The following is a 60,948-nucleotide window of genomic DNA, read 5'->3' as shown; positions in this document are numbered from 1 at the left end:
AACATGGTGTCACATGAAGTGAAAATTACTGTATGTCTATTTATCAGGAGACGTCGTTAGAGCTGTCTGACATCAAAGGCTCTCCGATCACAGCTCATTCTCCAGAGTGACACCAATAGCCTCATTCATCAGATTTGTTTGAGTAAGAGGAGGGAAGGGCATGAAAAAAAGGAAAGAAAAGAGAGGAAGAGACAGAAAGGGAACTGGAAAGAAAAGTTTTAGGGCAAACGGGATTGAAATTATAACCATGGTAGACAAAAAGGGAAAAGGAAGAGAAGACAAATAAATAAAGTGAGAATTTCTCAAAAACAAGTGGCAGAGTAAGACTGTAACACCTTTGTTATTTGGACACCACCTGGACTGGGCCCCAGCCCCCGAGGCTCTGGCTCAGAGCTTCACACACCTGCATGCTGCAAAAACAAAAAGTGCACAACGTGCTGTCTCTCCTCCATCATATCATTTCTATCTTGTGCAGATCTTACACTCACCTCTGTTTGACCTCATGAGGTGTCGAGCACATCCTTCACTTGGGTCCAGATTTATTATCGTTTATCATTTTATTAACACGGGAAACATTTTGGGGGGAGGTTTTATTGCTAATTTCTATCCAAATACTCTTTGTAAGAGGACATTTTTAAAGTTTATGCAGCTCATGATCAAATGGTTTTTATATATCCCCAGGCTCTTGTATTCTCCAAATTGCTTCAATAAATAACTTGTAAGTCTAATTATGCAGCAATTAATTGCAGCCTACACGGAATGCCCATCAATCTTGTATCATGAAAAAGTGTTTTCCAGCTCAACCTGGCAGCCCAAATAAGAAATTTGATTAGATTTTGCGGCCACGTGTAAGATTGTGCGTGTGTGCCAGTTTGTCATTATGTGTGCACATGAGTATGACTTTCCGTGTGTGTGTGTGTGTGTGTGTGTGTGTGTGTGTGTGTGTGTGTGTGTGTGTGTGTGTGTGTGTGTGTGTGTGTGTGTGTGTGCCCATAGAGGTTACAGCCAGATCACAGAAGCGAGAGCTCCATCCCAGCAGCTCTGTGCAGTCTGCTCTCTGCCGTCTCGTCCAGTTGCTATGGCAGCAGCAGTGAAGGCTGTCTCCATGGCCAAGAGGAGGAAGCTGGCATCCCCCCATAACAGACCTCTCGCCCCCTTTCCTCTCCCAGTCACCCACCCCTCCACCTCCTTTTCCTGGCTCCTGACCCGCTGGTGAACCTGCCCGGGGGTCGGAGGTCAATGGCTCAGAGCTGCAGAGTGACAATGAGGGATGATGAGGGAGAGAATGAGAAAGAGAGGAGTTACACCACACAGATGGGGAGGAGAGATGAGAAAATGAAAAGATGAGACCAAATTTGATTACTATCAAGAGGCGGGGGTGCATGGCGGTGCTTCTGCTTTTCAGAAAATGGCTGCAAATTTGTGCAGCGTCTTTATAAAATGGAGGTGGATTCTGCAAACTTCTCCACTGTGTTGTTATTTTTTAATGCTTTTTATTAATTGTTTCTATGGTGTGTGGGTGTGTGTGGGGGTGGGGGGTGGGGGGGTCAAGGGAAGGAGAGAGGAGAAAAAAGGAAGGCTTTCACCAACTGGACTTATTGTTTATTGATATTATTCTGTGGGTGATCGGGAGTCACAGGAGAAAGTCGCTGTGAAACGTGTCTGGAGAGAGTGAAGGTATGTGTGTGAGTTTTCTGTGGAGTAATCGTCAGAGGGGTTTGTATAGTTTTGGGGGGTGGGGTCAAGTGAGTTAACCTCTGACCTCTCTACCTTTGAGAGGTCAGACGGTCCCAGGTTAGCGCAGACACAAACTTCCTTACTGTCATGATGTCACTGATTTCATTGATTGCTGCCAATTTGATTGAATAATTTTACATTTTTACTTCAGGCAAAATAATCAACGTTAAACTGACTCAATTTTACCCAGAAATGCAAATGATAAAGAGAAATTTATTAATTTCAGGCTGAAATCACTGCAGTCACACACACCTGTGAACGTGGAGGTTTGAACAAAACAGAATAAAAGATGGACCCAAACACAACAGAATAAGTCAATAGATCACAGATTATGAAACACCAACAGATAAGGTCAAAAATAAAATGTCTTTAAAAGATATATCATTTAAATTTTTGTGTAAAACTGTACATTTTCGATAAACTTTCTCATAAAATCTGATCTATTTTAATTTAATTATCAACGTTTTTGTGTTTAAATCTTTATAGTAAACCTAGCTTATATTTTCAATTCTCTAAAATTATTTTGCAACTGTGAAAACATCTTTTCCTTTTACTTTTCAGTTTTGCTTTGAAGACCTTTCATAAAGCAATAAAATATATTGTTTGGATCTTGGATCTATTTCTGTTCTATTTATATATTTTTCTATCTTTTACTATATCTGTATATATCTGATTTATTTATTTATTTATTTATTCATTCATTCATTCATTCATTCAATCATTTATTTATTTATTTTTGCTGGGATAAAGCAAATGTCAATATTTTTTGTTTGACAATTTTTTGAGGTCTTTCTGGTCGTAAACCTTTCTAAAAAAAATGACGTGTCCATGTAAATGTTTTGTTTAATTTGAATGCATTTGACTTTTACTGTTTTTAATAAATAGAATTTTTTTTTACACTTTCTCAAATCCTTTTCTGGAGTATCATGAAACACTGATGTTGATTATAAAGTAGTAATTATGGGGTTCAGGTTTGCTTGTTTTTAATTTTTTTTTTAACTCCTGTATGTGTTTTGTTTAAATTGTCTTATTTTGCCCATCAGGGAAATAAAAGTCAAGGAAGCAGAGACGCTGAAGACCCCCCACCCTCCAACTCCAATAGCTAAGAGCTACTAAACAGCAGCTAAGGTCTGATAACACATTATGATCAACCCTGCTTTCAATATTTAACCAGAAGCCACCACCACCTCCAGCACAGAGGCAGCTTTGATGACTGTGAGGATAACATTACCCCCTAGTGGCTAATGTTTGCTACTACATCTGAAACTCGAGTGAACATCATCTATCAGCAGTCCAGTTAATCTCCATCTATATTCCTTTGAGATCCAAACAGAAGAGAGTCTCTATAAGTTTTATTGTGTCAGCAACATCTGAATGAACTTAGTCTATTGTTATTATTGTTTTTGGCAGGTGGAGTTCAAGAAGAGCCTCTGTTTATTTTTACTGTAAACTAGTAAACCCGCACAGTGGCTGAGAGGGCAGGGCGGAGGGTGTGTGTTGCACGCTGAAGGCACTATACGCAGACGCAGCCGGCTCTCTGCTGCATTCTTTTTCCGTCTGTGTGCTCTCCAGATGTCGTGTCCTCTTCGTCACCCCGTTCCTCCGCTCCGCTCCGCTCGGTTCCCTGCCTGGAGACTTGTCACAGCCCCTAACCGCATCAGGAGCTCTGCTAGATTGGATATACATGATCTGTCCATCCATCAGTGGGGAGAATGGAGGAGAGAGAAATGGCAGTCTGTCTGTGGGGAGTGAGATAGAGACGCAAGGAGAAAAATTGGGATGGATCATCACTTGAAAACATAAAACACACACGCCAGAGGAGGAGAACAAGAAGAAATGAAAAGACAGACACAAATTGAGGCGTATTAAAAAGCTGTGTTATAAATAACATGCATGTGAGTTTATATTTAGGATTTCCTTTGGATGAACTGCTGCTTGAGGACATGGCTGTATCATGAGTATTCATCCTACACAAGTGGGTAATTTGACTGCCATCAGATGAAATGTGCTTTACAGTGATATCTCTAAGACAGATTTAGATATCTGTGTGAATTTGTCCCTGATCAGCCGTCTCTCTGTCGAGGGTTGGGTTGACAATGCTGAATCACCTCTCTTTGCTCTGAATGAGCAGGAGCACATGTGTTGTGATTCCTGCAGAACGTGGGCAGACCCAGCCGAAGCCTCGGGGAGCTGAGCAAACACTTGTTTCTCTCCTTTTATATCTGCAGGTGTTACAGTGCTGCTTCCTGTTGCAGACCTTCTGAATCAAGCACAGAATGATCCTGCACACACAGACAATGGCTTCCAGTCATGTTTCTGTGATATTTTTGCTGTAAACGTCACTTTTTCCTGATTTGATGACGTACCTTCTGTGGTAATGTGTGTTCATTGATTTGAAAAAGTTAAAAGTATTCTATACAAACACAGATTCAGTGGAAGAGTTTTTGCTAATATCAAAATAATTAATCAACTTCCAGTGACTGCAATAAAAACAGAGCAGCTGTTGTCTTTTTGACTTGTTTCATTGCTCCCTACAGCCTCAAAAATCTGCTGTCATGTATGTGTTTGATGTTGAAAATTCAGAAAAAGCAGGGTTCAGACTCAGGTTGCTCCACCACTCCATCGAGCTGTGATATTCATCTTGTGTCTGCAGTTCTATCTTTTCTATATATTTCCAGATGATGTGGTATCACAAGCACATCTGTTTATCTCTTCCCTTTCCACTTCTATCCCCATCATGGCTTCTTCCTTTTCCCCTGTTTCCTTCTCTCTCCTTTTCCTCACACCTTTACCTCTGTCCTCTCCTATCTGTGCTTCATATTCATACACGTGCACGCACACACCTATCTCCTTCCATCCCTTTTCTCTCTGTCCCCAAGCCTCTCTTTCTCCCTCTCTCTCCCTCCACAGCATTCTGATGAATTGCCTTCCCCTCCTGGTGAACTCGACCGATAATCCTGGGGAAGCAGTAAAAGACCATCGATCAGTCCTGCAGACAGGCCCACAAGCCACAGCACTGGAACAACACGCTAACAACAAGCCCCTGCACTTGGCTCACAGTCTGTGCATACATGTGCACTTATGCATGAGTAAGCTGCGGCATGCATGCAAGTAAGCACATATGTGTACAAAATGTATGTTTGTAGAAAAATCATTCTGCAGGTGTCTGCATCAGTGCAGCAGTTTTGTGGTATTACAGGATGTTCCTTCACATGTGTGAGCCACATGTATCACTAGGTTGTATGAAGTTCTCTATCATCGCTGATCACGTTTCATCTGCTCTGTGTAGCTGCATGTGTCATCAGCATGCTCGGCATACAGCAGAGAGTTCCCTCTGTGCTCATCCTTTGTGCGTCCTCACGTGATCAGCCCCCTGCTGTGACTCATCCTTTTGGAATGCGTCCTTGCATGTGCTACATGTACGCTGATGTGCATTTGCAGGATGTTACTGTGCGACTGTATCTGTGCGTTTGCTTCCTTAACATTCCTGTTTGTGCACGTGTACGTGTGCATGTGTGTGTATAGTATTTATAAATGTATGTAGCACACGCAGAGCCCATAAATCATCTGGTATTCTCCCTGGCTCATCCTGAAGGAGAAGAGTAGAGAAATGCACATAATCCTTGGCACAGCTTGATGGCTATGAAATTGACCAACTGATTGATTGAAACTATTAATTTGCACCATGCTTTTATGGCTGAGAAGCCAAGTGATCATTAGTTTGCAACAAGCAAAGACAGCCATATTGTTTTATAATCTCCGCTGATACATATCTAACAGAGCGCTGGATTCTGCTTCGGGTTTTGTTATAATTTAAACTCTGCAGGTTGTTGCTGCATAAATTATGACATGATATGATAGTTTGGGCTGTGCAAAGTCATGTTTGATGTCTATTCATCTTCATCCTCCATTTTGCACAAAAAATAAGCCCTCTTGAGTGATTCAAACACATGGCAGCCAGTGGTCATTATTCTATCCACTTAAACATGAAGAATGGACGAATGCATCTATAGAATCCCATTCTTTACATGCCGTATTACAACTCTGCTGTCGCCAGTATAGTGAGGCCTGACCATAAAAAGCCAGTTCTTCAGAAAATAAATCTCTCTTTCGACATCTGGCGGACTACTTTTCATTGAGGTAACTCACCATTTATACTTTATCTTGGTTTTTCATTTTGGAAGTGTTTGCGAGATGTCCTTCAGTGCCTTTCTCTTTGCTGTCTTTGTTCCTAATGTACTGGCAAGGCTGACTTCATTAAGCCCTGTGTGCAGAAAACACATTTATGTCCTATTTTCATTTTTCTCTATTTCCTTTTGCCGTGCTACACCACAGCACTGCCACCAAAGCGGAAAATAAAGCCACTGCAGGCTTGAAGCTATAGGAGCTCTTTGAGAAAGAGGTGACATCTTGTGGTCAAAATGGAGAACTACAGCTCAGGTTGAAATTAACCACCAGGGTTCCCACCAGAGAATTAGCCTGCAGTGATCAGAGGTTTTGAACTAAGAGAATGAGGCCCATGCAGAGCACAAACAGGACACGCACAGACACCTGCAACAGGTATCTGAAGCATTTCCCCAGATGCAAGAAGGCGTTCCTGGCCCTGATTCTTCTAATGCTTGTGAAATGACTTAATGTATGGGCGTGTGCGAAGGTGCATGTGTCCCTGTGTGCTTTTCCTGAGAGTGAAACACCACCACGGACATTGACAGATCACAGGAGAACGTTCAATTGCAGGTTGTTGCGTCCTGCTGTCATTGGGCTCATCTGTCACAGGCCAAGGCTAGCTGGGAGGCAGGAGTGAGGGACGTCGCTCCACCCATGGATGATGATCACACCGGAGCTCCTGCCAAGCAGGCTGCTGGCCCGGTCTTGCTCCTGTGATCCCTGCAAATTCTTCAACTTATCGTCCAGTTGCAGAGCAATAATATTAGAGTTTTGATCAAATACACTGTAGACCAAGGCAGACGTGGGGGTTTCCCACTTGAATACACTGCAGCTCTGTGTCTATATCTTTCCATCTTTTGGCCATGATGATGTGTTGACTGTTCCAAATCTTTGCTGAGATTAATTTGGCAGCTCGGGGGGTTATTTTGGCTCAATATCAAGAAATTTATGGCTACAAATGCCACACACAGATGCTCTGTTTCTCAGATGAGTCAATATGGAGCCCTGCAGCGACATTACTGATCAGACACGCAGGGAGAAATGAGAAACACAGAGAACTGCAATAACCTTCCATGCGTCTTTCAGATCTTAACACCACTTCTTCATCCCTTTTCTCTCCTGTATCACCTTCACCAATAATTTTAAAAAAAAAGAATAAATCTCCAGCACTTTTGCATGTGCACCATCTACAGTCAAGTCTAGGAAGTGCCCGTGTTGTGACATGGGAAAAGATACAAACAAGAACGCCAATTACAGCCCAGCAGTCATCTATCTGTCAGGCATCTGACAGGAACACAGCAAAGCCAAATATATGACTAGCTCATAAATCACAGCGTCTCACTCTAACTATCCTGTCTTGTGTGAGTAATTAGTACTATCATGCAAAAGCATTTTGGCGTCCCGAAATACCATTAGATCATTTTACTTTTGATTTTCCATCACTTTTATCCAAAACCCACACACTCAAATAGCCAAATGTTCCTGAATATTATAAGCATAAAGCTGATTTAGGAGGCACTCAGCAAATCGATCATGCAACAGAATCGTTTAATGTTTAAGGAAGGGCCGTGTGATTTGTGGATGTTGAAACAGAGTTCATATTCTACATTTGAGGATTAGAAAAAGGACCTTGTATTTTCACAGTCAGCTCTAACCACCTCGAACCCCCTTGCAGCAGTTTCTCCCTGAGAGCTCCATTGCTACTGCAGATGCTTTATGATGGGCAATTTAGCTTCAGCTGCTATCTGAGCCATCTCAGGAATGGACGCGCTTAGAATCAAGTGCAATAAAGCAGAGAGAGATGCACAGGAGAGAGGGGGGGAAAGCAGGGGAGGGAGAAAATAAGGAGACGACAAGCTTGTCTGGACAGCCCCTATGGACAAAAGGTTTGAGGGGGTGGGGGGTGCTCCTGTAGACACACAAACATTGGTTTCACAGTCACTCGGTTTGACGAGGAGGAGCAGCGTGTTTTCACAGGAGCTTCCTAACAAAGCCATCACAGGAACGCTCACATGATGGCTTTTTCTATACAGGGATAGAGCATGTGTGTGCTTATGTGTGTGTATAGGAACCACTCAGAGGGCTTTTGACTTCATTTTTCTGAAAGCAAATCAAAAGGCTGTTGTATTGCTCATGTTAGAAATAAATAAGCTACGGTTGTTATTTTTTGTTTTTCCTGAGAAGAATACGTTTTCTCAACTGCAGCTGAGACGTGACTCTCTGTGTGTTTGTGTGTAACATTTGGTCATTCACACTGGCCAGGCTTTGTTGAGACTGCTGAGCCCCAGGAAATCTTCTGAGATGGGGAGACAGATTTACGCCCTTCCCCCTGAGAGGGCTTTAAAGCCTGAGACCCGGCAGAGCAGAGAAGGGCCAAGAGCCGCGAGAGGAGCACAGCATGATGAGTCGGAGAGGTGGAGAAGGGGAAGATAAAGGGAGAGACGATGGATGAAATATGGCAGAGGCTGGGATTCTGATATCGATGGAATGCAACATGGCTGCTGTTCTGTTCACCGCCCTTCACCTCTACTCACATACCATCTCTGTCTTCTACCTTGTGTCTTTTGCTCTCAACGTATCCCTGCTGCTCCCTTACACACAAAAGCAAAGGTCATAAATCTGCCAGGGAGTGCTGCTGGGATGGAGACACCTAAAGACAGGGCCTATGCTGTGTTTGGAGAGAATGCAGATGTACCTGCCTCCAGCACATCATCATCGTCTGTCCCTTTCCCACCTTCCCCTTCCTCCCCCTCCTCCTTCTCCTATCAATTCCTTCATTTTATCCTCTTGATCTCTCTTCCTCTCTCTCTCTGGAGTTTTCTGTTTCATGCTCTTAACCCCTTTCAACCTTGTCTCACATCCCCCCCTTTCTTGTTTAAAAATCTCCCTTTTCCCTTTGGTCTCACTCTAAGAAGTGATGCTCTCCCACTTAGGAAGAACAAAAACACATCCACCTGGTCCTGTGCTATTGTTAAGCATAAAAAATGGCAGATGCAAGGGGTAAACAATGTGGGAAGAGAAGATGATACACAGCTAATGTTATAAGAAATGCCTCGTGGTATAGGACAAAGGCCTGGTCTGTGCTGCAGGTCCTTTATCTGAGCACCAGTATACATCATTCAGTGACAGTTCTAACTACCTGCAGAGTGAAAATTAGTCAGATTCATCTATCCACCCTTACACGAAACACACATGACAAAGACAGACAGAGGCATCGCAAATGAAGCAAACACTTTAGAGCTGCTCTGGTGTTTGCTTGTGAACTAAAACGGTGACGGCAGGTGTGTGTGTTGAGGGGATCTATAAAAAGGATCTTTGTCATTCAGATGGAATAAAAAACCTAAGACTGGTGCTTCAGCCCATCTGTACCAGCAGCCACGGTGGCCTCCAGACAAATCAGATGTACAAACACACGCACAACAAAGCATTAGTGCTCACGTCTTGACATGATCACAATCAGACCCCACATTGTCTCCCAGCCAAAACAAAGGCTCAAACACAGGCGCACAAGAGTAAACACACAACGTCCAAACAGATGTGGCCCGCATGACCTGATTTACAGCGAAGTAAACGGTTTAAGCCGCACATCTCACTCCAACACCTAAACACCTGACAGGGCTCTCATAAATAAGGCTGGCCAGAGACTCCCACATAATTTACACCTTGGTTATCTCCTAAGCTAACATGTTACAGGTCTCCACTCCATATTTCACCACCCAGATCTCAGCATGAACGGAAAAAGATGGACGTGCAAAAGTACGTCTAGAGAAAAGAAAGTGTGTGTGTGTGTGTGTGTGTGTGTGTGTGTGTGTGTGTGTGTGTGTGTGTGTGTGTGTGTGTGTGTGTGTGTGTGTGTGTGTGTGTGTGTGTGTGTGTGTGTGTGTGTGAAAACTTCAAAAGAGAAAATGAGTACATTTAAGGATGTGGTACAGATTTGGGTTGATGTGTGTGTTGGGTGTGTGTTCACGAATGACCCTGGCCCAGGGCGTAGGCTAGACTAGCCTAGCCACAGCACGGCTTAGATCAAGGCCCATAGCCAGAAGTTCCTCTTCGACGTCCCTCATAAATCGTCCTGCTTTTGTCTGTTCTCTCTTACTCTGGCTGAAACTTATCCTGTTCCATTAAGAGTGATGGATCTGCAGCTCTAAGAGCGTGAGAGACTCTGAGGTTACAGGTCCATGCAAACATTATACTTTACAGTGATCATGTGGGAGAAATGCACACAAAAAATGTAATTATAATCAAATTACCATTAGTGACTGTGGCTCACATTTATAAAGCAATGCTAACAATTGTCTGTTTTTAAATTTTTGAAGCCTGGTGTTACATTCTTGTTTGATTTGTTTTGTTTGTTTTTTGTTGTTTGTTTGTTTTTTGTTTTGTTTTGTTTTTTCTCTTTCCAGTACTTTCTTTTCAGTTTCCCAGCCTCTGTGCTCCCTCTAGTGGACATTTCCAGGAACAATCACAGGCAAAATTCACAAAACCAGGCTACAGTGAGTAATTCTTTAAATAATTTTCTACATTAAACATTTGTAACATTACTTGTAGGATTAGAGTTGCAATAAAATGCAATCACTTTGTATCCTGCATTAGAAATGGAAATAAAAACAAGCACAGATGTTAATCAACACACATTCCCACACAGACAAATCAATAAGGCTTTTACTGCCAGGAGAAACTCGCTGTAGGTATGTGGCTGTTTCTCCCCACAGCATGGGAAGGATAATAATTTGGCAGGAGATATTATAAGGCTCCTCCACCTGTTAGAACAGCAACCTCACATCTGCACGCTGCGTCTGGGACTGTTTACTTTAAAACTGTGTAGCAATAACATGTAAAATGTGTTTTGCTGTGTTGGTGGGCAAGGTGTTGGGGTTGTTGAGAAGATTAAATGCTTATATATCACTGCGGGATTTTAAAAATGTCAAAATCCATCATCTAAACGGCACGGTCCTGTCACTGCGACAAATCATCAGTAGATCAGAAATCCAGTTTGCTTTGCAGTGATGAAAATGCATGAACTAACTTAAAAGACGGATCAGTTTAATATGATGTTCAGAGATGTTTAACCCAGAGCTGTAGCTGCAGGCCAGCTGAGCGATGTTGCCCTCAGGTGGTGAGTGTGGAACACAGCAGCAGTAACATTCACTGAGCCTCTCATCCACACACTTGTTTAGCACCTATCTGTGTTCAAATAATAATAAATGTGTGTGTGTGTGTGTGTGTGTGTGTGTGTGTGTGTGTGTGTGTGTGTGTGTGTGTGTGTGTGTGTGTGTGTGTGTGTGTGTGTGTGTGTGTGTGTGTGTGTGTGTGTGTGTGTGTGTGTGTGTGTGTGTGTGTGTGGTGCCCATGCGCAGTCCTCAGGCGAGAGCTGGCCTTTTGTTTAGGAATGCGGCTCTGGTGCGCCTGCGCGTTCCTTCGCCGGACAGCGGAGGCACATAAAGCCTGGTAAATTGCACCAGGGCAATAAAATGGCAATAAAATGACAACAACAGTGCATTAATCCATCACCAGGGAGCGCTGGAGGTACTGTAAAGACCCCTGGCTGGAGGCGAGGATGATTTCCAGGTTTATCAGCTCAGGGATGCAGCACCCACTCAGTTTGTCAGGGGGCAGTGAGGAGCTACGATCGCTCTCTCTGTGGATCAGGCAAATATTAATAACTTGCAGCTATAGTAAGCAGCAATAAAACAACACCCCCAAACTTTATGTTCAATGGTTCAGTTTATTTTAATTAGAAGACAGAAATAATGAAGTGGCACTTTCAACTAGCAAGGGACTGAAAGGCATTCCCAGGTGTCTATTCACCTCTACTGGTGTATAAATATATATGTGTACATATATTTCTTTTTCTAAGGCAGCAGTATATTTTTTATGCACGCTCTTTCAGATGGAGGCAGAGTTTCTCTGTTGTGGCCCTGCCCCTCTGCCTCCCCTCCAGCTCCCTGCGGCTCCTGCAGAAATGGAGCTTTATTTAGGAGCACCTGGATTTATGTGCAGGAACCAGAAGCAGCAGGTGATGGAAACTGCTGGCGCAGTAGGTTGGCTGTGGCCGGGGGGTTCTGGCAGGGTTATAAGTGGACCCAGTGGGTCACACAGTCATTTCCTGTTTCCCTACCTCTTAGCTCTCTTTTTACCATCCCTCTATTCCAGGCTGCCTTCATCTACTTGCCCCTTCTTTCCTGCCAGCATTACTTCCTCCAATAGGAAACAGATGAGCAGCTCAGAGTCTGAGGTGGCCGTGATTTGCCCTTCCCATAATCAAGGCAACACATCTGACATAGATTTTCACATAGTTGGAGCTAAAATATTCCCTTAAAGATGTCATCTTGAAGTGAAGCCACCTCGCTAACAACAGCTATCAAACGTTCTTTCCTCTTGCTCGCTCAAATCTTTATTTTTAACATTTTTTACTGTTTACACCAACAGTAGGTTTCTGATCCTCACGCTGACTTGACATGCATGAAACGTTCAAACCGGCCTGTGAGAATGTTTGTTAGGTAAAGCGATCCTGATGAAACTAATAGCCAACAGCTATTCCTCCAAAACAGCATTCTAAACCGAGCCAGGTGTGTACATGCCAGGGAGGAGAGGAGGTCAAAAGTGGAAACACATGATCCAGTCTTTTTTCTTCTTCTAATAGCCTTTACCTGGTTAAAAGCATAAAACGTTCTGTTAAAGTGCACCAATAAACATTCCAGCAACACTTATGTAACCTGCAGTTTGGTGCATGTTGAACACATTTTTACACCAAGCAGCACAAACATGGTTAAGATTTAAGGTGAGTACTCGCAGGGGGAAAAGTACTGCAACCTGCAAAGTGGTGGAGGAGAAACAAGGAGATGAAGTAAGAGGTGTCTGTGTCGTGGAGAGACATCTGTTTGGTCTGTTCTGCTTCCCAGATTCCCCTCACATCTCCTGGACCCCTCTCCTCTGTCACACTGCTGCGTCTGGGTTTGCTTCTGGCCAGCGGTTCAGATGAATGACTCAGTGTTTAGACATGAGCCGTCTGGATAAATTGGGCCACATGTGTCACAGATCCTGTAAAGTAAAAAGGGACCTGAGAAGCACGACGCGTCTGAGACACGTTATATTTCACCGGACCGAGCCGTGAATCAGAGCGCGGACCGTCCACCTCTATTTCACAAAGTTTTATTACAAATGTGTTTACTGCTAATCAGTGTAATGGACTAGACTAATAGCACTTGAATGTGTGTTTAACTTATATATTTTGCGGGGCTAGAGAGTTGACAGGGCTCTTACAAGGATGGTGGTTGTAATAGTGAATTATAAAATCTATTCAAGAACCTGCCAAGAGCCCCCCCCCCCCCCCCCCCCCCCATCTTGTGTGCCTGTTCCTTCTTTTATGTGTTAGATTTGTTATGCAGCATGGCTTTATAAAGTATTTATCAAGGCTTTATCAGACACTAAAATTCTAATCAGTTCAGGAGCCACCTCCAGCAGCAGAGCGGCTCATGTTGTTGAAAACTCACCTTTTTTCTAAGGCCTGGATAAGCCTTGCAGCATTTCAAGTTCTGCCAGATCTATTCCTCGTGGAGCAGTTTATACGAACGTTCATATCTCTTCTTGAAACACACACCCCTGCAGAAAATCAGAGGGATCCCATTGCCTCTCTGAACTCTAATCCTTGATGGAAATTTTAAAAAAAGGGGGTGAAACTTTATGTTAATTGAGCATCTTATAATGAAAGAGCTGTGGCGTTCCGCAGCACACAGATGGGATTTTTCACAGCTGGACTTCACTTACTCTGTTATAAAGCTGTGCGTATACTACCTCAAGCATATAATGCTTCACATTAATATACAGTGTAACGTTAGATGGTTTACAGCTCTGCTTTGTGTCAAGGGTAGCTGTGGCTTGGAGCGCGGGCGAGGCGGGGCGAGGAGAACGCTGTGGTCAGCCATGGGTCAAAGGGACCGTCGGAGCTCAGGGCTGGCAGGAAGCCAGCCTCTCTACGTGTCTGCGCCGAATGTTAATGGATTAACGCTTGCCACACATACAGCCGGGCCGGGGGAAACTCAAGATGACTTTTAACGTGAAAGGCCGCCAATAAGTCGCCATCGTAAATTCAGGGACACATGCTGTCTGTACCAGGCGTGTTTCCTCCAGGGGCTGACGGGGGGCCTTGTGATGGGGGAGCAGGTGGCCTCTGCATTGCCTGACCTTGCCTCTGTGGCCTCACAAGACTTGATCAGAGCATGCTCATGCTGTGGCCTTGCAGAACATCAACCAAGGCATAATATAGTAACAACACTCCCGGATCTCCTACTTCCTGGTTATGTTCAGGACGGTGTTTAAAGCTAGAGCCTGCAGATGTAGCTTTTTCTAAAACAAGCGAAGGCCCGTTTCTATCATAATGTTTCTCCTAATCGCTTTGAGCAAACAACTAAGGCTTGGCTAATGTGCATCTCCACATGGCAAAGTGAGCTGTCAGTGTAATACTTAGACAGTGTGCAGCGATAGCACCGATTTCTGTGTAATTTAACAGCGGGGGACAATGAGCTAATGTTGCAGGAGAACTTATACCACCAATTTAAAATCAATAAAGATGTATTGGTTTTTTAAAACCTCCGCTTGCGCTGCATTGTAAATAAGAGCCTCAGCTTGAAGAATGCAGTTTCTGACTTCGTTGGGGGTCATTTTAAACCCGTTGATGGATTTGCCGCACAGTCCCACTACTATGTCCCACACGCATTTTGACACTAATGTACCCAATTTTTCCTAATTGTTTCGTTGTTGTGCAACAAGCAATTAGACGTAATCATATCAGTGGATGATTTCTGGTTGTGTATCGATGAAGTAAACTGCGATAAATAATTAGCTGCATGTTTTTAACTAGCTGAAAGCAAAGCAAGCATCACGAATCCAGGAAGACAAAGTTATGGTGTTGGAATTTGTAATCCAATTACCTTATTCTAGTAAATAAAACAAAGTGTCGTGCTTTTTGTATGATTTTCTGTCTCTATCCTCCACATTCTTACTCTGTGTCTTCAATCTTTTTTTTTTTGTTCTCTCATCTGTGCAAATTAATTTATGGTCTAATTACAAGACAAGCCCGCAGAAATGAAGGAACACAAATCACTGGTCCTTACTAGATGGCAGAAAAACGGCACAAGATAATTGAAAATCTAGAAGTGGATCAATATTTAGAAGCCCAAGGTTACACGAAGTGTGACACTACTATTAACATGGAAATATGATGCATTACACCCACAGGCAAATGGGCTTCTGTTATTTGATGTTGAATAACTAAAAAACATCTTGTCCTGGTTTCTTGATAACAGTCACTTTCATCATCCTCCTGCTCGTGCAGCTCTAACCAACCAGTGAAGAAGACTTTTTGGTTTCACTTGCATACCGGTGGCCATGTTCACACTCACTCGCACCGCTGGTCACCTGGTGCAGGTCTCGAGGTCTCCTTTATGACACAATGTACCGTGAAAGCCTGAAGCCCCAGCATGTCACAGACCATCTCTGGCCCACCCAACCCCTCTCTAGCATCTACCTCTGGCCTGTTAAAAATGATATCAGTGCATGGAGGGCAAGCATTAGCATTTGCATTTTATTGGAAGCACAGAGATTTAGAGCGGAGGATATATCAGCTCTGAGCAGACAGAATTAGTTAACAATGCATTACCTGCCTTTTATGGCAGCTATAACTCTTACCTCCTGGTGGGGAGAGGAGATGAAGGGAGGAGGGTGGAGGAGGATGGGGAGCTGCGGGGGTGGTGGTGAAAGGGAAACACAGCCAGCAGAAGGTTGGTGCTTTAAAGGTGTGGTGCAGATTAGAAAGGGGGGCATTCAGAAGCTTTGTCTACAGTGCTTCACTGCGCATTACGTGGGATAGCCACACAAATTAGAGCGTCCCTTTGCAATCACCTTCACACAGCTCATCGTGGAGCCATGAGGAGGCGCTTGTCTCTGCAGACATGTATGCAACAAGGAAAAAATGAGACACAGCTGTTGGGCAATTGTGCTCACATGATCCGTGCAAAAATAAATGCCACTGCATGTTGTATTTCTCTATATCTTAAAGCCTTCAGAGCACTTATCAATAAAAAACTTACACCTAATTGTGGTTTTACTGGTATCCTTGAGCAAACTTTAACTCTGATTAGACCCACTGAGTCAGTCCAATCCCCCAGCACAGCTGCACAGTAGCTCCTACGGCTCTCATCTGTTGTAATGTGCTGCAGGACGACCCACCTCTGCTGTGGGCAACACCCCGTGGAACTCATTTGCACCAGAAGGTACTAGTAGGGGACTCTGTTTGAAGTGTAAAGAGCCTGTTGTGAATAAATAAAAGAATTTACAGCAGCACATAATCGCCACTGAGACTCTGAATGTGCTCTCTGAGACACTGATGGACAGAAACACAGAATTTCTAGGTAAAGACAAGACAGACAGCTTTCAGCTCAAGGTCAATGTTTGCTCTGACTATAACTGTATCTTATTTAATTTTGTCTAAGATAATTTGTAGGAACATCTGTATTTGGATGCTTGTTTTGTGGCAGAAATCCAGCCAGCAGCTCAGAGGGTTTCCCTACCAAACCTATTGGCCCGTGTTTGTCAGCGGCCGGTTCCAGGCTCCATAAAACAACCCGCTGCTCTCTCCCTTTGCCCAGCTTAATGGTCCCAGGGGCTGGATATTTACTAGTGACCTTTGCATTCCATTTGGAGTGTAAAAGCCTTTTTGCCAGGAAAATTCCATCGTTTTCAACGTACTCCAGTGGCTCTGCGTAGATGTGCCTGTCTGTGCATATCGGCCTCAGATGCTATAAAAGAAACAAAAATGACGGTGGTAAAAATAAAACAAGATTCAACCCATTCTGCAAATCTCTGATCTTGCATCTTAGTTCCCTCTGCAGTGGCACCGTCTACTTTGTTCTGGCAGCAAGAATGAAACTCATATGGGCTCCAGGAAGTGGTATAGTGAAAATTTAAATTATATTGACATGAATATATTTGGGGCTGCACAGCGGCTAGCATTGATGCCTTGCAGAAAGATGGTCCTGGGGTCTTTCTGCAAGGAGTTTGCATGTGTTCCCCGCTCACACATGGCCTCTCTCCGGGTACTCCGGCTTCCTCCCACAGTTCAAAAACATGACTGTCAGGTTGATTGGTCTGTCTAAATTGTCCTTAGGTGTGAGTGCGTGCATGCATGTTGTGTGTCTTTGTGTTGCCCTGCACTGAATTAGCACTCTGTCCAGGGTGCACCCCGCCCGTAGACTGCTGGAGATCAGCACCCTATCAACAGTGGCCAGTAGTTTACAGATCTTGCCTCAGTTATCTTGGTTACCATATCTGATCCATGAGTCATATAGGTCACATCCAAGCATCACTTATTCTGCCTTTTCCCTTGCATTTAGGACGCTTCTATATAAATAAATGCACTTCTCTTTAATAAAATTTAACAATGCATACTTCTCCAGGTTTTTAGAATGAAATGTGTGGGTCCAACAGATGTTGGCGCATAAAAGAAAAGATGAACATTAGTAAAAACAGCAAAAGGTGTTTGAACATGGACTACTTCCCACAAAGCTGATAGTCTACTGTAAAACGATATTAACCAACACCACCATCTGCTGGGCAACAGCAACTGGTGCAAAAGAAACAATTTTCTTCCCAATAAACAGAAGACAGATAATGCAACTCTGTCTCACTATCTGCAATTTATGATTTCCTTTGCAAAAAAAAAAAAAAAAGCAATTATAATAAAATAATTTCTTCTATAGCATGTATCTAGTTTTCTGACCATTTGAGGCAGAAAGTTAAATCTGGAGAAAAATATGCATCTTATTTTCTCCAATAAAATACAAATAATACACTTTACCATTGAAAATGTTTATTAAAGGGTGATACAGTACACATGTTTGTAACATTTATTTTGACACAAGAAAACCGCTCAACAATCTGGAAATTCTGCTTGGGTAAAAAGTTAGGACAAAACCATTTTAATGGAAGAACCCAACCGACTTGGCAAATTAACATTAAAAACTGGTCATATGAATAAAATGTATAAAAAAGGAGCAAGTCACTAAGGTTTTACTAAACCAGGAAAAACATCTGAATACACCAACTATTTGGTCCAAAATGTTAAAATTACCCAGAAAAACAAAACTAAAAAGTTATTGAAATTGACCGCTATCTCACATTTGAAAAGGGTAAAATGTTGTTGTTTTTTTTTTTTGTGTAGGGAGGATTTTAGAGAAATAAAAATGTCTAAAAAAATACTTAAGTTGATTAACACAAACACACACACACACACCTCAGAGGCTGTCATCTGTTTTGGTCACGGTCTATGCGGTTTTACTTTGTTACCACTAGGCAGCAACAAAATAAAACGGCAAATAAAAAAATTCTAGCAAGCGAATCACCAAGCAAAGATTGTTCAAATTTAAACGTTGTATTTTGGTAAAAAAAAAAAAAAAATCTACAAAGATAAAAAGTTTAAAAAGGACATGATTAAACAGACAGGAAAGTGCAGAGATGGTTACTTCCATAATGTCAATACTCCAACTCAATCCCACCTGATCATAACACTGCACTCCTCACTGATAGAATCACATCCTGTAAGCACTAAAACATACATCGATATTAAAAAAAGGTAATGAATACAAAGACAATACAGTAGAAAGTTCCCCAAGTAGCATTTCACCCACACCCACTACATCTTCTCCTCCAGCCCGACGGCCCCCTCTCAGCAGCCCGGGTCATTGTGCTCCAGTGGGACGTGGATGGAGGAAGGAGGGGAGGACAAGAGAAAGATGCATCGCCTGTCATTGTGTTGCCTTTGGACGTGGTACATGAAAGTTTTGGATATGGAGGAAAAAAATGTCTGACTTAAGGTAGTCCCTGCAGTGGAGGATTCCTCCCGAGGTGATACACTCACGCGCTAACAGCATCCTTCTCCTTCTTGTCGCCGTCTTCGTGCCAGGTGAGACGCTCCTCGTAGAAGGCTATGACGATTTGTGGGCACTTATGATTGGCCTCCTTGGCGAGAACAAGATCTGCCTCATCAGAGTCTTTCCTGTACGAGAAACCAGAACAGCAAGAGAACTTAAGGAATCCACGCATTGTTAGGGATTGTTAGTTTGTCCTTATTGTCCTTCACTTTTCCAAATTATTTCAACCAAATTTCCCATTTCAAAACAAAATTTCCAAAATCTACAACCATCACTTCTGCTTAGGGACAATTTACTGCATGTATAAATTTAGCTAATATGCAATAGCATAAAGTTTTATGATGTGGCTTACTGTTTATGACGGAACAGCGATTAGCTAATGAATGATTTGCCAGTAGTAATGTGGTGTTAAAGATTCAGGTTGTTAGACATTTAAGCTCATGATAGGACATCGTGCTGTGCTCTGGTGCAACAATTCTGCACCGTTTAACCAGTTCTGTTTTAGACATTTAATAGTTGAAAATGTAAGTACTTTATAATACTTAAGCATATTTCTTTGTCATACGAGAATGAATAGTAGTCCTCTTAGATCAAGTGTGTCTGAGATCCCCATACCCAGCATGTTTTAGTCATCTCACTGCTGCAATACACCTGAATGGTTGAATTACCTGTTCAGCAGGTCACCAAGCTCTACAAAGGCCTGTTAGTCCCCCCTGTGCTAGGTTAGCTTCTAATGTTTATGTCTGAGGAAAATTTTGTTTTACTACGAAATGGGTGCATTATGATTACCAAAGTGCATAAAAGTAAGTGCATTGTCATTATAACAGAATGAAGATCTCCCAAAATGAGTCTACCAGTAAAACTTACCACTTCATTAGAAACATGAGGTCTCCACACGAGTCGGTTGCCCCAATGATCTTCTCTGGCTCTAGGCCCCTCTCAAAGCCACGTGCAACTAGGATCTCATCCTGAAATGTAAAAAAATAAAAAATAAAAAATTAAAAATGCCAGCTGAATATTTGCCAAAGGGCTATTTCATTGGCCATAAATTCAGCAATTCTAAACACAGGTCAAATCTAGATATAACTTATATTATTTAATAAGTATAGGTGTTGCCCATCACCTGCCCATAAGTTAATGCATTATTGGTAATTCAAAAAAACAATTTATCATTTTCATCTCAAAATTATACATTTTACAACATTTAGCTAAAATATAAACAGTCTTTACAGAAATCAGTTCAGAAGAGCTAAGTACAAATGCTCCCACGCATACAAATGATTCATATCAGAATGAGTGCGTTTACATGCAGCCAGTAACCCTTTTAAAACCCGAATATTCACAATAACCCGGTTCCGCAGGTCCTTGTAAACACCGCCAAAAACCTGGATATGCTCATAACCGGGTTTTTAAAAACCCGGTTACTACACCTGGCGTAACCCTTTTCTAACCCGAATGTTTGGTCGTGTAAACGCATACCGGGATATCCCCATCAAAGCGTGTGTTCTGCACATGCTCTGTTCGCAAGGAATCTTGGTCTTTTGAGTAGCGAGACGTCTTGTATGCGCCAGAACACCGGAAGTAAACAACAAGTTGGGAGCAACATGGCGAGTCGCGGCACAGCACCACACTTTCGCAGTGACGAAGAAACTAAAGCACAAACAAACGCGGTCGCCGTCTCTTCCGAACTGGGAAACGTGTTGTTGTTTTCACGGATACCGGAACAAGAAGAACCGGAAATGAGGCATATTGCGTCTGGACGTAGTCCATATGTCTTGACGCTACCCCACCGTCCGCATTTAAATCGGGTTATGCAAGTTAGGGGTAACTCTTTCTATTTATTGTAAACGGGCTTGTAAACGGGTTATTCTGATCAACTCAGAAACCCGAATACCGACCTTAACCCGATCATAACCCGGATATTGGCTGCATGTAAACGTAGTCAATGAAATTCACCTATAATGAAGATAATTTACCTCTTTCTTCTTCTTTGGCTTACTTCCTCCTTCCTCTTCTTCCTCCTCTTCATCAGAGCCCTTCTTTTTTAAGCTGCTGGGATCTTTAGTGCGTCCAGATGAGCCTGTGCTTGATTTACTGGCCCCGCTGCTAGGTGTCGAACTACCACCGCTGCTGCTGCTTTTCTTATAGGTCTTCATGAACTCTGAAATAAGCTCAGGGCAGTCTAGATTCTTCTCTGGCTCCCATGTGTTGTGCTTGCTGCAGAAAATCACAGCACAAGTCATTGAAATGTCACGTTCATTTTTAAAAGGGTAATATTGTGTGCTCAAACCAGCTTCACTGATGCTTTTTGTGCTGTGTGTGTGTGTGTGTGTGTGTGTGTGTGTGTGTGTGTGTGTGTGTGTGTGTGTGTGTGTGTGTGTGTAAAACGGGAATATCAAGTCACTGACCAGTAAACAGGTACTTGGTACTTACTCAGAGTATCCTTTCCACTTAAGGAAGAACTCCACCCTGCCTTTCACCACCCTCCTGTCCAGCACCTTCTCCACAACATACTCTTCTTCATCAGATGAGGACTCCTCTTCACGTGACTTTTTGCCCATCTCGGAGTTGGGTGCTTCACACTACACTCTTTTAGAGTTCGATGGCACTTTCCTGTTCACGACGAAATCACAAACAAGCATCTCACAAAACATGCCATTTTTTCTCAGCGCTCGTCCACATGTAAACACATAAATTTAAGCTCAAGCTGCAGGTTTGCAACCATGAGCGTTAGCCACACAACGTGGTTACCGTGCATCAATGAATATCTTCATTTAATCTCGTTCTTCCCACTAGCAGAACGATAAGCATGGGAAAACTGCTAATATAATGGCCATACATGTGCATTTCTCGACATATGCCCGTTTGAAATAGTTATATGCGACCAGACTGCACTCACAGAAAACGAACAAAGCACACAGTTCAATGAAGACCAAGGGATTTGTCCTGCTAACTAACCCCAAACTAGCCAAAGGAGCTAGCTTACGTGCTAAAGCTATGCTATACTCGCTAATTTACTTATCAAACAACTACCCGATACTTGCAACAGCGTAAAGCACATTTACAAAAACGCAGTTTCTTACCCTCGGAGTGTATAACCCACTGGATGTAGGCCGCTGGTCGCAGGGACTGCTCCGTTTATCTAGAGGCAGCAGTGCAGCTAATGCAGCACCAGCGTTAGCATCTAGCCTGTAGCACATAAAGGTGCCGTGCGCAAAAAGCGCGCGTTAAAAACGCACAATGAACATACCCGCCCCCAGTCTGCTGGTGACATAATAAATGTTTAGAAAACACGTTCCTTCCTACTAAATTTTAACTTTTCTATAACGTTAACGTTCGGTTTATAAAATTGTAGTAACTTGCAGTCACAATAATTTACAAAATAAGTATACACGATAATACAAAATAAAAAAAAACACAGCATAAAGGGTTACAATTATTTGACTGAAAATAAAGAAATTAATATATATACGTCTACTTTGTTGTAGTAATTTATGTTTTCATATATTTTTCGTTTAAATCTTGCTGCATTTATTTATTTCTCTATGTTCATGTTATTTTCCCCCTTTAGTCACCACACACAAAGCCCAGATTAACTAATTTGGCTCATTTTAAATTATACTTTAGCATAAACTCTTCAAGAGTTGTACATTTTGCATCGGTTTGTTTGATTACGGGACATCTTGTGTACCAACATGCGAATGATATTTCCCGTGTTGTTTAGCCAGACGGCAATTTGTCTATCTTTTATATTGTTTATTGTCTTTCTTAGGCTCGTTTCGTAGAAAAAAGTTAATAAGTCGTTTTTTCAGCACCTTTTAAATGTGAGCATTCAATTTCTCTGTCAATTCAGATAATTTGTTTATAGATGAAGGCACATTCATTTTTGGCTTTATGTAATTTAGGTCGGCCATTTTTCTTCATGGTCGACAAAGGCGAATGCCTACTACGCAGTGAATGGTTGTTCGCATTGATTGACAAAATTTAGACCAATCAAAATACAGTTCTGATTGACGACACAGTACCGCGGGAACTACAGACCAATCGCTGAGGGGAAGAGGCGTTTCCGTTCCTATTTCTTGTACGTTCACCCTGTCGCTGGTCTTGTCTGACGCAGCTAGTTCCTCTGCGGTCGGTTCTCAAGGAGTCGTCAAGGATAAAGCGGCAAAATGTCTAAAGAGGTGAGTGCTAAACTTATCAAAGGATATCAGGCCGTAAGATTAATAGTTTGGTTTTGGGTAGTTTTATTATAGGTTGGCCATACTTGGTGTTGTCGACGGACTGTGTGCCGTAGCTGCAGAGCTTTCTTGAAGCCGCCATTTTATAGAAGCTGAGCCTCGTGGCCTTTTGTTCTGATGATGATCTGTAAAGGACATCAGTGGCTTCTCTTCAACACCAGTCTTAAACGATTATATCCCTAACACATTAAACGACAGTGAGTACATATTAATTGTGTGTTGGCTCTTTGAAAGAAGGAGTTCTTTGACTTTAGTCTGAGCGGTTCCTAAACTGTAATGGCGGCGGTGCGCCTTCTCCACCCTATCCCTGATTTTTGATCAAAGACGCAGAGTTTGATATAAATGGTCCACCGACAATATTATTATGCGGAACTATATTGTGCATTGCTTCTCCTATGACGCAAATATTTTTGTGCAGGTTCCACGTGAGCCGGAGCAGCTCCGCAAGCTGTTCATCGGAGGCCTGAGCTTCGAGACAACAGACGAGAGCCTACGGGCTCATTTTGAACAATGGGGCAGCCTTACAGATTGCGTGGTACGCATACCTTTATGTCTCTTTTTAAATGTAATGTAACGTTTGGTTGGTTGCTTAAAGCTGTGATGCGTTTCTGCCTTTAGGTTATGAGAGACCCAAACAGCAAGAGATCCAGGGGGTTTGGCTTCGTCACCTACTCGTCAGTGCAGGAGGTCGATGCCTCCATGTCCGCTCGTCCACACAAGGTGGATGGAAGAGTGGTGGAGCCTAAGCGAGCTGTTTCCAGAGAGGTATGTGAGCCAGCTTATCCAGATTGATTTATGATGCACGAATGGGATTAAGCGCTCTTGTTGTTTGCAGGACTCCAACCGCCCAGGCGCTCACATAACTGTGAAGAAAATCTTTGTTGGAGGCATAAAAGAAGACACAGAAGAATCTCATTTGAGGGATTACTTCCAGCAGTTTGGCAAAATTGAGGTCATTGACATCATGACTGACCGTAACACTGGAAAGAAGAGAGGCTTCGCCTTTGTCAGCTTTGATGACCATGATTCAGTTGACAGGATTGTCAGTAAGTAAAATGTTTATCTTGCAAGCTTTCACCTGCAGTGCTATGTGTGGTTAAAATGTTGCCGTCCCTCCCAATTAACAGTCCAGAAATACCACACAATCAACTCGCACAACTGTGAAGTGAGGAAGGCCCTCACCAAGCAGGAAATGCAAAGTGTGGGCATGGGATCGAGAGGAGGCCGTAACACCGGGGGAAGGCCATATGATTACGACAGAGGCTTCAACCAAGGTAGGGTGTGATGGTGAACACCAACACCTGTAGTGTAATAGGGTGAGTTTTTAAATCCTGATTTCCCCTCATAAGGTGGCAGGGGTGGTCGATATGGCGATGGTCCGTACAATTGCAATGGGGGTGATGGAGGAGGTATACACCTTTTTAGTTATTTAAAGTGGGTTTTGAATGATTTGTTAGAGTACTAATGTTTTTTTATATTTCAGGTTATGGCGGTGGTCCTGGCAGTCCTGGAGGCTACAACCAAGGTGGAAACCGTGGTTATAATCAGGGTGGCTACAACCAAGGTGGTGGAGGAGGAGGCGGTGGCGGTGGATATGGAGGAAATGGTTATGACAACAATGGTTACGGTAAGAATTCTCTTGGTAAAAACCATGTTTATTTCTGCCCAGCATCACAATATAACAGAAAATAACCTTTAAGGTAATTGTGGTGGCGGCGGGGGTGGAGGTGGTAACAACTACAACAACATGGGCCACTACGACCCCCAGGCCTCTAACTTTGGGCCGATGAAGAATAACTTCGGTGGCGGCGGTGGTGGCGGCGGCGGCAGGAACTTTGGTGGAGGTGAGTATTTGAGATCAATATGGTTGCTACTCGCTTGTCTGTTTTGATGCAAATTAATTTCCCCCTTTCTCAGGTGGCTATGGTGGTGGCTCAAACAATCCTGGAGGCTATGGCCGCCCAGGGCGATTTTGAAATGAGAAGGGGTGAGCATCTAAACATGGTCTCATAGTGTTGCAAAACCAGTTTGTCGTTACAGGCAATCACTGAGATACAGCTAAACTGACAAATTCACTTTGGATGTCAGGCCTTAAAGTCAGTGCACAGTTAACAATGTTGTTCCATATTGTTCAACAGGACTGAGTACTTAGGAGAGGAGAGCAGAGCAAGGAGAGGAGAGCAAGCGAAGTGACAGGGCAGCTGCAGGTTTACCTCCTAAATCTGCTCAGCCAAACAGTTGTGGCAGGTTACAGCTGCTACGAGAAGAGATGTACAGTAGATAAATCATGGAGGGCCTTCATTTAAACTTTGTACTATTGTTTTTTTCTTGATGTTATCTTTTCTGGAAAGCAAGCATTCCATTAAGGGTTTTATGTTTATCTTTTATGTCTGGTTTTTATTTGTACCTGCATCAATTCAATCTGAAATAAACCACCTTTCAGTTTTTTTAAGTCTTGTTAGACTCTTTAGTGATTTGGGTTGATTGTTAGCTGTTTGGGGTTCAGTATTAACATGTGAGGTGTTTATATATAAAATTTCAAATGTCCAAACTTGAAGAGATGAGAAGTGGGGCTCGTCATAAAGAGCCCATCACTTTGTACAGCCGCTACCCTGAATTCCACAAAGATCATCTGGAGGATGCTAGCTTACATGCAAAGTCTGAGGCTAGCCATGGAAGCAAGCTGAGGGAGAGAAGTAGCAAAGCCATCGCCAGGATCATTGAAGCAGGGGAGAGTGAGAACAGAGGCCTGAGGCTAGCTGAAAGCAGCTACCAAAGGCTTAAGTGCTGTCCGTAGGTAAGACCAGACTTCTCAACTACTGATAGTAAACATCTTGATTTCTTTCTTTTTTTTTTTTTTTTTTTTTTTTTGTAGCTGGTAGTGAGTTGTAAAGCCAATAATGTAAACTTTTAAGTTTGTACTCGCACCAGTGTTGACGGTTAAATTGGACTCTTTGCAGAGAGTCCAAACATAACTGCATGCATTAAATACAAATAACTGATAATTGCAAGTGCCTTTTACTCATTGTTTTCTGCTCTCCAGGTGAATCAACAATGGCTCCAAATTCAGACCAGTAGCTTCCCAGTGACAGCCTCACTCAGGTACTAATGGACTACAACCACGTTTTCACCTTGATTTAATTGATCCTCATGTTCCTTCTCCCACAGGTTAACGGGACAATGGTTGCATGTGGAAGCATTTTTTAACTGAAGACTGCTGTGCAGCATATTTTTTTACCTTTTGAATAAAGTATTTTTTAATAAAAATGTCATCTCCATCTGTTATGGTTTGAATACGTTTTTAAAAACCAGCTGAACGAGATTGGCAGTTAAGCACCTTTTTAATACAGGGGGACAACCTCAAATATCACATATTATTCTCTATTATCCATTGAATGTGGTACCAAATAAATACTTCCATCAGGTGTCTGCTGTAGGGAATAGTCATCTACAGAGTAAGGCTGTCCGTCCTGGTCTCTTAAGTGAGAAAACACTTCCTTGTAGAGGTCTGTGAGGCGACATTTGATAAAGGCCAGGCTGCGTGTGAACTCCAGGCGTTCCTGGACCAGGTGGTCTCGTTGGGCCTGCAGGTGGTTCAGTTCTCTTTCTAGATGAATTATGCTCTCCAGCTTCCTTTTCCTGCAATTCTGAGCGGCCACCTTGTTCTTCCCTCTGCGCCTGATGTCTCTGACAAGCGCCAGTTGAGTGTCGTTGAGGGTGTACTGGGTTAGGAGCTCGTTGAAGTCGTCCACGGGTAGATTAATAATCTTTTCCATGGGGAAGGGGATCTTCAAAGCCGCGGCCCTCCTCTCGTCCCTGCTCATTGGAGTAGAACTGCCCCCTTGTGGTTTGGTGAACACAGTGTGGTGTGTGCCCACTCTACTGGTCATGACGCTGTACTGGGCAGCCGGGCTTGGCTGTTTCACTGGGTGAGAGGTTACAGCACAGGATTGTGGGTAAGATAAATTAGGCTGAGGAGAAAAATAAGATGCATGTTCACCTGAGTGTAAATATGACTGGCTCTGACAGTCCATTGAGTAATTAACACGGGCTCTTCTTGTGTGCTCAGCCATGCTGTCCTCACAGTCTTTATACACCAAGCTCATGTCTAGGTTGTGGTAACCTGGTGTGCCAACTGCAGGGTTGTCTGGGGAGGCCAAAGGAGGACTGGATCCCAGTGAGAGACCAGAATCTGACTCCAGATCATCAGCGGAGCGAACCGGTGCATTTTGTCCCAGTGTAGTCCACATCATGTGCCGGTTCAAACCCTGAGACAGGCAGGCATTGGGCCTCCTGTGACCCTTACTGGTACTTGTCATGCTCATGAGAGATGACTGAGCATGAGAAGAGACGGGCAGCATCCTTTGACCCAGCTGATGCTCTGGGTTTTCATAGCCTGTCTCTGTGTTGCTGCTCAGACGGGAGCAGGTGGACATTTCCTCAGGGTAGCAGCAGCCCTCGTGAGTGTCAGCAGCACTCAGGTCCCAAGCAGCAGGAAGAGGTCCACAATGAGGCTGAACCATCCCATAATCTCCAGCAGGGGCCATGGGCTGCACACTTTGGTACTGAGTGGATTCATAGGAGCCTTCACTTGGGACTTGAAACTCCTGTAGAAGAAGGATCAGGTGTTTATTGTGTTCACAGGCAGAACTACACACTCGGATGGAATATGACTCAGAGCAATAGTCAGTGCCCGATCTACTCTGATGAGCTCATGCAGTTTGCACAAACTTAAGCAACACAAATAAAACACAGAGCCATCCATTAACGTCACCTGTTCAAAGTAAACTTGATTTACAGCAGGAAGTAATTTAGCAGTAAGAAGTAACATGATGTTTTTGAGAGTAATTTATTAGTTGGCTTTCTAGATCAAGTGTTGCCTGTTAATTTTAAACTGTAATGTTGGAAAATTTTGTTCATTTCTACAAAACTGGATAAATGCCTCCAACCACTTAAGAAATCAGCAGATAATTGGTTTAATTTGTAAAAAAAAAATGAGTGTATTTATTTTATTTATCTTATTAGGGTGTTTGTAAATTATATTTTTCTGTCTTTTCTTCTTTGTGGTTGCACAGTTATATGCACCACGGGCTGCAGTACAACCTCAAAGCATATCGCTGCGTTCAAACATGCATCAAACCGTCATCGTGTCCTCTGTGACTGCAACTCAAACGTACCTGTTTAAACACCTCTCGTCACTATGCACGTGTCAGACACAGAATTAGATGTACTTGATGAATTTAAAGGAGATCCTGCGTCTTTAAAAAAAAACCTAAATTATTCTGTGTGTGACCCAGAAATGCATCAGTGTCAGAAAAAATTATAACATCCTAAAATGATGGGGGAATTTTTCTGTGAGGTTTATATTTATAACACTTAAGAGGTGAGATTTAATTGTGCTTATAAGTAAGGATTATAAAAACAAACTTTTATTCATGTAGCAATTGTATTATTATTGTTTTAACCAAGATTTCATAAATGCATCACACAAATAAATAATAATAATAATAGACGGTGTCGAGTTCGACATTTTATTCTTTATGAGACTCCTGATTGTGTTTCCTTTTGTTTTTACCAGGGTTTGAAAGCCTTACAGATGTCCTGTTTTTTAGCGTAAAGTCTGTTGATACTTTGCTCTTATATGCAAAATTATGAATGGAATAAATTGTCATTTATGGAGTGCATTTAGGAACAATTTTATTCTGTCACTTTCACGGACAAAAACTACTTAAAGCACACTGCAGTTTGCTTAAAAATCAGTCAAAATGCATAGAATCTATTAATCTGCATTATTGCGTTGGGGTAAATTTATGTTATTATGATTATTGCCATTATTATTTGCTTTAAAGTGATAGAATGCCTAAAATAAAGCATCTAGTTATCAAGAAAAAGCAAAAACTTATTTTTCTCATAATGTGTTTGTCTAAAATACATAATTTGTGCATTTGGCATGTAAATGTTCCATTTTGTTCATTACTTTTAAATATTACTTTAATATTTCTTATTTAACATCAATCAAAGAATGATTTACTCCCTATTTCGTATTACAAACATAATAAAGTTATCAGATTATATGAATTATATAACTTATTATTAACTCGTTGAATCTTTTGCTGAATAATAATAATAAATGAAACTTTAAGTTATTTATAGACTTTACCTGTAACTCTGTGATGGCCATTAGCTCCTGCCAAGCCACATCCATGTCTGAGTCCTGTGGAGCGCCATGTGGCCTGACTCCAGTTAAATTAGCGTGGATGGACACTCCTCCACACAGCCTGCCTGGAGCAGCTACCTCCTTATAGTTAGAAAAATAAACAAACAAGAAACACATTGTTGTTTGAGGCTTGATCTGACGTTCCTCGCAGACCTACCTCACAGGTTCTCCTCAAGGGGAGAACATAGTTGGCTGCTGAACACATTCAGGAGATGGATTTGCTTCAAAAACTCAACCTGGCGGAGACACAAAAGTCCTTGTCACTCAGCCCTGTTAAGTCAGAAACCTTCACGCACACGTCTCTGAGAAATGGCATGTTTTTTTTACTTGCTGGAGTTAAATGAGAGACAGTTTCGTAGCAGTGATGGCTTTTTGGAGCTGGTAAAAGGTTTACTTCAGTTGAATTGACTCCTCCCATCAGCTGTTCCAGGGTGCAGCTATGCCAAGCCCTGATAAGACAATCTGTGGGAAAACAGCGTGCTCTAAGAGACAAACTAAGGACAGATGACTGTTTGGGAAATTTAAGTGGGCTGTAATTTGTAGGTTTTTTAATTAAGCCAGTTAGAATCTAATGTTTTGCGTCCCCCCCATAAAATGCAGTTATCATAAATTTATGCAGATTGTGGTTTACTATGCAGATGAGCACAATCTGTCACATTTAGGGAATTTAAACTCAGAATGTTCCAGCGACATTTATCTACTGAGTCTCTTCAAACAGAACACAACTAACAGAAAACAAATGCAAAACTATTTTGTGAGTTGCACAATTTGCAAGAAAACTCACCTAAACTGAATACATAATCAACATTTCTAGAGCGTCAAACAAAAACCATATGGGTTTTTCGAAATATGGTAACATATTGCTAATAAAACCCGATTGCTTACATGTGTGCCATTTGTTCATTTATAAAAAACACACAAAATCCATCCATCCATTCATTGTCTGAACCCGCTTTGTCCACGGCCGTGTGTGGGTGTGTGGGTGTGGGTGTGTGTGTGTGTGTGTGTGTGTGTGGGGGGGGGGGGGGGGGGGTAGCTGGTGCCTATCTCCAGCGGTCAATGGGCAATCAGGTGGGGGGGTACACCCTGGACAGAGAGCCAGTCCATCGCAGGTCAACACAGAGACACACAGGACAAACAATCACACACACTCACACCTAAGGACAATTTAGACAGACCAATTAACCTAACAGTCATACTTTTGGACTGTGGGAGGAAGCCGGAGTACCCGGAGAGAACCCACGCATGCACAGGGAGAACACTCAAACTCCATGCAGAACGATCCCAGACCGGGACGCGAACCCAGGACCTTCTCGCTGCAAGGCTCCAACCATTGCACCACAGTGCAGCCCAAAAACCACACAAAATATTAAACCTATTTTCTTATGTTGTTTATGGCGTAAAACATAACTCCTACTTTTATTTGGTTTTATTAATAGAAAAATTTAATGATGCTTATTATTTAAATCTATTTTTGGATTATGTCTGAATATTAAATTACAGGGAATAAGATGACATGCATGTATTGTTTTGGCTAAAAATTAGATTCCACCTGTACAGGACCCATTTTGCATCTGCTAATTAGAGAAATGTGTTTATTTCTTTTTTAAAATTCTCATTATGGTTATATTGATTTTACTAAAACACACCAGTTATTTAATTTGTAACATGGATCATAATTTCTAAGGAACTAATAACACTGTCTCATGTCCTTGTTGTTTATTATTTTGTCAAATGTCTAAAACATGAAAATGTATTAATTACACATGTATTTTAAATTTGTATTATTTATGGCAGCTTTATGTAGGTTGTCAAATATTCAGCAGTGATTCTACTTCTACTCATCACCAGTAACATTAATCTGGTAAGGCTGAATGGTTTTATTGGGAACATTTTAATTTTGACCTGTAAAGAAAATCTCATGACATTTCACTGTTCATAAGTAATAGTAACTTGACATTTTATATTTTAAATGGATCAAACTCTACAGTCACATTATTGCATCAAGTGTCATGAGTTGCTTCAGTTTAAAAAATAAAAAATGATAAAGTTTCTGCATAAACTCACAGCTAGAAAGAAAAATATCATTAAAGTCAAAAATACCAAAGCAAACATACCTGAGCAGCATCTTCATCATCCTCATGAGAAAGAGAAAAGAGAGACGTGAAGCACAGTCCTGAGGCGAGAACAAGGAAAGCAGTGAGAGCTGTTGTCAGAGATCAGACGAGGTAAATGAGGCCTCTCAGGTCTCTTATTCATCTGTAGCTCTCTGTGTTAGCTTGCACACTCATCCACCAGAATAAATGGGATGGCTCTGTGCAGACAAACGTAACCTTCCTGTAAAGCACCCACACCAGCTCTTTTTTTCTCTTGTATCCTTAATAGAGAACGTTCACCCCAACCTCCAAATTTCCCTTTTGCCCTCACGACAAACCACAAACCAACAGTCTGGCACAAACCACAGCAACCATTGTGTCAGTCCACAATGAAGTAGGTCGGTGTTTACAAACCTGAAGCAAACTTAAGCAATTTTGACGCCTAACTTTGTAACATAAACCTAAATGGAGCGAATAAACCACCTAAAACCGGAGTGAAAACCAGCCACATGGTTGCCTCTGTCCGAAGTAAGAGAACAGTATCCCTCCAAATGAAAGGTATGAGTGGGATGTGGAGCACCTGGAGTCAGAGCCAGCATTGCAGCAGTGAGGGCCCTGTTGGAGGCAGGATTGAGACGTAGTTTAGCAGAGATGGAATGTACACCCTCCGACAGGTAAGAAAGACCACATTGTTCCTCTATCTGGCAGAGCAACCACCAAGTGAGACAGAGGAGCAGGGAGAAGAATGACAGGGAGCGTGTCTTACATAGTGACCATTAAAACCCCCCACAAAAAATCCCCTCGTCGCCCTGATCTGAAATAATGTGATGTTACCTCACAACAGCTGTGTGATCTGGTAAACTGGCCTGTTGTGCCACAGCTTTCAGAAAATAGGAGCATACTTATTTTAACCTCCTAGGGCCCTGTGTCCACTTATATGGACATTGGCTCCTTGTACTTTTTTATTCTCTTCTACTTAGACCCTTTTGTTATTATTTATAGACACTTTATATCGACTTTAATTTAAAAATATACTTTTGTGTTACAGTCAACTAATCTGTAATAGCTAGATATGTTTTTTTTTCTTTTAAGTCAAACCAAATACAAGTTTGGGTCCCAGGAGGTTAAGTTTGACAAATGAATGGGTATTAATTTGATTTGTAGCATAAGAGATAACTGGAACAGCTCGTCCCCAAAATATTAAACATGATTCATTCTTTTAAAGTTTAAAATGTGTTGAGAAACGATTGAATGAGTTTTAGCCATTTTGGTTGAATCTTGAACATATCTTTTTATGCAACCTCATGCAAAATCACAAGATTTCACACAATCAGTTACTATTCATGGTACGTGTTGTGACTCTCAGCTGCTGCCACATGAACATGTAAAATCTGTAAAACATGACGGAGGTATACTCATTTTGTGATTGCTTATGTTGCTTAGCCATGGTCACCATCCTGGACAGAAACTAAAAATCCACTCAGTGGTCTACGAGACATTTTGCTAACAGAAAAACAAGGGTCAGTCTCGTGCAGTTTAGTAATGATTAGAGTTTCTGTCCTAACGAGTCTCACTAAATTGGAGGTCAACATGTGTAAAAGTGAGTTTGAGCCATTTGTTTGTAGGTCAGTTGGCCGTGATGGCCATCTTGAATTAGGTTAATACCAAAAGTTAATTCCTTTAAGAAAGACCTGTAATGTTTACCTTCAAAAGTTTCAGATACATTTTGTAGACAGAGAAATAGGGTGACTCAAAGGACAAACTGTTGATTTAATGCAAAAGTTTTAAATAAAGACTCAGATTATGTGACAGGGAGGACTCCTGCCAATGGATAAATGTAGCTCAACATCCATAAAATGGATTTGGTTACCGCCAGTTTGGTGTTTGCATATTCAACAGTCCATTTTGAACAGTATATGGTAAATGACGTGTATTTGTAAAGAGTCCTCCGGGGTTCAAAACCCCCCCAAAACACTTCACAACGCAACCCACGATGGTAGTAATGCACTACAATGTAACCACAGCTGTCCTGGTGGACGTGAGGATGCTGTATACTGACACCACGGGTCCCTCTGACCACCCCCAGCAGGCTACGATTGTTAAGTGTCTTGCCCAAGGACACAACAACAGCAACAGAGCGAGTGGGACTTGATCCCACAACCCTCCGGTTATGAGATGGGCACTTAAATCCTCTGCCACCAATGTCCCCATGTTGTTGACTCAGGTAAGAAAATCTACGTTGTAGATTTACAAATAACAATTTTTCTCCAAAAATAATCATTTTAAAATCCATTCAGTGGTCGTTGAGGTGTTTCACTGCTTGTCTCTGTGCATGTTCAACCACTTTTTCAAGCTTGGGTTGTGGGGGTAGCAGTTCCAACAGAAAGGTCCAAACCTCCCTTTCCCCAGCAACCTCCACCAGCTCCATCAGCAGGAGGATCCCCTGGTGTTCTGGGCCAACCTGGGGGCCTCTAGTCAGACATACATACATGAAACATCATATTAAATGTCCAAACAACTTCAGCTGGCTTCTCTCAACATGGTGGAGCAGTGGCTCTACATCTCCTGGATGTTCGAGCTCCTCACCTTATTTCCAAGGCAGAGCCAGGCCTGCTGACAGAGAAAACTCATTTCAGCTGCTTGTATTTGAAGTCTTGTTCTTTTGGTCTTACTCTTTTGGTCAGCAGCCTCGCCTGTCAGTGCGCCCCAGGGCAGCTGTGGCTACATTGTAGTTTATCACCACCAGTGTGTGAATGTGTGTGTGCGTGGGTGAATTACTTTTTGTGTTGTAAAGCACCTTGGGGGATTGTAGAACCCTTGAATGTACTATATAAAATATAGGCCTTTTACTGCTGGACATGCAGACCGAACTCATACTTTGTGCAGAGACTGAATGGTCCCTACCAGAGGGCCATCCACCCCATACTCCATGAGTGTCCACCTCAGGGTGCTCCAGATCCACAAAGCACATGTAGACTGATTGGGCAAACTCCTATGCCCCTCCAGCACACTAGCAAGGGTAAAGAGTTGGTCCACAGTTCCATTGCCAGGACGAAATTCACATTGCTCCTCTTTGACAGGACCCTAATCTCCAGAACCTTGGAGTAGACCTTTCCAGGGAGGCTGAGGATCCCCTATAGGAACACATCCTCTGGTCCCTCCTGTGGATCGGGTGGCAGACAGAGCCAGAGTCCTCCGCAGTCCGATCCCGAGGATCTACATCTATTACTTGTCTCTGAAACACAAAATTTTGGCCACTAAAATGTATTTGTTACATATACATTGTAATACATTAGAAATGCAAGCTTGTTAATAACATGCAAAATAAGTTTATATTACTGAGTCTGAATTAGATGTTAAAAAAACAAATATTTAACCTAATTTATAGTATTATCGCTATAATAAGTGTGTAGTCATCATTTAGTTTCATTTTCTTTTCGTAAGAATGATTCACCCGTAATAAGATGTGAAAATGAACCACAGAAATATACTTTAATTTGCATAAACGCTGGGACTTTCAGCTTCAGTCAGTTCATGAATGCTCCAAAACCTCATGCATCACATTGCTCTCACTGACATTGTTATCATATGGAAAAAAGTAGGTGGCTGACAAAGTCAGGAAAGGTGAACATCTACCAGGAATCAAAGAAGGGACTTCCCAACTCAAGTTCCTAGCACTCAGCCCCTGACTCAACCAATGCCACAACATGCCATAGAGCACCCTGTTATTACTGCAACCACAGCGGTTTTAAATCTGGACGCAGTTCCCAGGTCAACGCCCACATTCCCAGTTTGTGTTTGTTTGCTTCAATAAGTCTTTGACATCTCTGCTTTCCAGCCATCCCAAAGCTCGCTGGCTTGAAGTTGTATTCCTCGTGTTCCTTGGGGCTAGAAACAACTTTACTTGAAAAACAGAGCAAGCACATTGGTTGGCAACAGCCTACAGTTGACGCACACAGGCTTAAATCCTCCTAATGGAACCAGACGTCTATACAAGACGGTGTTAAATCTGAGCCTACCATTCCCAAAACATGGTTTGTTTCATGTTTACATCATCCATGAGAGATAGAACATTTCCAAGCTTTTATTATGTCCTTTAAAGATAGAGGAATTATGGCACATTTGGTTTAATTTTATCCTTCAGAAAAACTTTATCAGACATGAGTGGAAAAACCACTTCACTACCAGACAAAATGGGGTTTGTGCAGAAGGTTTTGGTATTGTAAAAGGGATTTTTCTTTCGGAGTCAACTTCTGGGAAGAAGAAAAAAAAGAGTGGATGAGTTTGATTAAAAAAAAGTAGCTTTGTTGTGATCTGAAAGGTTCAAAAAGATGTTTTTCTAGCTCAACATTCACCATGCAGTGCAAAGAGACAGAGGGTAAATCATAACTGGGTTTTCCTGATGCTTTCATGGCGGTAGCAACGCTCCGAAAGTGAGACAATTGAGGAACCTGAACATGCAGCATCATTCTAATGAATGTCTCAATAAGACGCAGGGTTATCTCAAGATGTTCTGATCTTGATAACATTTTGCAACAGTAGGTTGCATCGCTGGATTATTTTTCATTTATTTTTTGAATTTTCTGTAACCCCAAATTATTAAAATTACATTAGACAAACAGAAAAATACACTGTCATATGACAATTTATTATCTAGTTGTGTGCTAATGTTTTGTGTCAGTGTGTGTGTATGCATTTGTGCATGTGCCTCATGTATGTTCATAGCATGCGAAGGCTGGTTGGTAATGCACACGCAGAGAGGGAAGGCAGGGAAAGGAGGATGTTGGCTGGCGGAAGCTCTGCTTGATGCTGATAAAAGGAGCTCTTGGTTCTGAGAAAGGGAACTGCTAACTGCTGTGGTTGCTGCCAGAAGCTCATTGTACAGCTTCACAACCCCTCATCCTCTCCACCAGCCACAGTTATACTGTCTGAAATCATCTCAAACTCATATATATGTTTGAAAAATGACGTGACATCTGGGAACCAACTTCAGGGCGGCTTCCTCCTCGGTTTGGGGATTTTGAAATAGCTGTGATATTGTGCAACATTTCATGATTTTACAGTTCTGTTACAAATGTGTACAAACTAAGTTTGGATCTTCTAATTCCTCTCTACAAGCCAAGAGATCTCTTTCCATGATTATTTTGGAACTCAAGAGTAACAGAAGGTAACTGTAAGGCCACACAATGATGTAATTTGTGGATTGAGATAGAGGGAAATCCCCATCAGACTGCTTTTCCAAAAGTTTCCCAGAAGTGGGAAGTAAGATAATTGGAGGTGGTTAAATGTGGGAGGATCCTGTAAAAAAAGATGCTGATGAGAACGAGAAACATAAAACGGGTTGTAAATGGAGAGATTGCTCGTATGATGTTTTTCAATGCAGCAACCGCTGTGTGACACAGAGCTTCAGCTAATGAGTGGAGGAACCTTTAATTTTAAAGACAAAAGTTTTAGTTAGATATTGTTCTAATGATGCTTGAAAGGGTTCCTATGGACATCAAAAAGAAGGATTAGGTTCTAATTTTCTGGTTTAACAAAAGCAAGGAAATAAGATCATGATGTTAGAAAAACATATTTAGCTTTTTACGTTACAGAAATCAAGTTTGTGAAAACTTGATGAAAGAAAAAAGTTCAGTCTGAAATGCTAAACTTATAACTTTGTTGCAAAGCTACAGAATTGCATTTAATTTTTTAAACACTATCCTCCATTTACAAAAAGCAACAAAGTCAACAATGTTAAAGGTGAAACAATTTTAGTAAGCTTGTTAAACGGTGCTTATTGAGTGACAGTAAAATAAAATGCAGATTTGGATTTACGTTTATCATTTTGTGTCACATCATTGCAAAGTAAATGTTATGAAAGATTTTAAGACTTTAAAGTGACTTTCTTTTATTTTCCGTTATGTGACTTTTCAGCTTTTCGATTTATGGAGAAGAGGACAGCTATGGTTGCACCCTTTTCTGTAAAACCACATCCTTTTTTATATTGTTCATCAAAACATTAAACACGTTGCTCTTTAGTCTGCATTAGATGCATTGATGTACTCGAAGTTGCTACTAAATTGGGTACTATTATTTTGAATTAAAATGTTTTTATTTTTGATTGATAGTTTGATTGTAATAATCCAACACTGTATTCACAAATGCAGATTTTTATTTATGATTATTACAAAATGTACTAACTGGAATAATAACATAAGTGCATTTACAAAGTCCCTGAAACTGGTCAAGAATTAGTCAGTCATTTCTTTTGTCCACAGTTTGAAATATTTAATCTAAAATATTCAAATGTTCAATTTAAACACAAAGGCTATTCAGATTTGTTTTATGTTTTTATAACATTTATTTTTGTGCTTATTTTTCCCCAAATTTTTTTAACATTGAAGTTTATAATTTTATAAATTTTTGTTGTTCAAACTCCGTTCAATCTGTGCAGTTTTCAGGTAAAAAAAAAATTCACACATGATGAAGACTGTTTTGTCTATAAAGTTGTTAATAAAGTTTGTTTAAAAAAAGTCAACAGTGACGTAATCCTTGCTCTTACGCACGACGTAAGATGCTGGAATTGATTGTAGGCTAGTGTTAGCCGTGTAGCTGGTTTGCCAACAAGAAAGAAAATGGACTCGCCTATCCTGGTAATATCTAATTTATTTTTTCATGACGGCATAATGTTAGTGAAGCGTTTAACCTCGTAGTGTAAACATTTTTTTAAATTGTCTTCATAATTTAGGCGAAATGCTGCTTATTTAGCATCCTCCCGAGTTAACTTGACAGAGAGCTAACTACAGTGTTAGCTAACTAGTTAGCGTCGAGGAAGTATGTGTCCGTTTGTTGCTGATGTGGAAGTGTCATGTCCTCCACCTGACATGAACAAGAATACCGTCATGACAACATTTTTACAACCGTTTTTGATACATGTCTTAAGACTAAACGATCCTATTATGGCCTAATCACGGCCATTTTTCTTAAACTATCCTTCTTACTACAAACCTTAATTTCTAGTCCTTTATGTTTGTTTAAACACAACGCACTGTACTGCTGTCTTCACAGGAACCCTCTTTGTATACGGTCAAAGCTGTTCTGATTCTGGACAATGACGGAGACAGGCTTTATGCCAAGGTATGACTTTAATCCTGATTCATCTTTTTTACTTTAAATATTTTCTTCAAACACGCAAAGTCTGATTTAATGTCAATATTACAGCTTTTCACTTGGATTAGATCCCCCCAAAAGCAATAAGTTAATTATTCAACACACCTGATACATTTTCATAAATTTTTCATGACCTATTTAATAATAATAGATTTGAGCTGTACACAAACAGTTTTTAGATGTATTTGAAGGTGGTGATTGCAAAGCACTAAAAAAAAACACAGGAGTCTTTTGTGTAATTAGATAGAGAAATTTAATTAGACAAATTACAGGCGTTATTCCTTGGTCTGTTGGTCTGTTTAAAATTTAAGGTGTTCCTGATTTATATGGTTAACTATTTTAATTTTAATTTAATGTATTCATTTTTAAAATGTATCTTATTTACTTTTTATTGCTAAAAATGGTCAAAGCTGATGGCTCCTACCCCCACACCTTAAAGTTTTGTTTAAAAACAAGTTTATTTTTACTGACTCAGTATAATTCACATTATTCAATCCTTGTAATTTTATATCATAATTTTAAATATTGTTAATCATAGAAGCAAAGTTTTAAATGTAAAACTATGTTACTAGGTTTTAAATATGTTTGCTTCCGTAGTAGAAACCGTTTGGCTAACCCCGGCTTTCCACGGGAGCCGTCAGCAGCACGTTACTGCAGCAGCACGTCATAGCTGCTGATAGGAACCGCTGTGGTCAACAGAACCTTTTCCACCGGAGCCGCCGGCAGCCGTCAGCAGCGCGAGTCGGCCGCGTCTCAGGAGCAGCATGTCGCGGCCTTTACGCGCCGGTTCTATTTTCTACGCGCGACGCCTCTGAAACGGGTCAAGTTCGACATTTTTGGGGAAGGAAAGACAGGAAATCGAACGCGGAAATGGGGAGAAGCTCTCGAGATTTTCAGAATAAAGAACGTACTGCCTTCCGGTTGCTTTACTTTTAAAAACAGTTACTAACTGTGCGTCCCCGTGAGAAGTTATCACACAGCTAGTGGTCTCCTTTGTTTTTCAGGTCCGTATTGGCGATTATAAAACGGACAGAACATAAAACACAAACCATGTTGTAGTTTTCTCCTGCTTGTTGTTGTGTTTACTGACGAAGTCACTCGTGTGACTTCGTGCTCGGTCGGTGACAGCTGCTCCCCTGCTGCTTCGCGTCTCGTGGGAAGGGCCAAGCAGCAGCTTACGCGAGCAAGACGTGCTGCTGCAGTAACGTGCTGCTGACGGCTCCCGTGGAAACCCGGGGTTAGTGTCACAGAATCGATAGGGAAGTCAGACCTTTTAGAAACTTAATGTTTCCTATTTTAATGAAGAATATTTTACGTACCACATTATTTATATACTTTAATGTAAAATAATAGATTTATTTGAATTGTTTTAAAATGTACTTTTCTTCTTGGTGTGTCTGCAGTATTATGACGACACATATCCGACGGTGAAGGAGCAAAAGGCGTTTGAGAAGAACATATTCAACAAAACACACAGAACAGACAGTAAGCTAAGCATATTAAAGGTAATTGGTTTGCTTCAGTACATGACTAAAATGTGATGGTATTATTTGTTTGTTTGTAGGTGAGATTGCATTACTGGAAGGCCTAACTGTTGTCTACAAGAGCAATATAGATCTCTTCTTTTATGTCATCGGAAGTTCACATGAAAATGAGGTAAAACTGAAAGAACTTTCATGAAAAGTCAGCCTTTTCTTAATTATAGCAGATAAAACAGTCACATTTTAACTGCTAATATTTTCACATAATTACTATTTGTTGAAATTTGTTCTTTTTCAATAGCTTATGCTCATGGCTGTTCTAAACTGCCTATTTGATTCCCTCAGTCAGATGTTGAGGTATGTCTTGGTAGCAGTTTAGCACAAAATGTCAAATGTTTATAAACCATTAATCTCTCAGATTGGGATTGAGTTATTTCTCTTTAATTTTACAGAAAAAATGTTGAGAGGAGAGCTCTGTTGGAGAATATGGAGGGACTCTTCTTGGCTGTGGATGAAATAGTGGATGGGGGGTGAGTTTGAACCACCAATGATCTTTAACTAAAAACTTTTTCTTTATACTTACTGTGGTGTTTTGGGTTACTTACAGCGTGGTCCTGGAGAGCGACCCGCAGCAGGTTGTGCATCGCGTGGCTCTTCGAGTGAGTATTTCTCATCACAAATGTTCAACACGGTGTGAAAGTGTTGATGTGTGTGTGTGCGCACGCTGTAAACCTGTTGTAATACTTGTTCTTGTAGGGTGATGATGTACCACTGACAGAGCAGACAGTCACCCAGGTAAGAAAAAACCTCTACACTGATTCTGTCTTTATAATAAAGTTTAAAAGATCCATTAGTTTATTGATTGTTAAGTCTTTACCTCAGAGTGTAAAAGCTGTTATTGCATCATTCTCCTGTTTTTACTTTCTCACTCGCCTTCAGGTTGTCAAATAGTGTGTGTGAGTGTGTGATAACTAATTATTTGGTGGATAGCCAGTAGTGGTCCTTGTCTTTTCATTTTCACTCAGGCCCATCTCTCTCTCCCGGAGTGTGTGTGAGAGAGAGCGAGTGTGAGCTCCTCTTGATTAATGTTGTCATTTAAGAGGTCTGAAACTGCCCATCGCCATTTCTCCTATGGCCATGATTAATATCTGTGTCCAGTCTCTGTTTTATGGTTATGATTTGGCTTTCACTCAATCAATTAGAATGATTAATTAGACCTAGACTATTTATCTTCAATTATATCACTATGGTCATTTTTAAAAGCATTTTAGCAACTATTTGTAACTTTTTTGATGCTTACCTTATAACTTCATGTTCCTTTTTTTTTTTTAAACGTTGAGCATGTCGAACATCTTCTAATTTATTTCACACTATTATAGAAATGTACAGACTTATTTAAAGCAAAACAAAGATGTAGGATGACTCTAAACTTCTGCACAATCTTTTATTCTCATTAGGATTTATCTCATGCGGCAGCCATGATTTTATCATAAACAATTAAACCTTTTCTGAGCTGGAATTTTTCTTTTTCACAGGTGCTTCAATCTGCCAAAGAACAGATCAAATGGTCACTTCTTCGGTAGTCATCCTTGTACCAGCCCACCAGAGCTCACATGACACTGATTCTCCTCCTTTAACGTCCACCTGAGTCAAAGCTTTGAGGAGTATTAATGGCTGATCCAATCACAGTTCAGGACTGCTACATTCTTCAACTCAGTCGTTCGTTGAATGATTAAAATGAGGATAAAACATGTACATTCCATTCATGTTCTGATTTTTCATTGAAGAAACTGTTTTTCTTAAAGCAGATGATCTACATCAACAAGTCCTTTTGTCATTCCAATAATCTCACATAATAAAAATGATCATTTGATCCTATTGTCTTCTCCAGATTACTGTAAAAAAAAAAGCAAGTTTAAATTTACATTCATGTAATTATAAGCGCACACCATTTCAGCAGGTTTTAAATTTATTTTTTCCATTTTAATCTTTATTTTTCAATATAAAACCAGACACCATTACTTGAGCAGCAGTGATGTGCAACACTTGTGTGTAAGGTTTTTGTTTTGTGTTTCAGACGTGGAACATAGATGGGTGATAATTCTGTATGGTGTTTGATTTCTTTCTGCTTTGGTTTTCTCAAACACACCTTAGAGACTAAAGTGCAAGAGCTCCATCTTCTGGCCGTGATAAAGGAAAGAAAAAACTGCAATTTGTATTCTGTTGATCATGAATATTATATTTCATAAACTAAACTGTGACAAAAATCAGCTAAACATACGAGTAAAGATCAAGATTAAACTTTATTCTGCATCAAATCGTCTATTTGCTCCTAAAGGTGCATATTTTCTCTTCCATAATACCTCAGAATTAGTCATTTTTGTAGGGAAACTACGGAGTAAAACAAAACAGTTTAAATAAATTATGAATCAAAGAAACAAGCATTAGATAAAAAATTGTATTTGAATTACTGATAAATCTAGACATGTTTCACTATTTTTAATTTGATCTAGTTGATTTATTTTTCTAATTTAAACGTGAGTAAAAACTAGTTCAGCTCTAGTCTTAGATCATGATGGGTTAGCCTCATAATTCTTTCAGTCTGCTCTCTTCACATCATTTGGTGAAGACATCAAAGTGTCAAAAAGAGATAAAAGGGGATCATCTTGATGCAGAGATGTCTGTGGCCTGGGGGAGTTTACTGAAAGAATCAAACACATCATGGGTAATGTTGGAAAGCAAATTAGAGAGGTTCACTGCTCATTTGCTCTGTGGAATATGTTCTACCTCATCTGGAGGCAAACAGAGTTAAATTTTAGAGAAATTTGTGCTGCGAACGTGAAACTCAGCTCAATAGCTTTGTGGCATATTTGATAATGATTGTGTTGCAATCAAATAAGATTTGTTACATTTCTGGGCCAAGAAAAAAAAAAGAAATGTGTGTTGTGTGACAGCAGCCAATCACAAATGCATGAGATTAAAATTAAACTAATTAAATTAGGTTTGACTTGTGGATCTTTTCTTTGATCCTTTTGGATAAGAACATGAGTCTGAGTGACTTTATTAGAAGTGAAGGCTAAGAAGAGCCAGCTAACCAAGTGAACTAATTACTATAAATGGACCCAATTATTACACCAGTTGAGTGCTATCTATCAGCTTGGTGGTCTAATCAGAACAGCTTACGTCTGTATGTGGTTTAAGTAAATGAGAGCAGGGATGAAGGTTAAAAAGGACACGGCCAGCTTCAGCAGTGAATGTAATTAGATGAAATCCTAATGGGGAAACAGCAGGGTTAAAACAGAATCCCACCCAAGATGCCTGTCCAGACACACACTCCATCTAGATGGCCCCGGAGCACAATCGGCAGCTTGGTGACTTGCTGTCATCGTGTAATTGCTGCTGCACCATCATAAAAACCAGCCAGGTAATTCATATTAATTATACAGGAATGAGTCTAACGGCTGAGAACGCTGTGGCTTGACATACTGTTCATAACATGCAGTTAAATTGTCAGAGGCGTATGCGTTAGAGCCCTGTAATTGATCAATACATACAGCAAACGAGTCACTTGCTTTCCCTAGTGTGTATGTGTGTGTGTGTGAGAGAGGGGACTTTGTGAATTAGTCAATAAATTCTCATCATCTGTATGCTTAGAGTCTTTATGTCACAGTCATTGGCCCCATTCAATAGCTTGTCCAGCTAAACAGACACAACACAGGGGAAAACAGTGACAGCATGCTGTCATATCAGAGATTATTAAAGGGAGGGAGGTTATGTTATCTGAGGTGGGTATAAATCTTTCAGATCATGACCTACAATATAACAATTATAAAGCACAGTATTTTTTTTTCACTAGAAATGAGAAAATTTTAAATGTGTGCAACACTGGAAAAACATTTTAATTATTATTCCTGATTATAATCAGTCACTCTGCGTTTTTCATGCAGGCTGAACACGAAAATAGTCTCCTACACCTATCTGTTGCATTAGCTTCTGATAGAAGACAAACAATGAAAGGCTAGGACTTAAAAACACTGACAGATCTACATCATGCTGTCTCTTAACAGTCATGGACTCCCCCATCTTGACCCATGATGGGAAAGGCTGTTGCTGTTTTAGCGTACAGGAAACAGCAGAGAACGTCTCAGCTAGTAGAAGCTAACCGTTAGCATCAGCAACTCCACAACACGACAGAACTCCTCCAGGCTTGTGTTATTTGTGGGGATAAAACATCAATGTTGCAGAGCAAACAGTCAGTGGTGGAGTTGCATTGCTGTTAGTTAATCAATAGCGAGATATCCAAACATCAGAAAAAAAGGCCTCCAAATGCTGTCTTCTGAAGCTCAGCTCCGATGTGGCTCACTTCTGTTCCTGATGGTGCACCAGATCTTTGTTTCCCCAGAGAACGACTTTCTAAAGCATTTATTTTTACTAGAGACCACTGAAAATGTAATGATTAAACAAGTGTTACACACCTTCAAAACATTTTTTATTTCTGGAGATCACCTCAAAAATGTCTAACTTTATGATCCTCCCTGGGGTCCCAACCCACCTTAGGAACCACTGAGGAACATTGAACTTATTGTCCTATGTGAAAAACTATTGATCGCAGCCTATGTGGAGCATTAAGAGTTTGAATTTTCTATGTAAAACAAATGTATGCATTCTTGGAGTGCTTTTGCAAATACATTCATTTGCAGGGGACGCATTATGCATAACTCACCTCTTGAATCTTTTTTGTGCAGCCATGTGAGCTTCCGCTGTTATTATAAACATTCGAAATGTAAAAAAAGCATTCATCTGTTTTCTGTCAGTGTTTGGTTTTTAGGAATTATGTGCCTAAAACAAGCTGTTTAAAAAAGTCCCAATATGTGATGTCACAAATGAAGAAATTAGCATAAAACCACCTCTCCAGCTCCAGCTACTAACCAGCTTGGTAGCCTAGTGGTAGAATGTCCATCCTGGGACTGGGAGATGAGGGTTCAAAACTGGTCAGGTCATACCAAAGACTTAAAAAATGAGACCCAATGCCTCCCTGCTTGACACTCAGCTTTAAGGGGTTGGATTGGGAGTTTAAATCAAATACTTCCAGAGCACAGCCACAGCTGCAGCTCAACACTCCACATGGGGATGGGTCAAATGCGGAGATGAATTTCATCAGTGTGTGATGATGACTAATGGGATTTTAACTTTAAGAGAGAGCTACTGCTGGAGAAGCATTAACTCTACTCCAAGCCCCCAGTGGCGGAGCTTGATATGTGCAACATGTGCGGCCGAACAGGGCGGCAGTCTGTAGGGGGCGGCATTTAATTTCTTTTTTTTTTTTTTAATTTTTAATTTTTTTTCTTCCATCAACCGATACATCAACAAAACATAGAAATCACATGTTCTTCATAATAATAATAGTGATTAGTGATGATAATAATAATAATATTTCTGTAATAAAAGCACAACAAAGTCATTGTTTGCGTTTATATTGGGATTTTATTGCGCCCCCTTGTGTCCGCCGCGCCTCTGTAGTGCGCTCTATAGCGCCCTTTATCAGGTGGGGGGCGGAGGGATCTCGGAGAGTGATGATGGAGGGATACAGGTACCGTTTCACATATCACCGCTCACAAACATAATGGAGAAGAAGCGGTCGAAGCCATCTGGTGCCCAATTTCGGAAAAAAAGAAAAGAAGAGGAGGGGAAACGAGGAAAAGATGCAGGTATGCATCTCTTTATTATTTAGTTGGTATTTTTCCCGCCTGTCCCCCAACTTATTGATTACCTAACCTCTCTAATCTGAACGTTTTGCATGGTGCTATGATGATCCCTTCAAATGTCTTTTGCTAGCTTCTTATGTTGCATGCATTTAGAACTACTTCCAACCGCTAGCTTTTTCTTTGTCACATGAGCTTTTATGAAAAGCTAAGAGTGGAAAACCGAAAGGCTGATAACCAAACGCTATCAAATTAAAATTAGTCTTTGAGTATTTTGCTGAAATACATTGACGGCGGGCGGCAGGTCTCGCGCCGGCGCCATTCGCCTTTCTATTTGGACTCGGGAAATGAGCTACGTATATTATTTACCCCACGAAAAACGGAGCGGCAGCGGGCCGCTGGAGGTGCCCTGCTAGTAAGATCCCGTTTATACTGTAAACTGCCATAAAATAAAAACTATAATAGCCAGAGCGGTCTTTTTTAGCTGAAAGTTGAGACTGTCTCGCCTTTCAGCACTGTACAAGTCGATGATGTCATCGTGTTGCGTTAAGTGTGCTGCACAGCACACCGCGGCTATGTTAACTCACAGTGACCAAGAAGCAGTGTGGGAGAGTTAAAGAATTTAACCAGTTAAAATGGATTCATGGATATTTAATCAATAGTTGTGGCTCCTCTTGTCATTTAGTTTTTGTGTGCCGGAGACATTTGCTGAATAAGGAAATAAAAACTTAAAATGACAAAAAAAATTAGGGAAAAACACTTGTTTTGTATTTTATCAATTATTAATGATTAATAGATTGTTGGTGTTTTAACTTTTGGTAAAGGAAAACACACAATTTCCAGGCAGCCCCAGTCTGGAGAAGTGATGGTGACATCAGCCGTTAAAAATAAAGAATACTCTGAGGTTTTTATTAATAATTTCTACTTTTACTTGAGTATTTCTCTAACAGCAGTACTTTTACTTGTAAATGAGTAATATTTTAGCAATGTAACAGTACTTGTACTTGAGTACAGATTTTCAGAATTCTTTCCACCACTGCTGAAAACTGTAAATGCTCATTGTAACATGTTAATTAAAATGCTAAAGCAACAGACGTGACATGAAGATTGTATTGTTTGTTTTATGCAACATCAGCAGCCCTACGCAGATATTTTGGGATGACATCAGCTGCCACTGAGGAACAGCCATCTACCTCCACTGCTCATAGGCCAGTATTTGAACTCGAGGAGGGAGAGTCTGCTGGCACCACATCTCCCCAGGAAGATACTTTAGGTGGGTTTTGCACACGTGTGTGTGTCCAGCAAACATTTAGCTATAGACATTTAAATAGTATTTTCACAGAATATGGGAATTGTTCCATATAGCAATGTGGTGAGTTATGCTTCCATTTTCTGTCAATAGAGAGACCTACCAGTATATGTGAACTTGATGAGGGACAGCCAGCTGCCACGTCTCCCCAACAAGATACGTCAGGTAAGTTTTGCACAAGTTTGTGTGTGTGTGTGTCCTGCAAACATTAGAGAAATTTGAATGTCACATATTGCATTTGAATAGAATATGTGAAATGGTCCACATAGCAATGTGTTGAGTTACGCTTCTGTTTTCTGTCAATAGAGAAGCCTGAACGATCAACCAATGAGTCCCATTGAAGGTGATGATGAGCCTCTTTCTTCAGACCCAGCCAAGTGGCCATCACCAATTACCGACAGCATACGCACAGAGCTAGTTTGAAGAGGACCTACCAAGGTGCCAACTACTTTCATATTTCCCAGGAATGAAGGCGATGGCAGGTGTTGTCATCATCACTATTTCAGTAGAACTTTGACAAGTGGTGAGAAGGTGGCCAGGAGCTGGATGTTGTATTCAGTTAGCAAACTTTGTTATATATAATACACTCCACGCCATTTGAAACAAAGTTGTAGGTGTAATTTTTTTTTTCTTGTGTGTGTGTGTGGGGGGGGGGGGGGGGGGGGGGGGGGCGCGTCACGGGGGATCTCGCACAGGGCGCCATTTAGGCCAGCTCCGCCTCTGCAAGCCCCTCCTGGATATCGGAGCTTCTCAGTTTAAAGCAGTCTTAGGGGAGAATGGATGGGTGTGGCCAGCTTCAACAAGTTTTATTAAAGTGACAGAGCCAAGCAATAGCTCATTCTGGAAGGTTCTGAAACCACCAAGACTAAAACTGCTGAGATTGCTTTACGTGAGAGGAATTTTGGTGCAAATACATTCATGAACACTGTTTTATAGACCATTGAACTATTATAACTTATGAAAAATGTCATAACCTGTCCCCTTTCAGTCCTGTGCAGGTTTTGATCAAATATCAATACATCCTCTTAATGGATACACTCTAATGTGTGTGTAGTTGTGTGCATTGGCTTGCCATGCCAGTCAATGATATCAAATTAAGTATTCTAACCATAACCCACAGTATTCTGTAGCCTCCGTTTCCCCAAAACCAGATTCAGTCTTAAATAAGATGCAACATGCTCAAAGAAAAAGACAACAATAATCAGGAGACTGCTGCGAGTGTAAAAATTTGAAAGTAGGTCATTAAAAGCTGCTGGAGGGCGTGCACATGGTTGTGTACGTGTGTGCATGCAGAGAAGTGGTGAAAAGAGCCTGGGCCTGCTCCCTTCGCCTCACTCGCTGTGGCAGCCTGACGTAGTTTATGGTCCAAGTTGCCCTCTCTGGGTTTGTTTATGGATTCCCATAGAAAAAAGAATCATGGCCTCTCCAAGGAAAGCCAGCCAAAAACAACACCTCCGCCATTGCACTCCTGCCTGCCTTTGCCATAACTCAGCACACTATTTATGTTTCTGAAAAAGGAAAAAAAAAAAAGTTTTCATAGTAATGACATAACATGACTGTAAATTCTGATGATAATGTTTAACTTTTTTTGTTGCTGTGAAATAAAAATGTCACCACGTGCGTGTGGTTTATTGGATGTCGTTACAAGCAGATAAAAAAATGTGGGATTTGCTGAGAGTGAGAGGAGTTTTTCCTCCTCCGTAGCTCTGCTTTCGGAGAATCCATCGTTTCTTGATACCTTTTAAGATTTATCGAATGAAAATGCTCGACTTTGATAGGATAATGAAAGTGTACCACCAACTCGGGAATCGTAAGCTGAAGAGATATTCCACCTGATGTGTTTTTCTTATGCCTTTTTTCTTCATCCCACAATGCTCCTCTTGTGTATAACTTTCACTTTTAAAACAATCTTTAAAAGGGTCAGAGAAGATGTGAAGACAGTTTTTGCAGACAGTTCTAGACCAAATTGGGTTTCTTTGCAGATTTATTGCTTGTAAAAAAATTCTTTGAGACATTTTGCATTGTTTAGGCTTGTTGTGCCATGGGGGCAATTCCATTCTCCTCTAAATTGGCACAACTGGGACACATCTGGTCAAATTGGCTCAACTGGACTCTGGTTTACCTTGCATCGCTCCAGATCTCTACAAGCAGATTGTAATTCTGGAAGCATGACGGCATGTCTCATGAGATTGCTGCTATTTTCAAACAGTCAGGGCTAAATTTGATGCAGTAATGCAAAAGAGCACTAAAGAAGAGCCATCAGTCAGTTTTTTTGCAGGATGCTGTCGAGATCAGATACAGACATGTTTGGTTGTAAACATTTATGAGTGTTTCTGCTGCTGCACTCCAGCTTCCATTTCATCTGTGAGGTACAAAAGGGCATTCCTATTTTTGTTGCGCTAAAATATGTGTATATGTATCCTTTCTCCTTTTCCCCCCAGTTTTGCAAGAGCTTAAGAATGCAAAAGAAAAGGATTTTCCCTGCATACCTCCACCTCTTGTGCACTCTTTCTCACTTTCTCCCCTCCCTCCTTCTCCATGGATTCCCCAACCGCACCGTTAACAGACCAACCCAGACAGATTTACAGCCATCGTGTTTCTATTGGCCGCCACCATGACAGCAGAGATTTAATGTCGCCTTCCCATTGGCCAAGGCAGGACAGGTTAATTTATGGGTGCACTGTGATTTGATGCCTCCCGCCTTTGAAGTGAGTTACTGCTCTGTCGCTTATAGGACACAGAAACGGTGTCAGGTTGCAATCGTAAAATCTTATCCCTGAAGGGAGGTGGCACTGGAGTACAATAGTCCTTATATCACGAGAGCTTCTTGCAAGCACAGAGGTGGAAACAGACAGAAGTGTTCGACTGCCATTGTTCTTTTAAAAAAATGCTTTGAATAAAACATTCTATCCATTTTTGGTTGTGCAGGAACAAAAGAAAAAAGCAATTGCTCATATGAAACACATTCCTTCCTACTTCTGATTTAAGGGTTCCCTACCTGAACGTGCACTGGCTATTTTCCGCTCATTCCTGACTGCTTTTAATAAGCAAGATCTTGGTTCACTCTTGGGTCAGAAGATCCCCGAGTAAATCATGCTATCGGGAACCCGATCTGCAGAAGCAAACCCCCAAAAGTCACTTCCTATCATACTGCTACATCTGCTCTGTGACGCTTCAGCGTTCACGCAACGCCATCATCTATCTGCGACCTATCTCTCCATCAGTCAACCTTGACAAAATCAAGATGAGGCAGAACGTGGCCATGCAACGGCCTTGACTCAGAAGAATCTCTAAGGGTAAATAGCATGCGTGCCCCTGTCCTGTCGATCAACCTCCACCGAATTCATGCATCGTCTCCCCTGGATATCACCCCACCTCCGCCACCCTTTTACTTTGTCACTCCACACTCGAGGCTGTCTGCTCATGTGGAAAATTGTTGGAATATAGAGAGACCCGAGGAAAGCCCTGGACCTGCCTTGTCAAGTGGGATTGTGTAATTTCTTCAAAGACCTTGTGTTGAACTTGATAACTTGGGGTTACACAACTTGCCCCCTGACAATGTGCCATGCAAGAGAGTGAAAACAGGTTTTAACATCTTAAGGAGACACGATCCCTCTGAACTCCACAGAGTGATGGATGGTTTGGCGGTGCGTTAGAAGAGGTTGAGATAAATATGCCTGTGTAAAGTTAATAGGTCCTTTCTTGTAGAATCAGGCCACGTTTGGACTTTTGACTTTGTTTGGTTGTTGTGACCAGCCACAGTGCAGGAATATCAATCACACCTTCTTTTACCTCCACATTTTTGCACAGATAGCTGAACATTTGTTTTCTAGACAACTGGTTACTTTAAGTATGTTTGTAGAAAGTTTAACTTCCTACAGAACACAGATCATTCAATCTGAACTTCTTCTTAACTTGTTCTGGATAACGATAGCAAAAGTAGCCAAGCTAGTGCCTCGCACAATGACTAGGGATCCCCACTGCTGAGATGAGTCATTATGTGGTAGACATTAACATCTGTATAAAATGTCAAAGCAATTCATCAAATAGTTGTCGAGACAGTTGAGTCCATGCCAGAAAAGGCTCAAAGTAACGTAAGGAAAAACCTCCCGGGATTACCAAACCCAGGAAGATATATTAACTCACTAGCACAGATGTCTGACGTATTAAATGTTCCATCCAGTAGCTATACTTCAAAGAGTAAGTTCAAACTTGAAAATACTGGCTGCACTAAACAGAAAAAGAGAAGCTTTTAGGATTCATCTTTCAGGGAACTAGAAAGCGGTAAATTTCATGCTGATATATTTTGCTTGGACAAATGCGGTAGGCTAACATCGCCACACTTCAATGTGTTTAATAGGAAGGCTAAACGTGGTTTATAAAATATGGTGCTGAGGAGGAAACAGTCCAGCTTTAGTTACAGTACAGTGGGACCAGTGCTTTATAAAAAAGACTTTGTTCATTTTTAAGTTAAAAATAGATTTGCAGGGCAACCAAAACCTAAAGTTAAGTCTGTTCAGATGAGCCACAACCCAAACATCATTAATCTACATGGGAAAACTCAGCATTTGCTTTCTGACTCAGTTCATTTTCATGCATGAATATTTATGATCTCAGCAAATCAAAATGCAAGTAGGCCGAACTGAAACTTTTCCCCCGTTGCCCGTCAGGATAGGTGATGGCTTTCGCTCCTCTTCTCCTGTGTGATGTTTTGAGTCCTTGGAGTGATATTCAGACCCAAATTAATCTTGTTGAGTTACACTAATTAGAAAAGCTGTGGCACACATTTGAATTTGGGACACTTTGAGCCTCGAAATGACAGAATGTTCCCATCAGAGAGATTTTGCAAAATCTGGCAGACACCCCCTTGGTTAGTCTCCCAAATGTTTTGGTAAGGTACCCCACAGACGGCATCACACACCAACTTCATGGCTCTGGAAGCCATTTTGCCTGCTTTCAGATTGTCATCAAATGACTGCCTTTGGCTAAGGTGCTCTTCATTTGACCCTGCCTTTCTTCACATTTGCACCTCTAAAAATTCTCATTTTGGTTGCACTATTCCTCCTGGGTATAACAGGCTAGGATTCAGCTACATAAATAATTTATTTCTGAATAATAGCCCCAAGTGTGAGAGAACATTGCAGTATTTGGTAATCATTAATAAGTAATGTATTCACATTTTCTCTGCTCCTTGTTTAAAGTGAACTTTGGGGATTTATGGCATATTCTGTCATGTAATATCAAACAGATACTGAGACACTGTGATGAATCACATTAAAGGCTTTTTTGGTCTGAGCGCCTTAAAAAAAGGCAAAGACGTTGCCATTCATTTTATATTTATATTTGAGTTATTTATGTTTAAGATTGCTAAAAAACCTGGTCTGTGTCTAAATATGAGCATCCAAGGACAAGTCCACTGAGGTGCTGAGGAAAACGAGAGTCACCCTGGACAGAAGAACCGAAATTTTAATGAAGAGCGACACCACCAACACGCTGATGGCCATGGAACACTGCAGACAGCTTAAATATCACTGCTAATTAACACAGAGAGGTGGGCTGTCATGGGTGTGATGGATGCTCGAAGGGGGCAGATTGTTGCTTTCAACCAGCCAGCGATTCCTTTATTAATCAAAGCCAGAGATGAAAAGGCTCTCCCACACCTCCGGGAGAGGGAGATAGGAGTCATTGTTGGTAGGGTTTCAATCATTTGCTGTGAGCCTGTAATGTGTTTGATCAGGGGCACAACCAAACATTTGTTGGGGACAACGAAGCGAGTCTGCTGCTGAGTTTTTTGTAAACCTCTGAACCACCCAAATGTTTGTGGAGCCATACTTTTCACAGGCAGCTGAGACTAAATGATTGTCAGGGAAATATCCGTTTGCAGGATGTGGGTTTTCTATTTTTATTTCTACATCCCCTCTGACAGAGGCAAGCATGTAAAAGGCTGACCATCAGTCTTAAGAAAAACCTCCTCCTCCATGATGGAGGGAGACGAGGCAGCACTCCCACACTTTACCTCTGGACCGTCTCACCAAGATGACTCAAAACCAAGGTGATTTCAGCACTCTGTGCATGAAGATGGAGTGTTATCCCATCCTCTGTGAGCTCCTCTCCATCTACCTCACTTAAGAAGTTCCATTGTTAAGTGCTCCGGGCCTGTGGGTGCTGTAAATCAGGCTGCAGAGGGAGGGGATGTCTCCCATGGGAAGGGGAGGGGGGCACACACCTAATGCTGTAATTACAGAGCTGATCAATAGCAGAGAGGAAGGTGCTAAAGGGTGTGGTCTGTACAACCAACCGTACAACCCATGTGCCAATACCAACACAGGCCAACGGACTCCTGCACACACGGCTGCCAGCACACATTATGCCCGTTCCACTGCCCACATTGACACAATGACAAGCACTGGAATCCAAATTATTATATTTTGTTTCCCCATTTGTAGTTTCTTCTCTATCAACTTCATTCAAGGCACTACAAAAAGACTAATATAAAGCAATTTGTTGTAAAGTCAGTCTTGCATCCATTTTTGAGGTTGTTCTTTAATATTTTCACATAAAATAGTACTTAACATGAATGAATTAACAAGTGAGAGTAAAAAGTTTGTTTACTCCTCTTCATCTTGTCCTTGCATGGTCATGGCTGCCACCTGCTGGCCAGACTGGTGCATTACTTATTTCTTAAAATCAACTGAGGGTTTCTTTAGGTCGTTTGATCTCTGTCTGAATTTGAATAAACCTTTGGTGCAAAACCAAAATTCAAACAGCATTCCATGTTTAAATAAATAAAAACAAAAAGAAATTTTATTGTGACCATAAAACTCCATTAAGTACAAAGCGACAAAGCCAGATCTGACCTCACTTTAATCCTAACGTGACAAAAATCTTAAGGCCTTCAATAAAGACACAAAACAAAGAAATCTTTACAGCTCATTCCCCAAATACATGCAAATAAAGAAACGAGGACTAATCTAAAAAATGGCTGTGATACTGAAATGATAAGGGTAGATGATTTTTCCTAAATAACAAAAGTCTAACAATCAGGATTTTGTAAAAACAAAATAATTTATTTATGAAGTTTAAGTCCCAGGTAACTAACTTCTACACCTTAGACGTTAAAAAAAAAAATTATATATATATATATATATATATATATATATATATATATATCAATTTTCATCTGCCTATCCGGAGTCAGGTCGCGGGGGCAGTAGCCTAACGGGAGAGGCCCAGACTTCCCTCTCCCCAGACACTTGGGCCAGCTCCTCCGGGGGAATCCCAAGGTGTTCCCTGGCCAGGTGAGAGACATAGTCCCTCCACCATGTCCTGAGTCTACCTTTAGGTCTCCTCCCAGTTGGACGTGCCCAGAAAATCTCACCAGGGAGGCGTCCAGGAGGCATCCTGACCAGATGCCCGAGCCACCTCAACTGGCTCCTCTCGATGTGGAGAAGCAGCGGGTCTACTCCGAGCCCCTCCCGAATGGCCGAGCTTCTCACCCTATCTCTAAGGGAGAGCCCAGACACTCTGCAGAGAAAATTCATTTCGGCCGCTTGTATCCGTGATCTCGTTCTTTCGGTCACTACCCAAAGCTCATGACCATAGGTGAGGGTAGGAACGTAGATCGACCGGTAAATCGAGAGCTTCGCCTTCTGACTCAGCTCTCTCTTCACCACGACAGACCAATACAACGCCCGCATTACTGCAGATGCAGCGCCAATCCGCTTATCGATCTCACGCTCCAGTTTTCCCTCACTCGTGAACAAGACCTCAAGATACTTAAACTCCTCTACTTGGGGCAGGACCTCATCCCTGACCCGGAGAAGGCAATCTACCCTTTTCCGAATCAAGACCATGGTCTCAGATTTAGAGGAGCCGATTCTCATCCCAGCTGCTTCACACTCGGCTGTGAACCGCTCCAGCGAAAGCTGAAGATCACGTTCTGATGAAGCCAACAGGACCACATCATCTGCAAAAAGCAGAGACCTGATCCTCAGGCCACCAAAACGGATGCCCTCCACACCTTGGCTGCGCCTAGAAATCCTGTTCATAAAGGTTATGAACAGGTGACAAAGGGTAGCCTTGGTGGAGTCCAACTCTCACTGGGAACGAGCCCAACTTACTGCCGGCAATGCGGACCAAGCTCTGACACCGGTCATAAAGGGACCTAACAGCCCGTATCAGAGGGCCTGGTACCCCATACTCCTGGAGTACCCCCCACAGGGCCCCCTGAGGGTCGCGGTCAAACACCTTCTCCAAATCCACAAAACACATGTAGACTGGTTGGGCAAATTCCCACACACCCTCCAGGATCCCCCTAAGGGTATAGAGCTGGTCCAGTGTTCCACGGCCAGGATGAAAACCACATTGCTCCTCCTGAATCTGAGGTTCAACAATCCAACGGACCCTCCTCTCCAGAACCCCTGAATAGACCTTACCAGGAAGGCTCAGGAGTGAGATGCCCCTGTAGTTGGAACACACCCTGCTGTCCCCCTTTTTAAATAAGGGGACCACCACCCCTGTCTGCCAGTCCAGTGGGACTGCCCCCGATGTCCACTCAATTTTGCAGAGCTGCATCAGCCAACACAGTCCCACAACATCCAGAGCCTTAAGGAACTCCGGGCGGATCTCATCCACCCCCAGAGCCTTGCCACAGAGGAGCTTTTTAACCACCTCAGTGACCTCAACACCAGAGATTTGAGAGGCCAACCCAAAGTCCCCAGACTCTTGCTTCCTCACTGGAAGAGGTGTCGGTGGGATTGACGAGGTCTTCAAAGTATTCTGCCCACCGATCCACAACGTCCTGAGTAGAGGTCAGCAGCACACCGTCCCCACTATAAATAGTGTTGGTAGAGCACTGCTCCCCCCCGAGGTGCCGGATGGTGGACCAGAATCTCCTCGAAGCCGTACGGAAGTCTTGCTCCACCATATCACCGAACTCCTCCCATGCCCGGGTTTTTGCCTGGGCGACCACCCGAGCCGCGTTCCGCTTGGACTGCCGGTACCCGTCAGCTGCCTATGGAGTCCCACAGGCCAAAAAGACCTGACGGGGCTCTTTCTTCAGCTTGACAACATCCCTAACCGCTGGTGTTCACCAGCGGGTTCGGGGGTTGCCACCAAGACAGGCACCGACGATCCTGCGACCACAGCTCCGGTCGGCCGCCTCAACAATGGAGGCACGGAACAGGGTAATTATATATATATATATATATATATATATATATAAACTTCATAAGCTGTAAAAAGTAAGTGACGGGCTCCAAACTCAGATTACATTTTCTACAAAAGGGACAGCAACAGTGCTACCGGACTACGATAAAACATTTCAGTCTAAATAACTGTTTAACTCACATGTTCCTTTACAACTGAACTAACATCTTTACAGTCTGCTTTAACCGCACGCCAGCCCAAACCCATTTCCTGTCAACAAAAACACATTTAATCCATCTTCACTGAAGATGCTTAAGGTAAACCAGACAGGAAGTGATCCCAGCACTTTAATCGGGCAACATTCAGTCCGACAAAAGATCAACACTTGGAATCTGAAGGTCAGATGAATTGATGAAGACCATTTAGCATCCAGAAAACGACTCCAGTACTTAAGAGTTTAATTAATCCAGTGATACAAAACCATTTCTAATTTCATGTTTTAAAACTATAAAAGGAAACAAATCTATAAACACTACAGAGAAAAAATAAAAATAAAAACAGTGTTTTAAGCTCATGAGATAGTGTCACAGATTTCTACAGGTGGCACTAATCACAAACGTCTGATAATCTGGGTTCCTGTAAAAATCTGTAGCTTTAACAACTAAATGGATGCTTTGCTATGACTGAGGATCAGAAGTATTAACAGTCACTACACAACTACATTAATGCAGGTATTAAATTATGAGATAAACTCCACTTTCAGGTGATAATTTTACACACGAGTGTAGCTGTTGTTCCTGTTTTAGAGCTGTATGATTGGTCGTAGTAGATTAGATCTGTATGTGTTATACATCTACCTTGTACATTCACTACAATGAAGTAACTCAGCTGGAACGGACCTACAATATCTGATCAGAAGATTTTTTTAGCAGTACCTAAGATGATTTTAGACAAACATGTTGTGAGTTTGAATGTGTGTTCTTTAATGTTTGGTAACAGGCGGATAAAATGTTAAAAAGGTCAAACAAAGTCCTGCATGTCCTCTGATCACTTATCACTTCCAGCCTTCAGCAAACCAAAGATTATTCCAATTATCTCCATCTGTTAAGAGCCCATTTATGCTCGGCATTCGATCTGCAAATGCAAACAGACAAGACACTTTTGTCTGCCCTCTGTGTTGATGTGGTGAGTATTAATAACAGAGAGCTTACAGATGCATATCTACATGCCCAGTGGGGGGGAAAATGGGAAAACCTGTTGATGAGAGGCTGTGTGAATGTGTACATATTTATAAACATCTCAACTGGGCAAAGGGACAATGCTTAAAGAGACTTGGACGCAAGGAAGATGGATGAACATATTTACAAATGTCAAGTGAGCATAAATGGGCATTAGGTTTGTCCATACCTTCCTGCTTGGATTATGAAGGTAACAATAAGTAGAAAAATACAAACAATCCAGTATTGAGCTCCATGAATGTGCTGGTGAGAGCAAACTCAAGTTTGGTAGATTTAAGGTTAGTTTTAGATTCAGACTCCAGGAAGAAGGGGTACTGAGCTGCAGATGGGTGCTAGGAGACGCTGATCAGACAGTCAGACGGTTGTTGGAGGGTTGTAGGGGGCTCCACGAAGCCGTATGGGGAGACACATCCTGGAACTGGTTTTCCTCTTTACTCACCCGAGCTGTACACAGACGCCGATGCCTCAGCAGCCTGTCGGTCCGTGAAAAGTTCTGAATAAAGGAAAAGAAGAGTCTATTTCCAGGTAGGGCAGCAGAGATAGCATCTGATGCATCATGTGTTAGGTCCATCGGGTGCATTGGAAAAAAATAAGTGTGGGCTGACCTGATGGCATCTATCACACTGGTAAGGTTTCTCTCCGCTGTGCACCCTCTTGTGTCTGTCCAAGTGGTAACGCTGAATGAAACGCATGTCACACGCATCACAGGCAAATGGCTTTTCCCCTGGGAGCCACACAGATGTGGAACATTCATCAGTGTTTATAAGCACTCTGCATTTGTCACATGTTAACTCATTCACTGCCAGCCGTTTCCTGATCGCTAACGGCCTTTGCTGCCAGCGTTTCTCACCATTTTTACTGTTTTTTTTAAGAGTCACAGAACGTTGCGTGCTAGGATGATGTTGACGCCAAAACAACCAAAACAAAGCAGAGACTCACCTCTTACATCAGGAAGAATCTGCATGTTTTCAGCATTATCCGTTCTTTCATAATCCGTTGTCGAATTGTGATCGGCAGACGCTTTTCCGGTTCGCGCCTCACTTTTTTACAGGAACGGCCCAAAACGATCTCCTAACACATTGATGTTCTGCTTCCTGATCACGTGACGTGTGACATATGCGGATGAAGATCGGCTTCAGGGCTGAGATGTTTGTTCTCACAGCGTGGGCGCTCGTTCCGATTCTCAAACAGTAAAAAAATGCAAATGACGACTTTAGTCGTCATTGGCAGTGAATGAGTTAAAAGAGTGTCCCACATCACGTGTTTTGTGTAAAACTAAGACAACGTGCCAGATTATGATGCAGAAACATAAACTGAACAGAAAAAAATGTCTGAGCAGTATCAGAATAAGAGGGAGAATTGTTTGCATCACAGGTTGTGAAGTAGGGCTGCAACAACGAATCGATAAATTCGATGAAAATCGATTACTAAAAGCGTTGGCAACGAATTGCGTCATCGATTCGTTGTGTCGCACAACTCTTCCAAAAGCCCCCCCCCCCCCCCCCCCTTCCCGCCCGCCGTTGCGCGCAGACCAGAGCAAGTCAGATCAGCGCGAGGTAGAGCCGGCAGATCAGCGCGAGGGAGAGCCGGCAGATCAGCGCGAGGGAGAGCCGCAGATCAGTGCGAGGGAGAGCCGGCAGATCAGCGCGAGGGAGAGCCGGCAGACTTGCGCTGCTGCGAACCGGTTCCGCATTGTCGCGCAGCGATCCAGGCAGCTGCGTCCAGCGCACGGTCCATTCTCAAAGTGGCGCAACCAAAAAACTATAATTAGCACACGATCGTTCATGTCCGCACATGTTCTCTATTTTCTGTCTTATTTGTGCCTGAAGCTCGCTACTGCGGAGCTCATCACCTGTGCTGTGGTGATTTCACCTCACGCAGCATCGAAAACGCGCTCTGCGCTTTTCGGTCAGGAGATCCATTTGATCTGCTCAAAAATAACTGATGAGGTGAAAAGGTAAGAATCCAGGCAACAGATTTTCTGGAGAATTATGAGGAGATGCAGGAAGATGAGAGACAGACAGGACAGGAAAATAGTTAAATAAAAACAAGAAAACAAAACAAAGTGTTGAAAAGTCAAATGTAGGTAGATTTATCTCCACGACACGTTTTTACCAGTAAAAAACAATAAGTTATACACATGTAATATTTATACATCTGATACAATTCAGATCACCTTCAAAACTCAGTCACACACCCAGGGCCGTTTCAAGACATTTTGGGGCCAAGGCAAAATGCCCCCCCCCCCCCCCCCCCCCCCATAACTGGGCTCCCCAGAAGCCTCTGTATAATCCATACCCTCTCCAGGAGTATTAGTTATACAGTGTTTATAAAAGCCCCTCAGACATTACTGACATGTTCTAATATTATCAGATGAAAAACTAAATTATCAGACATGCTGTCTCATCTGCTTCTTTTAAAAACTTGCAAAAAGTAACAAAACCATTTGAAAGCCACTATTTGTGGATTCTCTGAAAGTTTCCATGGAGTGTGTGACAACTTATTTTTTCATTGATCCTATCGTCTAATCTCACAGCTGAAACAAGCATCCTTGATAATCTGTGCACAGGAAGCTTACCGATGCTGTAGTAAAACAAAAGGTATAATAATTTATTATTAATAAAACCTTGTTGCAGCACTAAAGCAGAAAAATTAGATTTTGCATTAAATATGCAAAATATTTACATATGAATAGTTTTAGAGCCCTTTAATTGGCAGAATCTGATATTAATTTAGTTCTTACAAAAAATGGGTCCCAACATGGTTTGTGTGGCGTTGCCATAGTGTGACGTCATAGGCACAGATCCCCTGTCCTCTTGTTTGGAAATGGAAATATGATCACCCTACATCAAACAAACTGTCCACCCGGGCTTTTGCGCTGCACAGAGACGCTTCGCTGCCTATGACTGAATGTCAGTTGAGAGTCAGTCTCATGCAGACTGACCAATGAAGAGAGGGCCTCAAGTTAAGACCCTCTCCTCATTGGTCAGTCCACACGAGGTGGGTCAAAGGTTACTCTGGGCGGGTTACGTGTTGTCAGGCATTCAAGTATTGAGTATATTTACTGCATATTACAGTAAAATATTCTGTATGTGACCACATTATGGTGATCCTTGGGTCGTGATGATGGAGCCCTTGAATATTGTTGCCCAGGGTACAACAAAGTGTTAATCTGGCCCTGGTTCCGCCGTCACATTCCCGCTGAAACTGGTTGATCACACCGGGGCCAGACTACTAGCATGTGGTTTTACAACCACAATGTCCTCAGAAGCAAAAACGCTTTTAAAAGGGAGGGAGGAGTCCTAACTGTTGCTGCAGGCGTGTTGTGTGAGAGTGCAGTTATATACTGGTTAATATATTTTTGGGTTCAGTTGCTTTCATGTGGCCTAATGTGAGTCTATTTGGGATCATTGGAATGATCAGCAGCATTTCTTGATGTGACTTTATGGCAGTTGCCCAGGGCATCATCACAAGGAGGATGGCATTCATTTACTTTTGTTTTATTTGGTATTTTTTCAGTCAGTTTTGGAAATAGTGA

At 41.8% G+C, this 60,948-nt stretch overlaps 5 protein-coding genes across 12 annotated transcripts in view; 2 read left to right on the top strand and 3 right to left on the bottom strand.

The window, feature by feature from the left end:
* Positions 1-18,342: 18,342 nt before the first annotated feature.
* Positions 18,343-22,051, bottom strand: cbx5 (chromobox homolog 5 (HP1 alpha homolog, Drosophila)). The gene is made up of 5 exons (XM_054745933.2): positions 21,914-22,051; positions 21,264-21,443; positions 20,807-21,047; positions 19,698-19,798; positions 18,343-18,955 (listed from the first exon to the last, which is right to left on the bottom strand). Exons 2-5 carry the CDS (start codon positions 21,389-21,391, stop codon positions 18,814-18,816), a joined length of 612 nt encoding a protein of 203 aa, XP_054601908.1. The 5' UTR covers positions 21,392-21,443; positions 21,914-22,051; the 3' UTR covers positions 18,343-18,813.
* Positions 22,052-22,878: 827 nt separating this feature from the next.
* LOC107390924 (heterogeneous nuclear ribonucleoprotein A1) lies at positions 22,879-26,346 on the top strand. Of its 2 annotated transcripts, XR_001573587.3 has the most exons (11): positions 22,879-23,011; positions 23,487-23,603; positions 23,687-23,833; positions 23,904-24,114; positions 24,196-24,342; positions 24,418-24,477; positions 24,552-24,695; positions 24,769-24,912; positions 24,986-25,055; positions 26,112-26,170; positions 26,237-26,346. XR_001573587.3 is itself a non-coding variant. In XM_015967931.3 (10 exons), exons 1-9 carry the CDS (start codon positions 23,000-23,002, stop codon positions 25,042-25,044), a joined length of 1,041 nt encoding a protein of 346 aa, XP_015823417.1. In that variant the 5' UTR covers positions 22,879-22,999; the 3' UTR covers positions 25,045-25,055; positions 25,207-25,520. The 2 variants fall into 2 exon arrangements, 1 of the variants encoding a protein (XP_015823417.1); XM_015967931.3 differs by lacking the exons at positions 26,112-26,170; positions 26,237-26,346 and adding an exon at positions 25,207-25,520.
* A 48-nt stretch (positions 26,347-26,394) lies between these two features.
* Positions 26,395-31,515, bottom strand: nfe2 (nuclear factor, erythroid 2). Of its 3 annotated transcripts, none has more exons than XM_015967930.3 (4): positions 31,403-31,515; positions 29,443-29,521; positions 29,229-29,366; positions 26,395-27,675 (listed from the first exon to the last, which is right to left on the bottom strand). In XM_015967930.3, the coding sequence occupies exons 2-4, from the start codon at positions 29,488-29,490 to the stop codon at positions 26,443-26,445; spliced, it is 1,419 nt and encodes a 472-aa protein (XP_015823416.3). In that variant the 5' UTR covers positions 29,491-29,521; positions 31,403-31,515; the 3' UTR covers positions 26,395-26,442. The 3 variants fall into 3 exon arrangements, with proteins under 3 accessions (XP_015823416.3, XP_070401218.1, XP_070401219.1); XM_070545117.1 differs by lacking the exon at positions 31,403-31,515 and adding an exon at positions 29,613-29,650; XM_070545118.1 differs by lacking the exon at positions 29,443-29,521 and having other exon boundaries at positions 31,403-31,421.
* Positions 31,516-37,885: 6,370 nt separating this feature from the next.
* Positions 37,886-41,892, top strand: copz1 (COPI coat complex subunit zeta 1). Its single transcript, XM_015967933.3, has 9 exons — positions 37,886-38,016; positions 38,432-38,500; positions 39,937-40,018; positions 40,098-40,189; positions 40,316-40,371; positions 40,467-40,544; positions 40,622-40,673; positions 40,771-40,809; positions 41,550-41,892. Exons 1-9 carry the CDS (start codon positions 37,999-38,001, stop codon positions 41,595-41,597), a joined length of 534 nt encoding a protein of 177 aa, XP_015823419.1. The 5' UTR covers positions 37,886-37,998; the 3' UTR covers positions 41,598-41,892.
* A 14,721-nt stretch (positions 41,893-56,613) lies between these two features.
* Positions 56,614-60,948, bottom strand: part of znf740b (zinc finger protein 740b) — a 7,150-nt gene continuing 2,815 nt past the window's right edge. For all 5 annotated transcript variants that reach the window (XM_015967934.3, XM_070544613.1, XM_070544614.1 and 2 more), the window contains 2 exons: positions 58,016-58,134; positions 56,614-57,903 (listed from right to left, as the gene is read on the bottom strand). In XM_015967934.3, the coding sequence (XP_015823420.3) occupies positions 57,757-57,903; positions 58,016-58,134 (266 nt within the window). In that variant the 3' untranslated portion in view covers positions 56,614-57,756. The remainder of the gene's footprint in view (positions 57,904-58,015; positions 58,135-60,948) is intronic.

This window comes from Nothobranchius furzeri, chromosome 15, assembly GCF_043380555.1.
Source record: "Nothobranchius furzeri strain GRZ-AD chromosome 15, NfurGRZ-RIMD1, whole genome shotgun sequence".
Classification (NCBI taxonomy): Eukaryota; Metazoa; Chordata; class Actinopteri; order Cyprinodontiformes; family Nothobranchiidae; genus Nothobranchius; species Nothobranchius furzeri.
This window is presented reverse-complemented; position numbering and strand designations above follow the sequence as displayed.

Excerpts from the sequence above, each read along its gene's own strand:
- copz1 (XM_015967933.3), top strand. Across the intron at positions 40,019-40,097 it reads CAAAACACACAGAACAGACA|GTGAGATTGCATTACTGGAA; the intron begins GTAAGCTAAGCA and ends GTTTGTTTGTAG. Across the intron at positions 40,674-40,770 it reads TGCATCGCGTGGCTCTTCGA|GGTGATGATGTACCACTGAC; the intron begins GTGAGTATTTCT and ends TTGTTCTTGTAG.
- cbx5 (XM_054745933.2), bottom strand. The coding sequence starts at position 21,391 with ATGGGCAAAAAGTCACGTGAAGAGGAGTCCTCATCTGATGAAGAAGAG. Across the intron at positions 21,048-21,263 it reads AAGTGGAAAGGATACTCTGA|CAAGCACAACACATGGGAGC; the intron begins GTAAGTACCAAG and ends GATTTTCTGCAG. Across the intron at positions 18,956-19,697 it reads CTCATGTTTCTAATGAAGTG|GAAAGACTCTGATGAGGCAG; the intron begins GTAAGTTTTACT and ends TTTCTCGTACAG.
- LOC107390924 (XM_015967931.3), top strand. Across the intron at positions 23,604-23,686 it reads GCAGCCTTACAGATTGCGTG|GTTATGAGAGACCCAAACAG; the intron begins GTACGCATACCT and ends TTCTGCCTTTAG. Across the intron at positions 24,115-24,195 it reads TTCAGTTGACAGGATTGTCA|TCCAGAAATACCACACAATC; the intron begins GTAAGTAAAATG and ends CCCAATTAACAG.
- nfe2 (XM_015967930.3), bottom strand. The coding sequence starts at position 29,490 with ATGTGTTCAGCAGCCAACTATGTTCTCCCCTTGAGGAGAACCTGTGAG. Across the intron at positions 29,367-29,442 it reads CCTTGAGGAGAACCTGTGAG|GAGGTAGCTGCTCCAGGCAG; the intron begins GTAGGTCTGCGA and ends TCTAACTATAAG. Across the intron at positions 27,676-29,228 it reads TGGCCATCACAGAGTTACAG|GAGTTTCAAGTCCCAAGTGA; the intron begins GTAAAGTCTATA and ends CTTCTTCTACAG.